This window comes from Balaenoptera acutorostrata, chromosome 3, assembly GCF_949987535.1.
Source record: "Balaenoptera acutorostrata chromosome 3, mBalAcu1.1, whole genome shotgun sequence".
NCBI classification, from domain to species: Eukaryota; Metazoa; Chordata; class Mammalia; order Artiodactyla; family Balaenopteridae; genus Balaenoptera; species Balaenoptera acutorostrata.
Window position 1 is genome coordinate 45780526 of NC_080066.1, and position 72089 is coordinate 45852614.

Here is a 72089-nt window from a genome sequence, read left to right on the forward strand (position 1 = left end):
TGGAGCTTGTGCTCCGCAGCAAGAGAGGCCGCGACAGTGAGAGGCCCGCGCACCGCGATGAAGAGTGGCCCCCGCTTGCCGCAACTGGAGAAAGCCCACGCACAGAAACGAAGACCCAACACAGCAAAAATAAATATAAAAATTAATTAATTAGTTAATTAATTAACTTTAAAATTATAAATAAATAAAGCAACGAGGAAACTGCCCCCTCACTTTAAAAATAAAATAAAATTAAAAAAAAGAATTTCTGTAATGATTCAATTTATGCAAGGAAGGGCTTGCACATTAGCATTATCTATTCTTTTTTTTTTTTAATTTACAGTTGAACAACGTAAGAGAGATGATGGTATGCATCCCACCCATAGCCTGCTCCTAGGGTGGGAGGAAAGAGTGGGAGGCTTGGAATCACCACAGAGACAAGAAGTTTGAAGAAATGGTCCATGTTATGTAGGCACTGGGCTATTGGATCTTCCTTGCCTCCGCTGGGCACCAAACTCACCAATCCCATTAGATTGTGTCCTATCTGATGGAATCTGGAACTTGGGGCAAGGCTTGGCCCTGCATTCTTTACTCGTGTTCCCATTCTGGACCCAATCCTCCCCCACTGCTACGTTCTTCACCCTGCAAAACATACACAATCTCCCATGTTTGATTCCCTTGAAACAATAACTGTATTGTCCTGCCCCATGACCTTCTAACAATGGCTAAACTTTTTAGAGGATTGGGACACAGTGCGAAGAATCATTGAAAAATCTCCACAAAAATCGAGTTGTAATAAGGAATCACACAATAGCTAATTTCATTCTAAAGAAATGATTTTTCTTACTGAGTGAAGAAAAAAAAATCTGGTGGAATATATGCCAGACAATTAACAATGATTACTTCAAGGGGTAGGATTATGGCAAACTCGGACTTTCCACATTAAAAATTGTAGTTCTATAATTTTTCTAACTTTTTGCAACAATCATGTTATATACATTAACCAGAAAAGCCTTTAAAGATAAATCATTTTAAAATAAAATAAAACACAAGGGATATAGGAACTAATTAAACAGCAGCACAAGGAAACAAACTGACAAATCCAAATGTAGGATATATTCTAATACAACTGAACTAGTTTTTGCAACATGACAATGGCAGTGAAAGGGGATAAGGGGTTGGTTTAGATTTTAAAAGAATTAAGGATCAACAAGCAAATATAATGTACTGACCTTGTTTAGATCCTGATTTAAACAAATTCTCTAAAATAAGACTTTTTTAGGTAAAAAGGGAAATTTTATTGTGGACTGGAAGATATCAAATTTTGTTGGGTATGATTTTGGTGTTGTGGCTATATAAATAAGACTATATTATTAGAGATGCATACTAAAGTATGTGGCAGCAAAATGACATGATTACTGGAATTTGCTTTTAAAAGAAAAAAGGAATAGATCCTTATGTGGGAAAATTTGATAATTATTGATTCTGGGTGAAGGGTATATAAAGGTTCATTGAATTATTCTCCTTATCTTTGTGTATCTTTGGATATTTTCATAATTAAAATTTTTAGTGAAATTTAAACATTACTTTTAAGAACTAAATTGCTAGTATTGGTAACTGTTGAAGAGAAGTTAACCGCCAGTAGCAGAGATTACCGGTCACCAAGGCTTATTTTGTATTGTCTTTCATCTAAGACCTTATCTATTCCTATGTTAACTTTACTGAAAAATAAGCATATGCACTGGTTTTCATTATGTACAAATTGCAAAGAAAAAAAAGACCCTAAGATATAAGTAATAATTTTTAATGAGTTAACGTTTATCACATGCTTATCACAAGCATTTTCTAAGAATTAGTTCTTTTAGTTTTCACAACAGCTTCATAAGATAGATTGTAAGATAACTTCAGGGGGAACTAGGTGAGAATTCTGGGCCACATAACTCAGACCTGTGGGTCTGGAGTCTTAGCTCTGTGCTAGTCTACCTCAGGAATATTACAGATTTCTATCTCTTACCATCTGTTAAAGAATGTAACTCAGTGACCCAATGTTCATTGCAGCACTACTTACAATAGCCAGGCCATGGAAACAACCTAAATGTTCATCAACAGAGGAGTGGATAAAGAAGATGTGGTACATACATACAATGGACTATTACTCAGCCATACAAATGGACCTAGAGACTGTTATACAGAGTGAAGTAAGTCAGAAAGAGAAAAATATCATATATTAATGCATATATGTGGAATCTGAAAAAATTGGTATAGACGATCTTATTTACAAAGTAGGAATAGAGACACAGACGTATAGAGAACAAAAGTATGGATACCAAGGGGGAAACGGTGGGGGGGGGGCGTGGAATGAAATGGGAGACTGGGATTGAGACATATACATTATTGATACTATGTATAAAATACGTAACTAATGAGAATCTATTGTATAGCACAGGGAACTCTACTCAATGCTCTGTGGTGACCTAAATGGGAAGGAAATCCAAAAGAGAGGGGATATATGTATATGTATGGCTGATTCACTTTGCTCTACAGTAGAAACAAACACAACATTGTAGAGCAACTCTACTCCAATAAAAAATTTTTAAAAAGAAAATAAAGCAAAAGAAAAGAATGTCACTCAGTAAAAGTCTTAAAGTGATTTTCAGCTTGTCACTAAATGATATCTAGATTCTTTGTAATTCTGAGTATTTGATCTTTGCTACTAGACATGAGACATGGACCATACTAAGATATCTATACAAGCCCAGCTCCAATGTGTCACAAGAACCCAGGACTCATAAGAAAGGAAGCTTGGAGAATAAACATGTATGACTGGGTAAGGCAGCTGTCTTCAGCCTCAATTTGGGACGATATACAGGGCCATCCCAGCTCCAGATATTCTAATGGAATCGGCTGAGCCCTTCTTCAAGACTGCATTGCAGTTCAGTTTCTCCTCTACCCAACCCCACGGGTGTTAATTCCAAGAACACTCTCCAATAAACCTCTGCATGCACATCTCTGACTCAGAGTCTGTTTCCCAGGAGACCTGACCTAAGATAGTGACCACCAGCCAGAGCATCCCTCGTTTTCTTCTAAGTTTCTCTCAAGATCCTAGATGGTCATAATGACCAAAAGTGGGCTTATGGCCCTAATGATGTTGTGAACAAATATCTCCATTTAACAAATGAAGATACAGCTAGCATCCTGTTTAATGGTGAAAATTGAATGCTTTCTCCCTAAGATCAGAAACAACACAAGGATATTTGCTCTCCACCACTTCTGTTCAGCCTTGTGGTAGAGTTGATAGCCAGCAAGAAGACAAGAAAGGGAAATTAAAGGCATGCAGATTGGAAAGGAAGAAATAAAACTGTCTTTATTTATAGACATAATCATCTGTGTAGAAAATCCTAAAGAATCTATAAAAATGCCACTAGAAATCAGTAAGTGAGTTTAGCAATGTTGCAAGATATGAGATCAACATAGAAAAATCAGTAGTATTGTTATATACTAAGAATAAACAATTGAAAATTAAAAATTTTAAAACATCTATGATAGCATCACCAAACATGAAATATGTAGGGAAATTTTAGCAAATATGTGCAAGACTAGTACACTGAAAACTACAAAACATTGCTGAGAGAAATTAAAGAAGACCTAGAAAAATGAAGAAATATATTCATGAATCAGATGGCTCAATATTAAAATGTATTTCTCACCAAAATGATCTATATATCCAATCAAAATCCCAGGAGGCCTTTTTAACAAAAATTGATAAACTGATTGTAAAATGCAAATTGGAATTCAAAGGACCTAGAAAAGCCAAAACAATTTTGAAAAGGAAGAACAAACTCAGAAGACTTACACTACTTACTTTCAAGATTTACTACAAAGCTACAGTAATCAAGACAGTGTGGTACTGGAAAAAGGATAGACAGACACATGGATGAATGAAACAGAAGAGAGTCCAGAAACAGTCCCATACATATATGGTCAATTGATTCTCAACAAAGCTGCCAAGGAAATTCAATGGAGGAAAGAATAGTTAGTTCAACAATAGTCCTGGAACAATTGGTTATCTGTATGCGAAAAAAAGACAAGAACCTCAAGGCTTACCTCTCACAACATGCAAAAGTTAACTAGAAATTAATTATAAATCTAAACATGAGTTATAACTATAAAATATCTACATAAAATATAGAGAATCTCTGTGACTTTAATAAGACACACACACACACACACACACACACACACACACACACACACAGAGCCCATGAACCAAACAACTCAAATGTCCATTGACAGATGAATGAATAACCAAGTATGGTATATCTATACAATGGAAAATTATTCAGCCATAAAAAGGAACTAATAACTGATACATGTTATGGCATGGATGAATCTTCAAAGCATTATGGTAAGTAAAAGAAGCCAGATACGAAAGATCACATATTATGTGATTCCTTTTATATTCCCTTTATATCCAGAATAGACAACATTATAGAGATAAATCAGATTAGTGGTTACTAAAGGATAGGGGGAGGGGAAAAATGGGAGCGATTACTTATGGATATGGGGTGTTTTTTCTGAGGTGATGAAAATGTTTTGAAACTAGAGAAAGAGTGGTCGGGCAACATTATAAATACACTAAATGCCACTTAATTTACACTTTTAAATGGCTAAATGTATGTTATCTGAATTTAAAAGAAAAAGATAAATTATAAAAATAAATAACAATTTTGAAAAAAGAGACAACTTGAGACTTACAGAGATTTGAGAAGTCTGTGCAATGGACCTTAGAGCTGTCTGGCTTTAAGGACATCCTCTTAACCACCACATTTAGCCGCCCCCCTCAGCCTCACTAATGATAAGCAGAGCTGTCTCTGGGTAGTAGGAACCTGGAAGATTTACATTCTCTTTATAGACCAAATTTTCTATAGTGAAAAAGAGACATGTTGCTATAAATAGTTGTACATCATGCCATAGGATCACGACTATGTGAATAAATTATCATATCATAGGGGCTTCCCTGGTGGCGCAGTGGTTGAGAATCTGCCTGCCAATGCAGAGGACAGGGGTTCAAGCCCTGGTCTGGGAAGATCCCACATGCCGCGGAGCAACTGGGCCCGTGAGCCACAATTACTGAGCCTGCGCGTCTGGAGCCTGTGCTCCCCAACAAGAGAGGCCGCGATAATGAGAGGCCCGCGCACGGCGATGAAGAGTGGCCCCCACTTGCCGCAGCTGGAGAAAGCCCTCACACAGAAACGAAGACCCAGCACAGCCATAAATAAATAAATAAATAAACCCCAAAAAAAGTTTAAAAAAAAAAATTATCATATCATAAATACTGGACAACATGCATAAAAGCGTTCTCTGAGAAGTGGATTTTAATAAGCTTTGTCTTTTCTGTCTTCTACTTCTCATTATTATCCTGATTTTTTACAATAAGCACTTCTTAAAAATTTTTATTGGAGTATAGTTGATTTACAATGTTGTGTTAGTTTCAGGTGTACAACAAAGTGAATCGGTTATACATCTACATATATCCACTCTTTTTTTTTTTTTAATTATTTAATTATTTTTGGCTGTGTTGGGTCTTTGTTTCTGTGCGAGGGCTTTCTCCAGTTGCGGCGGGTGGGGGGCCACTCTTCATCGCGGTGCGCGGGCCTCTCACTGTCGTGGCCTCCCTTGTTGCGGAGCACAGGCTCCAGACGCGCAGGCTCAGTAGTTGTGGCTCACGGGCCTAGTTGTTCCACGGCATGTGGGATCTTCCCAGACCAGGGCTCGAACCCGTGTCCCCTGCATTGGCAGGCAGATTCTCAACCACTGCGCCACCAGGGAAGCCCTATCCACTCTTTTTTAGATTCTTTTCCCATACTGGTCATTACAGAGTATTGAGTAGAGTTCCCTGTGCTATACAGTAGGTCCTTATAAGTTATCTATTTTATATATAATAGTGTGTATATGTCAAGCACAATTAAAGATTTATAATGAAAGAAACAAACTTTAAAACCATTTAAATTAAATAAGCTGCCCCAGAAAGTACTGAGTGTTCCCATCATTTTAAGTGTTCAAGGAGAGCCCAACTGATCTCTTGATGGAAACGTTGTAGATGGACTGATGCACTGGCTAGGAGACTGAACTAGATGGCTCCTGAGGTCCTTCCCAGATCCAGTAAGTCCTTGGTCTTAAATAATTCAGAACTGCTAACACCTGCAGAGCAATTGCTTTGTGCCAAAAGCCGCAAAGAGCACTTTACATCACAAATCTATATGATGAGTACTCTTATTGTTCCCATTTTCACATGAAGGCACTAAAATGGAGAATTTCTCCTCAACTTGGCCAAGGTTTCACAGCTGAAGATCAAGCCAGATCTGCTCTACCACGGAGCCCATGATTCTAATACCTCCTATGCCCTAACTGCTGTGATAGATGCCATATAGCACACCAATGCACATAAGAAAGGGTTCCCGGTCATAATTGTATGGTAAACTAGAGGAAGCAAAGATTGAGAATCAAGGAAGTTCCCCCAAGATCTGTTACTAACTCACTGTGTGACCTTGAACCTTCTCTCTGAGCTGCAGTGTCCTTTTCTGTAAAATTCAGGGAAAGTCAGATTTAGCTCTAAGAGTTCACTCTCCACTGGCCGTTATAGCGGACCCTCTCTGATCACCACTGCTGTCACATTTGGATTCCTGAAAACTACTCTACTTCTCCAGGGTAAAACTGACGAGATTTCTTACCAGACCCAAAGCCATATAACCTCTTAAGTACCATTTATCACCTTAGAGAACAAATTTCTCCAATGGAATTTTAATTCTCAAGGACTGTTAATTTCTCCCTCATCACAGATAGAAGCACAAAACAGAAAAGAGAATAAATTGGAGACCACCAGCAAATGAGTGATTTCAGCAAGATTCACATAAAGCAGACAAAAAGTTGTCAAAAAATAAAATGGAAGAAGCCATCATCTATAGTATTTCCAGAGGTGGCTTCAAAGAAGAGAAAGGAGAGCCAGACAGCAAAACCGGAGAGGCCAACCTTGGGGATAACCCAACACCTTCTCATTACAGGCAAACAGGCGTAAACTTACCCCCGGGTGAGACATCAGGGAGCTCTGCTCTCTAAGGAGGTGGAACAAAATGCCAGGAAAGAATAAGAGAATTAGTTGTGTGTGTCAGCCCAATGATAAGCCCCACTCATGTATAAAAGCTCTAATTCTGCCTGCCTGGGCTATCATTCTTCATCTGTTGAGATGATCATGTAGCTTTTATCCTTTATTCTACAAATATGATGTATTGCACTGATTGATTTTTTTTATATAACCTGTTTTTTTAATTTTTATTTTTTATTGAAGTATAGTTGATTTACAATGTTTCAGGTATACAGCAAAGTGATTCAGTTATACATATGTGTATATATATATATATATATATATATATACATACATAAAACATATATATATTCTTTTTCAGATTCTTTTCCATTATAGGTTATTAAAAGATATTGAGTATAGTTCCCTGTGCTATACTGTAGGTCCTTGTTGGTTATCTATTTAACATATAGTAGTGTATATATTTTAATCCCAAACTTCTATTTTATCCCTCCCCCCCCTCTTTTCCCCTTTGATAACAATAAGTTTGTTTTCTATATCTGTGAGTCTATTTCTGTTAGGTAAATAAGTTCATTTGTATCATTTTTTTTAGATTTCACATATAAGTGATATCAATGACATTTGTCTTTCTCTGACTTACTTCACTTAGTATGATGATCTCTAGGTCCATCCATGTTGCTGCAAATGGCATTATTTCATTCTTTTTTATGGCTGAGTAATATTCCATTTTATATATTTACCACATCTTCTTTATCCATTCATCTGTTGATGGACATTTAGGTCACTTCCATGTCTTGACTATTGTAAATAGTGCTGTTATGAACATTGGGGTGCATGTATCTTTTCGAGTTAGAGTTTTCTCCAGATAAATGCCCAGGAGTGGGATTGCTGGATCATATGGCAACTGCACCGATTTTTATATACTGACCCACCCTTGCATTCCTGGGATAAATACCCCTTGGTTGTGGTGATAATCCTTTTCCTATGTTGCTGGATTCAGTCTGCTAGTATTGGGATGAGGATTTTTGCATCTATGCTCTTAAGAGATATTGGTCTGTAGTTTTCTTTTCTTCTGATGTCTTTGTCTGGTTTTAGAATAGTAGAAAGAATGAGAATATTTTTCGCTCTTCTGTTTTTTGGAGGAACCTCTGAATGATTGGTATTTATTCTTCCTTAAACATTTGGTAGAGGTCACCAGTGAAGCCATCTAAGCCTAGGCTTCACTTTGTGGGAAATTTTCTGATTATTAAGTCAATCTCTTTACTTGTGATAGGTCTATTCAAATTTTCTATTTCTTCTTGAGTCAGTCTTAGTAGTTTGTGTCTTTCTAGGAGTTTGCCCATTTCATCTAGGTTATCTAATTTTTTGGGATACAGTTGTTCATAGTACCTCCTTATAGATTCACTTTTTATTTCTGTAAGATCGGTCGTAATGTGTCCTCTTTCATTCCTGATTCTAGTAATTTGAGCCCTCTCTCCTTTTTTCTTCATCAGTCTAACCATAGGTTTCTGAATTTCATAATTATGTTAATGAGATTAGAAACCAAAATTTTCACTATAAGGGAAAACAGGTACAAGGATAAAACCTAAGAAGTTACGTAAAAGCCTTGGAATGATCAATTTGAATTGTAAGTATCAGTATTAATGCTTTTTTTTTTTTTTTTTTTTTTTTTTGCCACTGAAAAGGTCTAGAAGCAATGAAAAAGCCTGAAGAGTAGTACAGAGTATTGTACAACTCAGACTGTGGTCTCCAACAACCATTCCCCACAAAGGTAACCAGAGATCATGCAGAAATACCTGGTTCCAGGTCTGAGGAAGGAAATGCCTGCGACAGCTGTACAGAAAACAGGGAAGCTATCTAAGAATAATGGGGTCATTTCAAAAGGACACAAAAGCCAACTTAAAAGGATCCTCATTGACTATAGACAGTACAGTGTGAATATCAAAGGCAATAAAGGGCTTTATTTGAATAAACTCAGTTAATCCTTACATCAACCCTGTGAGTTATCTCCAGACTATAGATGGGGCAACTGAGACACAAAAGGAGGTTAAAAGTCACTTGACCCCTTTCTCACTGTTGGGAAGTGGTGGACCTGAGCTCAAACCCAGGCCCCCAACCCCAGAATGTGCACTTAACTTCCATTTTTATCTGCCTGTCAATAGTTATTTTATCATCAGAAAAAGAAAATGTTGTTTTTAAAAACTCTTATCATATACTCTGTAAGTTTCTTAAAGTTGAAATTAAGAAACTGGCACTGACATTTTAGCATTTGAACTTGGCTCTTTGGGTGAAATGTCTCAAACTAATGGTAGAGGCGGAGCATTATTTAAGATCATGGCTTTCATATTCTTTGGCTTGGTAGGCAGAACTGGGTTCCAACTCCAAGGTGCTGTCTGGAGGTTGCCCAGTTCTGTGCTGGAGGCTTATAAATAGATAGATACATCAAATGCCAGATATTCAATCCATGGCAGCTCTTATTAATATGAAAATCCCATTTACAAAGGGCTTTTTCTACCCAATTGAATTGGCCCAGTAAAGTAATCCTGTTGAAAAGAAAAACCTGTCTCCAGAGGCCCAGGAGGAGTTGTATGTTATTTGCATAGATTTGCATATTAATTCATAGCTGGTGAAATTCCTCATTAAGGGGTGGATTTCTCCAGGCTACTGAAATCCAAGGAGGCAAGTATTTTTCAACTAATCGATGTAGTAGATTAGAAGTAGCCTCTCTTTCTCTGCTGCCAACCTCTCACCTCCAAAAAATAATAATAGTAAGTCTTCACCCCAAACCCAGGTTTTCCCTGGAAATTCTAATGTGGGGTTGGGAGCTGGATGTCCATTGGTTGAGGATTCTGAAGGAAAGAGGCAAGAAACACACTTTAGGCCAGGAGCCAGCTCAAATCCAAAGGTAGCATCCCTCTCTGAGATCCAGACCCTGCAAAGGAAGCCCAGACCAAGGGCAGGAGCCCCTGGCTTCTCCACACCATTTCTTTTCTCTGGTGTTCCCTCTCAGTTGCCTTATCTGATTCCCCTCTGCCTGTATCCAAAATTCCTTTAGTTCCATCCTTCCTTTCCCTCACATTCTTCCCCTCATCTTCAGCGTCCCCCTCTATAAAATGAGGAAAACAATAGCATGACCTCAAGGATTAAGGAGGGGAGGCCTAGCTCTATACATTTTTTTCCGAAAGTTTTATTGAAAGATAGCATCTGTGGCTAATTTATGATACAAATTTGGATTCTTTTTGGTTCACATCTTATTTGGCTTATATATATATATATATTCAGAGAAATTTTTGATTCAGTAATTACTTATGAATAAAAAGAAAAGTTAAGAATATAACAGAGGTACTTCCCTCGTGGTCCAGTGGTTAAGAATCCACCTCTCAATGCAGGGGACAGGGGTTCAATCCCTGGTTGCGGAACTAAGAATCCACATACCGCGGGGCACCTAAGCCCGTGCACCGCAACTACTGAGCCTGCGTGCCACAACTAGAGATCCCGCATGCCCCAACTAAGACCCAACACAGCCATAAATAAATAAATAAATAAATAAATATTTTTTTTTAAAAGAATATAATAGACAATACTTTTGGGGAAATAGCTAATGCTAATCATAAATATTAAAATCTAAGTGGCTGGGGTCACTTTGAATCTGCAAACCAAATCATGGATAATTGACATCTTAACACCATTATCTAGCACTATACTGCATAGAATAATCAAGAAATGTTAGCTGTTTGTCTAGGTTGTCTGCATAAAAAGCTACCTTATGACTTAGTGGCATAAAACAACCATTTTGCTTGCTCAAGATTCTGTGAGTCAGCAACTCAGAGAGGGCTCAGCTGGTGGCTTTTATGCTCCACATGACATCTCCTGGGGTCATTCACTCAGCTGCATTCAGCTGGTGCTGAACTGGAGTGGAATTCTCAAGGCTTCATTCCTCTATGCTTTTTCATGTGGCCTCTCTCTTTTCACATGCTTAGCTTGGGCTCCCTCACAGCATGGAGGTCTCAAGGTATTCATACCTTTTACAGTCTAATTCAAAAGGCAGCATTTTGAAGATGCTTGAAAAGAAAGCATTCCAAAGAGGAAAGCAGAAGCTGCCAATCTCTTAAGGCCTAGGCTCAGAAGTTACACAGTGTCACTTCCATTGCTTTCGGTTGGTCAAAATGAGTCCCAAAGCTAGCACAGATTCAAAGATCAGGGAAATAGGCTCTACCTTTTGATGGGAGAGTGGTAAAGAATGAGCATCCATCTTTTTAGTCCATCTCATCGTTGTTTGGCAATGTTGTCCACTTCTATGCTCTGACTATGTGACTATCTTCTAAACCTTTATCTATGGCCCTGGGAGTTCTCTCAAACCTGAGATCACAGGTCTTTCCAAAACACTCACTTAAACATGTCATCCTCTCTCTATTAAAGCCTTCTAGGCTCCCACTGTCTATGGAAGAAAATCCAGATTCCCTAGCTTGGCATTCAAAACCTTTCAGAAATTGCTGGGCTCTGCAGCCTAACCTCTGGCCACTCCACACACACACGTGCAAACATATTTCCTCCCACAGACACTCTAACACAAGCAAGCACGCAATACACACACTCAAACACACACACGCCGTTGACTGCCGACTTCCCAGAAGGACCACCAGAATAGCCTGTGCATCACACAGAGCCATGTCCTTTACCTAACCACAGTCAGAGACAGCAGCTCCACCCTGACCAACCCCAGGAGGGTCTCAGAAGGGGGAGACCAGGGCAGATACCTACTGGGTTTTGGGGTCTGAGCTCAAGTGGTTCAAGACTGGGAAGAGTTCATGATGTTATAGTTTAGGACTGGTGGCCACAGCAAGGCGAGAGCCCTAGAGCAAGTCTTTATAAGTAAATTGTTGTTTGGCTAGTGGACTTCTTGCCCAGGTGAGCAGCCAGTTGTTCTGAGAATGGGGCTATGTGCCCAAATGTACAAGTCCTTATTAAATAAACTGGTTTTCAGGAATTTCCAAAGCAAACAGTGAAATATTTAATTGTTTACAGTTTTATCTTCCTCTGCAAGAACTTTCTGGAATACACAGCAATCTTGTTGACACAGTTGGTTTCAGTCTTCCATCCTGAGAGCTAACCCACGTGTGTCTCAGTCCTAGCATAGAGTCACACGCACCCACCTCAGCCAGACTCTGAATGGTCTTGCTCTTCCTCCAGCTTTGCATTTTCACATGCTCACCCTCTTTCCTTATAAAGTTTATTTTCTCTCTTTATAAGTGTAATGCGTGCTCATCACTGGAAAGTTTGACAAGAAAAAAGGTTAAAAGAAGTCATAGTGTACACCTGGGGGTTAATGGAGAGAGATGGGGTTGTGTTATTTTCCTAGGGCTGCCAGTAACAAATTGCCACACACTGGGGGACTTAAAACAAAAAAATGTATTCACTCATAGTTCTGGAGGCTAGAAGCCTGAAATCAAGATGTTGGCAGAGTTAGTTCCCTGTGGAGGATGTAAGAGAATTTGCTCCATGCTTCTCTTCCAGCTTCTGATGGATCCCAGAAACCCTTGGCAGTCCTTGGTTTGGGTCTGTCTTAACTCCAGCCTCTGCCCCCACATCCACCTGGCCTTTTCTGTGTGTGTCTCTGTGTGTTTTCTCTCCTCTTCTTACAAGGACACCAATCCCTGGATTTATGGCCCACGCTAAATCCAGGATGATCTAATCTCGAGATCCTTAACTCAATTACATTTGTAAAAACTATATCCAAATAAAGTCACATCCTAAAGTTCCAAGTGAACATGAATTTTGGGAGGCCACTATTCATCCACTATAGGTGTATAAGAGACTTAAATCCTCATCTACCTTATCAGGAAGCCAACAGATGATGTCTAAAATTGATAAATCAAGAAATGTCAACCTAAGCATGCTATCATGGCCTAGGGGTGGGGAGAATTAAAGGCTTGAACAGGGTTCCCCAGGAGAGTAGGGAAAAGTTGGACCGGGGACCACTCTTTTTCATACTTAATGTTTTCCAGCACTTCTTGACTCTAAATTATCAAATTATATTTTCTTGATAACCCAAAATCAAAGTCACCCATGTGCTTTTGATTCATTATGCTTTTCTGCACTTATCTAGAAAAAAAAATTTTTTTTAATTTCAAGTGAATGAAAATTCCTCTTACCCGGTGATAATTAGAGTTAGCATGTTGGTGTATATATATTCTCTCCAGATTTTCTAGGTTGATCAGACTATGCAATAGTGAAACCAGTTTATTTCCACCTCACTTCATAACATAAACATATCTCCATGTTATCTTTGTATCATAATGAACATTATTTTTATTGGCTATATAAAATCCCATAGAGTAAAAGAACCATCATTTACTTTAAATTAGTTCCTATTTTTTCACGTTATAAATAACAGTGAAATAAATATCTTTGAGCAGTTTTTTGTTGTATTCAGATGACTTCCTGGAAATATATTCCAATTTCCAGAAAGTTCTATTACAGAGGCGTGGCTGTTTTGAAGACTTTGGATATATTTGCCAAAGTACATTTTGGGGGAGAAAGAGGTAACAATGTGTCCTACCACCAGGTCATTTAAAATGTTGGTCTTTCTTCTCAACCTTCTCTTCTCAGTGAAAGCCTATATGATAGGATACTGATTATGTTTCTCCTGCTGCCCCCAAATTTTACTTATAGTCCCAAAGCAGAGGACTCTGATATTACCCACAGGGCTTACTGAAAAGTAGACAAACTGTCCTTCAATGCTTACCTCCAGCCAGCCAATAGAAGTAGAAAACTGAAGTCCTTTTGACAGATCCCCATCCATTTTTTGGTTTTAGTTTCCTTCTGTTCTGTTTTCTGATCACTTCTTTACTTTCTGTCACTACAAGGTGATCCAGGGTCATCTTATATTTTCCCTACCCCAACCCTAGAATCAACCATTTCTTCAAGGAGCCCTAGTTCCTTTTATTGGAGAATGTGGTTTAGAAATTAAGATGCGGGCTTTGAGTATGCTCATTGTTACTGGGGTGTCACTCTTTCAGGCCCTCTGGGCAGAAAGAGCTAGGAAATATATGTATCCATACCACCTTATGTTACTAAACCAGCTTAGGGGGGTTTTTTGCTTTATACTGCCAAACTTCAGGTGCTGAGGAAAACATCAGGGCTTGAGCTATCCTGAATTTTCTCTGTCCAAGAAGGCAACCTGCTAGCGATAAAAGGGACCCCAGCAATTTTTTGTTGCATGTACTACTGTGGTAGATAAAATAAGTCTCTCAGTTAAAGTGGCATTTCAGATAAATAACAAATAAATTTTTAGTATAAGTACGTCCCATGCAAATATTCTTTATCTGAAATTCCGATTTGCATGGAGTCTTGTATTTTTATTTGTTAATCCTGGCGACCTCACAGTGGGGGCAGAAGTTGAAGTAGGGGTTATAAGAGCTTGGCTAGAGGAAGCATCATCACATCAAAGAAGTACAAAGACCTGATTCCTGCATAATCTCTGTACCTGCTCCCAACAGGGCCTGTCATATAAAGGGCATCATGAGGCAAGAAAAATCTATAAATAACACCAAGGTCAATAAACTTGGTACACCTAGGTGTCCTTCAGAAGGCAGTTCAAATGTCACATCCTCTTTGAAGTTTCTTTAACTCTCCCCCAAGCCAAACAGCGACTTGGCTGTGTTCTCCAAAGCCCCATGTCCTTGTTCCAATACAGGCCCTAGCAATCTAAAGAAGAGGCAGGCATTGTTGTTGGACCATTGAGGTGATTGCTCTGCAGGTCTCTGAGCTCTCCGTGTGCAGAGCTCTCACTCTGTCCATCTCTGTAGAAGCAGTGTCTACCATAGTCCCAGAAAGAGTCTGCAGAGGCTCTATAAACATTTGTTCAATGAACAAGTGAATAAATGAATGATCGTTCCCATTTTAGAGATGAAGGAACCAAGACCCAGAGAAATTCAATTCAATTTAAGTCCACACTTTTTTTGTTTTTTGGGTTTTTTTTTGGTGGTGGGGGTTCTATTTTAATGGGTCCATCATGAACAAGAATAATAAATGATGCTTCAGAAGCTGGAGTGGAGGACCTTGATTTGCAGTGATGGGCACAGACGTCTGCTGTGAAGGACACTGAGCCCTGCCCTTCCTAGCCTGGGGCCAACACGGCATTGAAGGTGGCAGGCCAGCTGCTGCCTTTTGGATTGAAGTCAAATCTTCAGGTTCCATTCTGACTCTGACCTTGGGCAAATCACTCTGTCTCCATTTTCTCCTCTGCAAACTGCCAGGAATGATCTAAACTAAGCAATCTCTGAATTGAAGTGAAATTAACTGGTCTGCAGTATGGCTGGTACCATGATATTAAAAGCAGTGGCCTCCATTTATTTTTATTTTGCATGCACACTCACCATGTGCCAGCCACAGCACCAACTCCCACTGTCGTCTCGTGACTGGGTGTCATTTTAATCCTCATTTAGGGAGGTGACATGACCTGGTCAAGGTCACGTAGCTAGTAATCGCTAGAGCTGCCATTGAAACTCAAGTTTGTCTGATTCAAAAAACTAGCACTCGTAACCAATCAGGTATGCAGCTTCCCTGATAAAAGTATGAAAAGAGCAATGGAAGGTGCAAAGTAGGGCATAGGGAAAGTTTCTTAAGGCCTTTCTAACTATGACACAAAATCTGGGAGCAATTTAAAATAAGTTAAATAATAATAGGTATCAAATATAGAATTTACCATGTTCTATAGAGAACATTGTTAAAACACTTTAAATATATTAAGCATTTAATCCTCAAAAAAGCCATATGAGGTTGGTACTATAATCCCCATTTCACAGATGAGGAAGATGAAGCACAGAGAAGCAAATTTCCAAAGTCACACAGCCTATTTACTGGCAGAGCTGGAATTTGAAGCTAGACAGTTTGGCTCCAAAACCTGTGCTCTGATCCATTATGCTATACTGTCAAAGTCAAACATAAATGACAAATTGGAAGAAAAAAAATATTTGAAACTCATATCACAAAGGGTTAACCTCCCTAATATATTAAGAGCTCTCCCTAAGAAAAAGGCCAACAACTCCATAGAAAAACAGGCAAAGCTTATGAATAGACAGCTCACTGAAATTAAATACATATACGAAAAATGCAGATTTTAAGTCTGCTGAGATACCATTTCTCACTGACCAGATTGGCAAAACCCCAAAAGTTTGACAAAACACTCTTTTGAGGCTGTGGAAAATGGCCTCACATCCATTACTGGGGGGAATGCAAATCAGTATAAGATCTATGGATGGCACTTTAAAATGGCAAACCTATATGCTTGGCAATTCTACATCTAGAAATTTTTCTCCAGGTAGCTCTCCCATGCAAAATGGCATTAATGCAAGGCTCATCTTGCAACCTTCTTTGTGACGGCAAAGTCCTGAAAACAACCTTAATGCCCGTCAACAGAAACTGGTTGAATACATTTGGCACATCCATATAATGGAATACTTTGCACTTTAAAAATTTGAGGAATGGGCTTCCCTGGTGGCGCAGTGGTTGAGAATCTGCCTGCTAATGCAGGGGACACGGGTTCGAGCCCTGGTCTGGGAGGATCCCACATGCCGCGGAGCAACTGGGCCCGTGAGCCACAACTACTGAGCCTGCGCGTCTGGAGCCTGTGCTCCGCAACAAGAGAGGCCGCGACAGTGAGAGGCCCGCGCACCGCGATGAAGAGTGGCCCCCGCTTGCCGCAACTAGAGAAAGCCCTCGCACAGAAACGAAGACCCAACACAGCCAAAAATAAATAAATAAATAAATAAATAAATAAATAAATAAAATTAAAAAAAAAATGTTGAGGAAGAACTGCATGGATTGACATGAGACAATTTCAAGATACATGAAGGAAAAAAGGTGCAGAGCAGTGTGTGTGATATATTATTCTCTTGTGTATATTATATATTCTTTTGTGTAAAAAGAAAAAGAAAGGAATATTTCTTGTATTGACTTGTACAGACATAAAAAATACCTTTGGAGCAAGATAGGAAAGGGGTAGATGGAGGGCAAGGATGGGAAGGAGAGCTTCCTTGTATACCTTTTGCATTTTTTGAGTCTTGAACCACATATTTGTATTTAGTATTTTTTAAATTTAACAAAGAATTTTTAAATGAAAAAAGAAAGGCCTTTCAGAGGAGGGGTCATTTTAGGACTCTCTGGCTCCAAGATGACAACTCAATGGTCCTGTAATGAGATAGACTCTTAATGAACCCATCAGGGCTAAAAAAACAAAAGGGACATTAAAGATCCCCATGGGTGCAGGGAGATCCATTGCCTTTCCCCATTACGCTCCTGAAGCTCATTCAAAGCTAAGACTCAGGCACCACTGACATCTGGTAACATAGGTAACCGTGGGCAACCAGGCTTCTCTCATGGTTGTCATGGCAACGGTGATGTTCCTACAGTTGGGTTTTCATTGTGAGCTAATTATCAAGCCTTGTGGTGGGCTCCTCCACATTTGCTGTTATTTACATCAATGACGGTTATGTATGAGCTTAAATTAGCTGCAATTTCAATCAAACTGTTAAGAGAGGCTGCGAATTGAGTCAGATTTACATATCCTTCCAACAAGGCTGGCAAACCTTTTGAATTGTATGCCTGGTGCAGTTCAGGGATGGGGGACCACTTGCACAGCAGCCGTCAAGCCGCTGGATGGCCAGAGACCTCCCATGCTCCAACCCAAGATGGGCAGTCCCGTCCTTTCCTCCCCATCCACCGCAAGTCATAGGAGCAGACCCAGCAGGCTCTTGGTTTCAACCCAGTATATAGAACAAACTTTCTGATTTATCAGAACTTTGTTAAACCCATAGCCCTATATAATTGGCCTTACTTTACACTGGAGAAATCTCAAGTTTCTGCTGCCCAGAGCGTCTCCCCTGGAAAGTGATGGACCCAGGATCATTACCACATCTGCGAGCTCCTTCCACTTTTGCTACCTCACTCAGGGGCTGGAGATGAAAATTTTCTTTGTGTTTGGAAAGTGACACTGATTTTCATAAAGTTCATGTGTCTTAGTGAAAAGAACAAGTGCTTCTGCATCTATCAGCCAAAGGTCAGTAGGAAGTGACTTGGTCCTGGCAGCCAAAGATCCTGCTTGTCTCTGACAAGTTCCCAGTGACTCTTAACCCCATACACACCTTTAACCCCTGATTGGAGTGGATACATTATGCTCACTGTCGACTGAAAAAGATTGCACAACCTAAAAGTTGAGAATTGTGTTTTATTTGGTGGACTTACTGAGGACTTAATCCTGGGATACATACAGCCTCTCAGATAGCTCTGAGGGACTATTCCAAAGAGGTAAGGGAGGAGCCAGAATATATAGAAGCGTTTGCAAAAAAAACAAAACAAACAAACAAAAAAACCCAGGTGGTCAAACATCAAAGATTACTGCTAATTAAAGAAAACTCTCAAGTTAATGAATTTAGCACTTTTCTATGCATGGGAAGATGCAAGAGCCTGGGCTTAATGAAATTATTGCTTTGATAGGCACCTTAGCTATCTAGGGCCAGTATCCCATTTTTCTCCATCCTGAATCCCCTGAGGGTGCATCATCAGGGCAGCTGCAGTGGCTAATGGTTTGATGGCAGCAACTTCCTTTGTTTATTAATATGACAGGTGCCAATCTTTGTCCACATCACCCACATTCAAATACATTACCATCTCTCCCTGTGCTGTATTATTCGATTCCTCTGCTATGTACCCTCTTAGAAGTGAATCCATTTTGATGGCCCATCATTGAAATACAATTAAAGGAAGGAAACAAAAGAAAGGAACTATCTGGTAGGGGTTTTTTGGGTTTTTTCATATTTTTTTTGGCCGTTCGTTAGTTCCCTGACCAGGAATCGAACCTGTGCTCCCTACAGTGGAAGCTCTGAGTCTTAACCACTGGACCGCCAGGGAAGTCCCAGAACTATCTGCTGTTCGGAAGAAGCATTGACTATTCCCCAACCTGTCCACACTCCTGCCCCAAGTAGGTGACGTATGGCTTCCTTTGAGCCTCAGTCATGTGGGGCAGCTCCAACAGGAAGAGTTGGGGATGAGTGAGGAGGACAGTGGGGGCGGGGACCACGCGCTGCTGTTAGCTTTGACTGGTTCTGCAAGTGTGAGTCCCAGCAACCAGCTTTTTGGCTTCAGAAGGATGGAGGATGGTGTCAAAAAGCCATAGAAAAGCTCCACATACACTCTACCTCTTATAGTTTTGTTTGGATCAACCAACCCTTCTTGACAGGCAAAAAAGTGCCCTGAAGAAGTTCCACTCAGGCAGCCTTCATCCTCAGGGCATAGGTTCTTCACCTGGGATTGAGCCATATTTCCTTGGGTGGGTTTCCAATACCAATGAACCCAAGGACAGTGTATACAAAATGTTCCACATGCAGCAGGTGTGAAGCTGCAACCACCAATTCGGGTGTGTGAGAAATTTAGCAATTCTTTACTTTTGCTCAATCGATTTAAATCTGTGTCTAAACGTTATACATTTGGTTTGGCCAGAAATTCAGACATTATTGGTCCTCCTACCGTACTATCACCTCTACCTTTATCCCACACTTCACCTCCATTTTGTGATGGTCTTGGCTCACGTGCAGCAAAGAGGCATTAGGAAGTCCCCTTGGTCATCGGTTCATACTGTTTATCACTGAGATGTCTCCTGTTCTAGCTCACATGGTTCTCAGATTCTGGAACCCTGCTGTGTCTGTGCCACATTTGGGCATTGGCTCTCCAGCATCCCCTCTGAGGACTTAGATCCCAGGTACCAGTGGGAGCCTTCAGATCCTTGACCTCAATAGTAGGATTTAGAACTGAATTTGTGGACAGCAATAGGATATACTGTGGGAGAAGGGTGATATAAAGCAGGGGTCTTCAAACATTTTTGAAAGGGGAGTGTCCCCCCAAAAGAGTTTTGTAAATCTGTGTCTCTTCAGAAATTTTAAAGTTAGCATGCAAATGTTTTCATTCCCCAACTACATAGTTGCAAATTACATAATTTCCAATATATTAAAAGAGCAGCATTTTATTTTTTCTTTTAAAGTTATCTTTTCCAACTTTTTTTTTTTTTTTTTTTTTTGGCTGCATCAGGTCTTCATTGCTGCTCACAGGCTTTCTCTAATTGTGGCGAGCGGGTGCTACTCTTTGTTGCGGTGCACGGGCTTCTCATCGTGGTGGCTTCTCTTGTTGTGGGGCATGGGCTCTAGGCACGTGGGCTTCAGTAGTTGCAGCACATGGACTTAGTAGTTGTGGCTTGCGGACTCTAGAGCACAGGCTAAGTAGCTGTGGCACACGGGCTTAGTTGCTCCGCAACACGTGGGATCTTCCCAGAGCAGGGCTTGAACCCATGTCTCCCAAATTGGCAGGAGGATTCTTAACTGCTGCGTCACGAGGCAAGTCCCAAGGGCAGCATTTTAAAATAAAATTGTTACACTACTCTTTTAAACATAGCCAGTAGAATCTAAATATAGTGAGTTGATACCCATCATTAGTCTTTTAAGAAATACATGAATGAGCTCTTCATCAAAAAGCAAAAAACTTTTGTCAGTGCTCCCCAGCTAAAAATGATCAGAAACAAAGCTGAGTTTATTGACTTTATGGAGAACACTTACCATGGGGAACTGTGGGGTATCTCAGTGTCAGGGTATTAGAAAGGACCCATAGGATTTGACTCGTGTTTGGCTCGTGTTAGAATTCAAGGAAGTGGGTCTTTGCTCTGAATTAGATGCTGTCAGGATGCAGTAGTAATTCTATGTCGGGTTAAATAAATCTTAGCTAGAAGGAGCGAAGAATAAGGAAGACTAAAACTTTAATTGGTAGAAAAGCAATCACTCATAGTAGCTGGGAGAGCAGAATTATATTAGTTTTCTTGCTTCATACAAATTACCACAACTTTAGCAACTTAAATCAATACCATTTAGTATCTCACAGTGTCTGTGGGTCAGGCTGGGGCATGGCCTAACTGGGTCCTCTGCTCATGGTCTCACAAAACTGGAATCCAGGTGCTGACCAGGCTGCATTCTCATCTGGAGGTTTGACCAGGGGAGGATACATCTTCAATCTCCCTCAAGTTATGGGCAGAATTCATTTCTTTGCAACTGTAAAGTTCATGGCAATGTGTTTCTTCAAAGTCAACAAAGGACAGAGACTCTCTGCTGATGGAGTCTCTGCCATCAGGGAAAGCCTAGACCTTCTGCTAAAGGCCTCCCTTGATTAGGTCAGGGCCACCCAGGAAAGTCTCCTTATTGATGAATTCAAAATCAGCTGATTAGAGACCTTAATTATATCTGCAAAATCCCTTCAGCTTTGCCATAAAATGTAAAACAATCATGGGAGTAATACCCCATCAGCTTTATCAGATTTGATTTGCTAAAAGCAAGTCACAGGTCCCACCCAGTCAAGGGGAGGGGACTACACAAAGGCAAAACTCCAGGGAATGGGAAACATGAGACACCCCTCTAGGGGTATTTACCATAGGGGTATTTGGGACTATTTTGGTTTGCCCAGTGACTTTGTTTTTTTCTCTGTTTAGACAAGATTATAAAGTGGTCCTATTTCTTATTTGGCTCACATCAGCAGGTCACAGAGTGACACGGTCTGATGTTAGTATACTGTGAGATCGTCATGGTACCCAGGAGGAAGCCACATCTCAGGCTGTGAGTGCCAGGCCAGCTTCTAACAACACTGAGGCCAAGCTTTTGGTGTCAGGCTAGCCCCCCAGATGTGAGAGGTTGCCTCTTTCTTACTTTTACAACTTTCCTTTATCCCTTGAATAGTTATTTCTCTTTCACTTCCCCCATAGAATTATATTCTAATGTAACCATTTATATTTTGTAGACCACTCTATCAGACTATTCAGCAGCAAAAATATGAATATAAAGTGAATATTTTTATTTTTTGTATAAGGCTAAGTGTTAAAAAAAATTCTTCCAGTTTGAGTTGGTGCTACAATTATGATTAGTATGAAATTGATCAAAGTAACATAGAGATATACATTCTGACATATAATTTTTAAATATGTAAAGTTAAATTTTATTAAAATGTATCTACTAATGAAATGTATGGGACTGGTTTTATTTCCAATCAATTCATTCATTCTTGGATGAATATTAACAATTACCAGCATGGGAACAGTTCAGCATCAACTCTATTTCTAATTTTTGTTTGTCTAGATGCAAGTACTGAGAAATCTTGCTCATATAAATAAATAGTTGGAAATGGAAGACTGTCTGTTAAAGTAATGTCATTCAAGTCTTTGAACTTCTGAAATATATGCCTGTTGTGACACTGTTAAATTAACATTTGTTAAACAGAGCCCTGAGGTGTTGAATGTTCAACAAAATACCACAAGGTAGTTGAAATAAAGAAGTTTATTACTCAGGTTCTGGAAGAGGTACATAGTCCAACACCAATATCTTTGAATCAACCCTTTGTTGACAGCTTAAAAGTTTGTATGCCCAGGGCAATGTGCCAGAGTTAGATCCAGGATAGGCAAGAAGTAGGAAAATGAGGATTATGAGAGAAGAAATAGGAAAGGAAACCCTGTGCTTTCATCTCAAAAGAGTTCCCAAAAGGAAGATCAATTTTCAGAAAAGAATGCATATGAAAATAGAGGATCTGGAAATTGAGTCCCTTAAAACAATCCCCATATACTTTGTAGAATGTACATGCAAGAGTAATCCAATTTGGAGATACTGATCTAAAGCATTCAAAGACCTTTATATCTGAAGGACGATAAGAAATCGATTAACCTTAAATTTTGTTTAGTATGTACACCAGAATATCTAGGGTAACCACTAAAAGAATAGATATTCTTATACAGACACAGAATGTCCAAAATATAGGGCAGGGGGCAGGGTAAGTGGACTAGAGATAAGAGGTAAAACAAAACCATCATCACCCAAAAGAAGGCAAGAAAGGTAGGGGGTAGAGAGGGAGAGCAAACAGAAAAAGCAGGAGAAATACAGTAGGATATAATAAGGTGGTAGAAATAAATCTGAATAAATCAGTAATTATAATAAACTTAAAGGGCAAAACTTTCCAATTAAAAGACAATGATTTTTCAGACTAGATTTTGTAAAAAAAAAAAAAAAAAAAAAAAAAAAATTTAGTTATACCTGCTATTTTAAAGACAAACTATCTCCCTCAAAAGGTGGGGTAGTAGGTCAAAAGTCCAAAGCTTGAAAATAACATAGCAGGCCAACACTAAGAGAAAGCTGATATCTCTGTATTATCAGACAAAACAGGTAGTAAACAAAAAGATGACAACATAACTACATAATGATAAAGGGTTCCATTCATCAGAGAGATGAGTCTAACTTTGTATGCACATAACACACAGAGTAAAAATTAACACACCTGCAAGGAGAACTTGATAAATCCATCATCAAATGGGAGACTCTACCTTCCTTTCTCAGTAATGGATAGATTAAGGCGACAAAGAAATAGTAAGAATACAGTAAGAAACATAAGAATAAAGATGTTACCATTAGCAAGTTTGGCCCAGTGGACATACACGGAACATGGCACCCAGCAAACAGGGAATGGACATTGTTTTCAAGAACACGTGGGACATTTACAAAAAGCGGCCCTATGCCAGGCCAGCAAGGTTAGCTCATAAAGCTTCAGGGGATTGACCTCATACAGACCACACACTCTGACCACAGTGCTCCTGACAACTACACAAAGATAATAAGAAAAACCCCATGGTAGAAAATTTAAGATAACACTTCTAAATAACTCATGGATCAAAGAAGAAATCATAATAGAAATCTCAAAATATTTGGGCGTGAACCACAACAAAATAACTATACTCTGAGACATGTGGGATATAACAAAAATATTTAGATGGAAGTTTACAGCCTTAAAAGGTTTACATTAGAAAATAAGAAGGTCACAAAATTAATGTGTTAAGCCCCAACCTGCGACTCTAAGACCCACCTCCCACCCTTCTTGCCTCCTCGCTTCTCCCTGAATCTCCCCACCCGTGACCCACACCACCCCCTCCTCCTCTTCCATGTGCTAACTGAACTCTTCCTGGGGGTCAGGCACCACCTCCTCTCTCACCATCTTTAGCACCAGTTCTCTGAAAGTGCTCAGATTGCCTCCGGTGTATTATTGGAAACACCTGGGGTGGGCAGTACCCACTATAACCCTCTTTGACTGTACTCATTCATTCAATAGTAACAAATACCTTCTGACCATCAACTATGTGCCAAGATGGCCCAGATGCTGGGGATACATAGATGAAAAAAGCAAGCCCAGTCCTTGCCCCAGAGCAAGGGTCCTCACGGTGTAGCCCTCATACGAGCCTTATCAGCATCAACTGGGAATCTCTTGAGACATGAAATTACCAGGTACACCCCTCACTTACTGGATCAGAAACTCTGGGGTGGGGCCCAGCGCTCCGTGCCTTAACAAGCCCTCCAGGTGATACTGATGTGCTCTGGAGGGGTTTGAGACCCACGGCCCAGAGGAGTTCAAAGTCTAGCAAACATAAACCATAATGCAGTGGGTAGGTGCAGCCACCAAAACGTCCATGAAAGGAGCCATGAAAGCCTGAGAGGGACACTTGCCCTGGCCTGTAATGTCAGGGAAGAACCCCCAGGAAGGAGTCACACCTCAACTGGGCTCTGGAGAAAGAGCTGGTCAGGCAATGCAGAGCAAGGAAAAACATTCTAGCATTTGAGACAGAACAGTGCACAGGCCAGAAATAAGAGAACTTACAGTGTGCTCAGAAAACCTGGAGTCCTTTAGGAAGCTGGAGAAGTTACAAGGGCAGGGGTCAGATCCTGAGAATCTTCAGTGCCTGATAAGGAGTTTGCTGTGAGAACAGTGAGGAGAAATGCAGAAGTAGGACGAAGCTACAGAGACTTTGGCCATCATTAGTGATAACCAGAGTCATCACAGCTTCAGTGATCATACAGCAGAATTTGCCAGAAACCAGGAACATTATGATGATTACCTTTTTATTAAATTGGAATATCTGAAACAGAAAACGTATTTATCACTGATAACCAATGTCCAGGGCACATCTGTTGTAGTGTTAATGTGCCGGCATGATTTTATAGTTATCGGAGAGAAAGGCAGGACTTGATAATCTCCCAGCTTTTAATGGGGTGAAGGCCAGCTGAAAGCCTGGCAGATGGGCTTGCATTGTTCGGGTACCAATGAAACCATGATACAGATGATAGCGATTAATGCAAACAGATACTTTAGTAATCAACAAACATTCATCCTACGGGAAGGCCTATCCATCACCCCTGATCCCGAGACACCGGCCCCTTTGGACCCAGACCGAAGCATCTATTCAGACAAGGCCTATCAAATTCATCTCAAAGCAGTTCTCCTTGCTGCTTCAGACTGCTTTAAAGGAGCAGTCACTCAGAAGCCTGAGCTTAAACAACCAGTGAGAGGCACAGTGCAGAAAGTCAAGGCTTTGTCCTTAAATTCATCTGGATGGAAATTTTTCAGGTCAATCGCTGAGTACCGCATAGATCTGATCACTATACAATTGATAAGATTCAGTTATGATAAAGTCCCTGGGGTGGTCAATGAATCAGATCCATAGTTAATCTTTACTGACAGTCAAGAGAATTAACCAACCAGGTTTAATTTGGGTCTTTCTTATTGACTTAATAATTTTTTGTAAGCGTAAAGCATCCCTCCTTGTGTGAGCTCTACAGGGAACTAATCACTTCTCCCTCTGGACAGGTTATTTGCTTTCTTTTTAACATTCTTATTTAATAATACATAATGCCTGGTACAAAATGCAAAAGATATAAAAAAGCACCCAGAGAAAAGTACGTCATTTAGTTCCCTCCCCCAGAGGCAGCCTTGGCAACTGTGGAAATCACGTATGTCTCTGCATATGCCCTGGTTTTTGTTCTGTTTTGGTCACATACCAAAATTAAACCAGTCTATACAGTTTTCATTACCTTAATATCCTATTGTGGTGATTGTTGCATATCAGTACAGATGGAGAGGCCATATTCTTTATCACTGCTACCCAGTATTCCACTGTAAGATTATGCCTATTTTATTTTATTTTTATTTATTTATTTTTATTTTATTTATTTATTTATTTGGTTGCACTGGGTCTTAGTTGCAGCAGGCAGGCTCCTTAGTTGCAGCTCACAGGCTACTTAGTTGCGGCTTGCCAGCTCCTTAGTTGTGGCATGCGAACTCTTAGTTGCAGCATGCATGTGGGATCTAGTTCCCTGACCAGGGATCGAACACAGGCCCCCTGCATTGGGAGCACAGAATCTTATCCACTGTGCCACCAGGGAAGTCCCAGATTATGCCTATTTTAGATCACTGATCCCCTACACATGGATAATTAGATGGCTTCCAACCTTTTGCTACTTCAAACAATGTTGCAAATTAAATCCTTGTATAAAAATTAATTCTCTGTATGAAAGGATAAACAAAATATGGTATATACATACAATGGAATTACTCAACTTTAAAAAGGAAGGAAATTCTGATACATGCAACAACAGACATGAACTTTGAGGACATTATGCTAAGTGAAACAAGCCTATCACAAAAGGACAAATACTGTAAAATTCCACTCATATGAAGTATCTAGAGCAGTCAAATTCATAGAGACAGAAAGTAGAATGGTAGCTGCCAGGAAATGGGGAGTTAGTGTTTAATGGGTACTAAGTTTCAGTTTGCAAGATGAAAAATGTTCTGGAAATGGTTGGTGGTGATGGTTGTACGACAATGTGAATGTACTTAATGTACACTAAAAAATAGTTAAGATGGTAAATTTTATCTTATGTCTATTTTACCACAATTTTTTAAAATCCATTTTCTGTATTCTTATTTATTCATTCATGCATTTGTCTAATCATTCCAAAACCTATGTGTGCCAGAATCACACAGAGTTCTGTAAGGACTTATCCTTGAGCTAAGAAAGACAAAAAGGAATTAAACAGGCAAAGAAATGACACGGGGACATTCCAGGCAGAAAGTTCAGGATGTCAAAAATCAAAAAGCTGCACTAGAGAGAAGAGGATGGAGAGGTAAGCAGGCGCCAGACATAACAACCTCAGGTAGGGACTTCCCTGGTGGCGCAGTGGTTAAGAATCTGCCTGCCAATGCAGGGGACGTAGGTTCGATCCCTGGTCTGGGAAGATCCCACAGTCCTCGGAGCAACTAAGCCCATGAGCCACAACTACTGAACCCGCATACTGCAACTACTGAAGCCCATGAGCCTAGAGCCAATGCTCCACAACGAGAAGCCGCCGCAATGAGAAGCCCACACACTGCAACGAAGAGTAGCCCCCGCTTGCTGCAACTAGAGAAAGCCCACGTGCAGCAACCAAGACCCAACACAGCAAAAAAAAAAAAAAAAAAAAAGACCTCAGGTACCTTGCTAAAAGAGGGGGTTTTATTCTGTAAGAATAAGTAAATATTCTGAAAGTTTCATACAGCACATCAACCTAACCTGTGTGTTACAAGGGCTCTGGCTTCTGTGTGGAGGCTGGATTCGAGGGGGCCGGGCAGGAGGCCAGACCCAGAGGAGATGGGTGAACAACCCTGGCAAGAAATGATGACAACCTCCACCAAGGGTCTCAAATGCACACATCCACACAGGCCAGGCACAGACATTCCCAGAAAGGCCACATGAGCCAACACTGTTGGACCACAGGACCTACCGCGGCCACCAGTGTAAGACCTCTCAGCTGGCCGTGGCAGATGTTGTTAATGAAGTCCTCCAGAGCACCAGACGAGCCAGACCCAGGTTCACTGACTGCTGCCAGATCAGCCACCTAAGACAGGAGCCATAGAGACTGAAGCTGGAAAGGAATCTCTCTGTCCTGCTTTCCTCCTGCTTTCCCCAAAGGGGGAATAGTAGCAGTGAAGCCTGGGGAATCTTGACCTGTCCAGACAAAGACAGAAAGCAGGAAACAGGTGGCAGTAAATTAGGGTATAAGTCGCTGCTCTAGCAGTTTTCAAAGTACGGTCTCTGGACCAGCCACATCAGTGTCTCCTGGGAGCTGGTTAGAAATGCAAACTCTCAGGCCTTCCTGAATCAGGAACTGTAGCATAGCCCAGCAAGCTATGCTTTAACAAGCACAGGTGATTCTGATGCAAGTTCAAGCTTAAAACCATATCCCTAGAACGCAATTCACCACAGATGTCTTTTAAATAGCATGTTTCTTACGCCTCCACCCAACTTGCTGACTAAAGTTAACGCTCTGGCTTTTTTTTTTTTTAATTTTTATTGGAGCATAGTTGATTTACAATGTTGTATTAGTTTCAGGTGTGCAGCAAAGTGAATCAGTTATAGATATACATATATCCACTCTTTTTTATTTTTTTGGCTGTGCCACAGGGCATGCAGGATCCTAGTTCTCCATGCCATGCAGCATGTGGGATCTTAGTTCCCTGACCAGGGATCGAACCTGCGCCCCTGCGGTGGAAGCATGGAGTCTGGACCACTGGACCACCAGAGAAGTCCCTATCCACTCTTTTTTTAGATTCTTTTCCCATATAGGCCATTACAGAGTATTGAGTAGAGTTCCCTGTGCTATACGGTAGGTCCTCATTAGTTATCACTCTGGCTCCTTTTTTTTTTTTTTTTTTAACCCATTAACTTTAATTTATTTTTTTTGGCTGTGTTGGGTCTTCGTTTCTGCGCGAGGGCTTTCTCTAGTTGTGGCAAGCGGGGGCCACTCTTCATCGCAGTACGCGGGCCTCTCACTATCGCGGCCTCTCTTGTTGCAGAGCACAGGCTCCAGATGCGCAGGCTCAGTAGTTGTGGCTCATGGGCCTAGTTGCTCTGCGGCATGTGGGATCTTCCCAGACCAGGGCTCGAACCCGTGTCCCCTGCATTAGCAGACAGATTTTCAACCACTGCGCCACCAGGGAAGCCCTGGCTCCTTTTAACTTACTCAAAAAGTAGCCCATTTACTCAATAGATAGAAAGAAAATGTTATCGGGACTTCCCTGGTGGTCCAGTGGCTAAGACCCCTCGCTCCCAATGCAGGGGGCCCAGGTTCAATCCCTGGTCAGGGAACTAAATCCCACATGCATGCTGCAACTAAAGATCCCACATGCTGCAACGAAGATCCCACACGCAGAAACCGAGATCCCGCACCCAGCAGCAAAGATCCTGAGTGCTGCAACTAAGACCTGGCATAGCCAAATAGAAAGGAAGGAAGGAGGGACGGAAGGAAGGAGGGACGGAAGGAAAGACGGAAGGAAGGAAGGAGGGAAGGAAGGAAGGAAGGAAGGAAGGAAGAAAGAAAAGAAAGAAAGAAAGAAAGAAAGAAAGAAAGAAAGAAAGAAAGAAAGAAAGAAAGAAAGAAGAAAGAAAGGAACTTCCCTGGTGGCACAGTGGTTAAGAATCCACCTGCCAGTGCAGGGCACATGGGTTTGAGCCCTGGTCTGGGAAGATCCCACATGCCGCAGAGCAACTAAGCCCGTGAGCCACAACTACTGAGCTTGCGCTCTAGAGTCTGCAGGCCACAACTACTGAGCCTGCATGCCACAACCACTGAAGCCCGTACACCTAGAGCCCATGCTCTGCAACAAAGAGAAGCCACTGCAATGAGAAGCCCGCACACTGCAACAAAGAGTAGCCCCCGCTCGCCACAACTAGAGAAAGCCCGCACGCAGCAACGAAGACCCAGCACAGCCAAAAATAAATAAATAAATAAAAATTAATTAATTAATTAATTTTAAGTAAAAGAAGGAAAGAAGAAAGAAAGAAAATATTATCAAATTTACCCCCCTAAAATTTACTTGCATAAACTGTCACAAATATAAAGCAAAGAACAACTGTTTCATACATTTTACCTATATTCTACCTTGTTTCAAAAAACATTCAAGGTGGCTGGTAATTAATGTAATTAATATTTACCACACTTCTCAAAGGCACCTTTTGAAGACTGTTAAAAAACCTACTCCATAAAAGATCTGAAACTTTGTATGACCTGAAGGCCAGAGCTGCCTAGGCCACAAAGTCAAAAAGCCTAGGAAAGATACACCAAGAGAAACCTGTGAACCATCCAAAAAATACTTGGTATCAAATTGTCCTGGGGCCTTTAAAATGAGAGCATTCACCGGTTGTAGCATAACCAGAGAGCATTCGTCTGTGAATTCGGACGTGTTATTGAAATTCCAGGAGCCCCATAGGAAGCTTCTTTAGCTACAAAATATATTTTCTGCCATTGAAGAGAGTTTTGTTCAGTCCCTCTGCAACCACTACGACTCCAGTTTTCTTATGGGTACATTCCATGTAATAAATGGTAGAAACACAGAAGCAGTGGGGCACAGTGGAAAAACACAGGCTCTGTATCCTGGTGTTGAATTTCAGGTCTCCTTACTAGTGACCTTGGGAAGGCAGCTTACACGCCCTTTGCTCAGGTATCAGGTAGGCAGTGTTGTGAGTGCCTACTACAATACCTGAAACAAGGCAAATACTCAACAAGAATCTATTATTCATGTGTTGATTCACTTCTGGGCCGGGAGTACAGCGACAGATCTGTAAAGGGCAATCAAACGACTGAGAATGGGCCCAGCGGTATAATAAACATCAGTCACCACTAGATGGCAATAACGGTGCTAACTAATTGGTTATTAACATTGGTCCTCAGAACTCAGCACTACTTGTTACTGGGTTTTTGCTCCTTCTTTCATTCCACAAGTATGTATTCAATGCCTGCTATGTCCCTGGCACCACAGTTAAGATACAAGAATCCACAAAGGAAGACATAGTCCCTCTCCATGGCCCTTATGGTCTAGGTGAGGAAATGGACAGAGCATCACATCAATAAAATAACACACCTTAGTAAGTGCTGTGAGAGAGCACAGGGGGAGAACCAGCCTGGGGAGGGGGGAGGCGTCCCTGAGAAAGGGATAAGGAAAAGATGGAGGAGCCTAGATCCCAGGAAGAACAGGAGTTGGTAGGTAAGGGGTGGGAAGGCAGTGCTCAGGCAGATGGGATGGCCTGTCAGTGGCTCCCATTGAGCAGGACGACTGTTAGGCCACTTGGCTGGAGCCCAAAGTGCAGGGGAGCAGGATGGGAACTGCCCACCCTGGAGGGACGTGCAGGAGACAGGCCATGCAGGACCTTTGTTCTTTGGGGGGATTTGGGTCTAGATCCAAAGAGCAGCAGGAGCCCACTGATGGGTTTTAAAGCCCAGGAGGGGAGAGAGCTGGGATGACTAGATTGTATTTGCATTTGACAAGGTCAGATTTGCATTTTGACCGGGTGACTGGGTCTGCTCTGGGCATTCAGCTGAAGGAGGAGCCTAGTGGATGCCCCGGAGAGCAGTTAGAGAACTACCATTGGAATCCAGGGAGGAAGGATTAGTCTTGGATCAGGGTAGGGGCACAGAGTTGAAGGGAAAGGGACTGAGAGATGGGGAAAGTACCAGAACTCAATGCCTAGGGTTTGTGCAGAAAAGAGGGGTGCCAGAGATGGCTCCCCAGGGTCTGGCTCAGACAGGCCAGCAGGTGGAAGGGAAATTGAAGGAGGCAAGGGGTCTCAAATGGTGACTGGGTAGTAGAAAAAAAAAGTCATGAGTTCACTTTTAGACATGCTGACTTTGAGGGGTTTTTGAGATATCCAAAGGGAAATTCCAGAAGGCAAAGGAAACTTTAAGTCTAGAGTTCAAAGACAGAATTGACTGAGTCCGCAGGGCTGGGATGAGACCACCAGGGCATGAAGACAGGAAAAGAAGCAAGGCCACCTGGATGAAGACCAACAGCTTGGGCACTGGAATCCAGCAACTGTCCACTGAAAGAAGGATTTGCTGAAGGCGGCATTAGAAACCTAACAGAGACAGAGATTGGGATAGAGATAGGGAATGTTTCAAGAGAATTAAGGCATAAAAAGAACAAAGACTCGGAGATAATAGATTATAAGAAGCATGTGACTCAGTTCCCTTCCCAGCAAATTGCTCTCACTTTTCCCAAACTCACTCTCAGAGATGAGGGATGGCTTCTTTCCGTGGTCCCCAGTCACTGCAGGGGCTGTTTAAAAAGCCGCGTCCAGAAACCTGCGGGCTACATTCCGGACACCTTATCACACAGTCAGCCTTCAGCTTACATGCTGTGGGAGGAGAGGGGCCTGGCCCAGTAGGTCAGGGGCTCCGAAGGAGGGTTCTTAACATCTGAGAGACATTTCCCTTGTCCAGTCCTGTTTCAGACGGTTAAAGCATAATCAACTTGACCATCAAATCAACACCTTGTACACCTTAAACTTACACACTGTTATGTGTCAATTATATCTCAGTAAAGCTGGAAAAAAACAATAGACGAATCTAGGGGATATGGCTGTTTATGAGACTATTCTTGTAATTTTTCAGTAGGCTTGAAATTTAAATAAAAAGTGTTGGGGCATATAAAACTATCTGATGGGGAGAGTGGGTATGAGTGTAGATTAAACAAGATTGGCCATTAGTTAAGAATTATTAAAGTTGGTGACGAGTGACTTCCCCGGTGGTCCAGTGGCTAAGACTCCTCGCTCCCAATGCAGGGGGCCTGCGTTCGATCCCTGGTGAGGGAACTAAATATCACATGCCGCAACTAAGAGTCCACATGCCTCAACTAAAGATCCCACATGCCACAACTAAGACCCAACACAGCCAAATAAATAAATAAATAAATATTTTAATAATAATAATAAAATAAAGTTGGTGATGGGAACATAGTGTTTCATTCCATTATTTTCTACTTCTGTATGTTTAATGGGTTTTTTTTGTTTTTTGGGTTTTTAAAATTTTTATTTATTTATTTTTGGCTGCACTGGGTCTTCGTTGCTGCCGGCGGGCTTTCTCTAGTTGCAGCGAGTGGGCTTCTCATTGTGGTGGCTTCTCTTGCTGCACAGCATGGGCTCTAGGCGCAGGGGCTTCAGTAGTTTTGGCTCATGGGCTTAGCTGCTCTGCAGCATGTGGGATCTTCCAGGACCAGGGTTCGAACCCGTGTCCCTGCATTGGCAGGGGGATTCTTAACCACTGCGCCACCAGGGAAGCTCTAATGTCTTTTTCATAACAAGTTTTTTTTTAAATACGGTTACTCTGTGGAGTAAAAGATATGCAAAGTACCAGCACATAGTTGTTTGGTTACTGGAATTGTCCTTAATCCCTTCCCATTTATTTTCTCTTGCCCTTCTGCCCTAGGGAACACAGGTTGTCCTACAGTGTAATTTTCTTTTCAGATTTGCTGTAAGTCATAATTTGTTGCTGTTGTTGTTGTTTTAATTTCATCTTGAAACAGCTGAAAATTGCTGATGACTTATTGGAAGCTTTGCACAATTCTTGGATTTAAGGGCGTGACAGCTGAATGGACTTCCCTTCCTGCAGGCATACCAACCCTGAGCCATAGAAAGCCACAAGAATGCTGGGGAGGTAAATGCAGAAAGATAGAGGTCCCCCTTAATTGCACATTCACCCCACACTGCTCTGGCCAAACTCTGAGGCTCCCAGACTCCTTCCTCTAGGCTACCGGGGCAGGGGCAGGGGCGGGCACGGGGGGTGGGAGGGCTGGCACCTCCGTTGAGAAGTGTTCCTGCACTTTGGAGGCAAGTGCCTCATCTCTTGCCCCACTCTTCCATCACCCCACGTTCCAGCCACGTTAAGGCAGTTCCAAGGTGGACTTGGCTCTCTCTCACGGGTATGTTTTTGCCCTTGATCATGCAGTAGCTCACACCTGAAATGCCCCTCCCAGCATTTCCCTAGCAATCCTGCTTTTTCACTCACCAGCTGGGTGAAATTAAACAAGCTAGTTAACCTTCTAAGACTCTCTTTTCTAAGGGGTTATTAATACCTTCCTCCTAGAACTGTTTGGAGGATCAGGAGAGATGGCATATAGAGATGGCACTTAGCACAAAGAAACAGCTCGACAAATATTTATTATTATTTAACACTTACCAGACTCTACTGAAATTATCTTATTCCCACAACTTTTCCTTGCTAGATTGTAGGCTCTTTGAGGAAATGTATCTATTTATCTTCTTTGCATCTCTAATGTCTATCATAATACCTGGTACATAGCAGATGGATGGACTTGCAAATGTGCAAGAATCATATGAGGGTCTGGTTTCTTTTTGTTTCAAAATACAGCTTCCTGGGCCCCAGCCCTACTGGGGAAGGGGGCCTGATTTGTTCACAGCAATGACAGTCAAGGAATGACCCTCTGTGATCTTTATCAGTAGCTAACCTTCATCTCTAATATGGATCTTTGCTAAATCATATGTAAAGTGCTACTTCAAAACAAGCCTTGTCCTACCCTGTAGGAGTTTCCTAGGGCTGCAGTGACAATTTACCACAAACTATGTGGCTTAAAGCAACAGAAATTTGTTCTCTCATAGTTCTGGAGGATAGAAGTCCAAAATTAAGGTGCTGGCAGAGCCATGCTCTTTCTGAAGGCTCAAAAGGAAAATCTGCCCCACACCTTTCTCTCTGCTTCTGGTGTTGCCAGCACTCCTTGGTATTGCTTAGCTTGGACACACAATATTCCAATCTCTGCCTCTGTAGTTACATACTCCCCTTCTGTGTAGTCAAAACTTCCTCTGTCTCCCTCTTATGAAGATACATGTGATGACAATTAGGGCTCACCCCAACAATCCAAATCCATCTCCCCATCTCAAGATCCTTAACTTAATCACATCTGAAAAGGCTTTTTTTTTTTTTTTTAAACCAATGAAGTAAATTCACAGGTTCCAGAGACTAGGACGTCTTTTTTGGGGGAAGCCATCATTCAGCCTCCCACACACCCGAACACCATCAGATTAAACTGAGGCAGGTTTATAAGCTTCCCATGTGATTCTAATGTAGCTATGAAAACCATTGAGATGGGCACTTATCAGTTTGCTGAATGAATGAATGAATGAACAGATGGCTTCCTCTACTGTAGAAAATCTCCCTCTTCTTCCATCCACCTCCTTCACTGACTTTAGATATAGACCCCCAGGCAGAGAGACCCTCCTATAATATCCCACTCCTAAAAAGGTCTAAACACACACACACACAGTTTTTGGAGTTCCTGACTCCAGAAATACAATGGGCCACAGACACCTACCATCAGTGAAGAGTACGCCCCGCCCCCCATTTAGTTCCCTTTTGTTCATGATGCAAGTTTCCTCAGGAGGGTTAGATGTCTGCCCAGGCTGCCCAGTTTCTCCTTTGTCCCCAGAAATACTTATGCAGTACTGGACTGATTCACCCAGGGAAAACTCATGATCCACCATTTGTTTATAGCTTGGTTTGATTAAGAGATTAAGGCTGTTGAAACATTGGCCCCAAGGCCACTAAGGGACTCCTGAGTCCAAGTATATTGTAACACTGGGCAACCTGAGGGGAGCTAGGTGCCTTCTCTGGGCTTCTCCCAGCAGGGCTTCTGCTGTGGGGTGACAGGCTGTGGTATGCTGATACATGTTTAACAAGCAGTTCTCCAGGGCAAAAAACCTTGGATCTGTAGTGTTCACCTATTTCTGGGGAATAAATAATCCCATTGTGACCAATTTCAAGCTGCCAAAATGATGTCACTGAAAGTGCAGTTGGGAAGAGATGTGCACCGTCATTCCCACCAGCTGACCCCAGCATGTCACTGCAGCTCCCAGCCACTGACTTATGGGAAACTCAGTCTCCTATCAGAGAAAATTTGCAGGCCCAGAAGCTGGACAATGTAGCTTTTAGAGGATCACTACAGAGAGCCAATTTCCTAGTTTCAGGGATCAAATACTACTGCTAGGAACAAGTGTCTATTCACGCATCTTTACAATCCCTTCCAACAATAAAGTTCTAGGCACAGAACAAACACTGACATCTTCCTCCTTTGAACTGTCATCAAGCTTTATTTCTACATCTTTTTTTTTTTTTTAAGATTTATCTAACATTGACTCTGTGCCAAGCCCTGTTCCAAGTGCAGTACATACCTTGACTCAATTTATCCTCACAACAAGCCTCTAAGGCAAGTACTTTCACAATCTCTGTTTCAACAGATGAGCAAACTGAAGCACTGAAAGGTTAGGTAACATGCCCAAAGCCACACAGCCCTGAATTGCCTTTGCAATTTCCCATAAAGAGGGGCAGAATAAATGATCAGTCTCCCAACCCAGGATGTTCTTCATATTTTTTTTTAATTTATTATTTATGGGTGTGTTGGGTCTTCGTTTCTGTGCGAGGGCTTTCTCTAGTTGCGGCAAGCGGGGGCCACTCTTCATCGCGGTGCGCGGGCCCCTCACCATCGCGGCCTCTCTCGTTGCGGAGCACAGGCTCCAGACGCGCAGGCTCAGCAATTCTGGCTCACGGGCCTAGTTGCTCCGCGGCACATGGGATCCTCCCAGACCGGGGCTCGAACCCGTGTCCCCTGCATTGGCAGGCAGACTCTCAACTACTGCGCCACCAGGGAAGCCCTATTTTTTTTTTAATATTTATTTATTTAGGGACTCCCCTGGTGGCACAGTGGTTAAGAATCCGCCTGCCAACACAGGGGACACGGGTTCAAGCCCTGGTCCGGGAAGATCCCACATGCCGCGGAGCAACTAAGCCTGTGCACCACAACTACTGAACCTGCACTCTAGAGCCCACGTGCCACAACTACTGAAGCCTGTGCACCTAAAGCCCATGCTCTGCAACAAGAGAAGTCACCACAATGAGAAGCCCGTGCACCGCAAGGAAGAGTAGGCCCCGCTCACCGCAACTAGAGAAAGCCCACGCACTGCAATGAAGGCCCGATGCAGCCAAAAATAAATAAATTTTTTTTAAATTATTTATTAATTTGCTTGGTTTTTTTTTTTTTGGCTGCGCCGGCTCTTCGTTGCAGCATGCGGGATCTTCGTTGTGCCTTGCGGGCTCTTTGTTGCGGCATGCAGGCTTCTCTCTAGTTGTGGCACACGGACTCCAGAGTGCATGGGCTCTGTAATTGCGGCATGCAGGCTCTCTAGTTCTGGCTCGTGGGCTCAGTAGTTGCAGCATGCAGGCTTAGTTGCCCCACAGCATGCGGGCTCTTAGTTCCCCGACCAGGGATCAAACCTGCATCCCCTGCATTGGAAGGCGGATTCTTAACTACTGGACCACCAGGGAAGTCCCCTTCATGTATTTTAGATATAGATTCACGTAGAAATTTAAAAAGCATTATTTATACATAATTAATTGTAAACGGAACCTAATAGATATATAAATATACTGATAAAATTCTTCTCAATGATTAGTGTTGGGAATAACAGCACTTTGCCATCTCTACTGAAAGAGCTCAAATACCTTTGCAATTATCAATTAATGACACATCAATATTCCTCAGAGGCTAAGCATTACATTTACGGTCTGTTTTACGGTTATTTTATAGCTGTTATTAGTAATGCAAATAAGAACAATTTGATGCACCATACAATATGTCGTGAAGGGACCAGAATTAGACGTAGTCATTGTTGAAAGGTTAAAAATAGAAACTAAATTTCTAACTAATAAGTATTTCATTATTAATAACATAACAATACTTCAAATTTATAGAGCATTTTATGTTTAAAAGTCAGTCACGTGTAGTCAATAGAGCACATGGAATCTGCAGTCAGACCTGAATTCCAATTCTGTCTTCAGTTCTAACACTGTTCTGAGTACAATTTTTACCTGTTTAATTTTATTTGGAATAAGATATAGATTCATATTGATGAAATAAAATTCATATCTTACGGCAAGACAAGAAAATTTAAACCTAAGTTTTTTTCTCTGCCCGTTTGGCCCTCCTCCCTTCGGTTAGTGTATGTTGGCCATCCGCATTAACCAGACCTCCTTAGGAAATGACATTCTTTCTTAATCTCATAAAGGGTCACAACTCCTTACGAGACAACCATCCTTCTTAATCTGGTAAAGGGCCATGATGACCCATGACTCACTTTGTACATGTAAATCTGGATTTTGCAAACTGTCTATAATAATACGTCATTTGACAAATAACCCTTTCGTCTCAAAAACTTATATAACTGTGCTTTGACCTCGAACAGGTGGAACAGTCCGCAGAGCTTTCTGAAAGAGTGTCTCCCAGGTTATAACCCTCATGTTGGCTCAAATAAAATTTTCCATTTCTTTCTTACATCAACTACTGATTAATTTTTCATCAACAGTGTGGCAGACATTCAAAATTTACAAAGACTTACAGAGGGGGAAAAAAAAAAAACTCTTCCCAACTCAGTCCTTCTAGCAACCTGCCTCCTTTCCTTGGAGGTAAGGCAGCAACTAACTCTTGATAGCCTTACCAGGGATACTTTATGCGTATGAAGTACAAGCAAATACAATAGCACATGTAAGTTTACACCATTTTATACAAATGTTAACATTTTACACACATAGGATGTTTGCTACAGTTTCCTCTCCTGTAAAAGGGCGTGGAGAGGATTACATCACAGAATTAGGAAAATTCGTAACCCTAGTGCCTGGCACGGAGTTTGCACTCAAAATCACAGCTTCCCTTTCCTTACTCTTAATAAGGCTACGAGGTAAGCGGTGTTTAGAGTGCCTCAGAATCACGCAGTGCTTGTTAATCACAGATCGTCTCCCGGCCCCTCAGGGTTTCCAGTTCTGCAGGTCTGGCGTTGGCCCCGCTATTTGCATTTCCAACCAGCCCCCAGTTGCTGCAGATGCTGCTGATTAGAGTCATCTGACCACCTCAAGGCTTAGTGGGAACTTAGATGCCCCCGATTCCAACGCAGGTTCTGCCTCTGGACCAAATAACTCTCACTGGGCTTCAGTTTTGTTTTCTTTTTAATAAACAAAACAACGCTCCTCTCAAAGGCTGTTGAGCATTTTAAATAAGACACAACATATGCAGGGGCCTTTCTCATGGCAAACGCTCAAGAACTGAAATGTGAAAGGAACGTGGATAAGCTGGTAAGGCGGGGATCGCCCGGAACACAGAAATCTTGGCCCTTGGCTGCACGCCGACCCCGTACGTCGTTCCCCACCCCCTGCCCGGAAACGGACGGCGCCATGCACGCGCTCGGGGCCAGGGACCCAGCTGGGATTTGGTCTGCGGGTGGAGGGCAGAAGCCACACCTGAAAAGTGAGGTCGGGGCTGCTGTTTGAAAGTCCTGAAACACCGAGTGCCGCGTGCCGAAAATTCCTGAATGCAGTTGTATGGGGCTTACTGTTTAAACTGCGTGTAAAGATGCTGATAACCCTCATTTAACCCCTGCGGAAACGTCCGCGCCCAGGGCTGGGTGCACGGACGCCCCGCCCCTGGAGCACGCCGCTGCGCTCGGCCCAGGGACACGCAGCGGGGCGCGGACGTGCGGCCGGCGGGTAACGAAATGGCGAGGGCTGGGCGGGGCGGAGCGCAGCCGGCCGCCAGGGGGCAGCCGCGCGTCTGCGGGCCGCGGCCGGCTGGAACCGGTCTGGCCGGAAGTTGGGGCGGTGCCTCGGCTTCCGCTGCTACGCGCCACGTGGCCGGCCGAGAGGGCCGGGAGCAAACAACAAGATGGCGGTGGCGGGGGGGCGGGGTCACCGGGGGCCCCTGAGGACACGCGTCCCTTAAAGGCGGCGTTGGCTGGGCGGCGTAGGCTGAGTGCTGCGAGGTCCCTTTTGTATAGCGTCCAAGGTCACCCGGCCGCGCCTGCACAGGGCTGCGGGTAGCTGCGCGAGGCCGTCGGGCCCTCCGCCTTAGGAGCCCGTGGGCCCGGACCCTGCCCCCCGCCCAGGGTTACCGCGGCGCGTTAGCGTGAAGCCGCCGGCCTGCTTCTCATTCATGGCCCGTTTTCTTTTGTCCCCGCGTTTGCTGCTCTCTGCCAACCAGGGACGGCAGAAATGCCTTCCTCAGGGCGTTTTCGTTCTTTAGGAGAGATTAGGTGCTGCTATCGAGCCGGGGAGTCCTAGTTGGATCGAAATGCACTCTTTCTAGCAATTCGGACTGCCTCCCTTCTGATGAAGGCAAAAAAAACTACCCTCAATGATCTGGGCTTTAAGTAGCTTCCTGACCCTGTCCAAGCGTGGTCCGAGTTTGACTTGTACACAGAAGCTGCTCTGGGAGATGCAGTGTGTGGCAGTCTGAAGTTATGTTACTTCATGTCTGCCACCTTGGATGTGTTTTCAGAAAGATTAATGTAGATGTGGGTTGTTGCATATTATAAAATGCAGGAAATAAAGCAAAATCAACTAGTTAAAGGCCCGCAGTCGCCCGTTGGTGTCCAAGGATCTGGAACTGAAAGACCGAGCCCTTCCATCTCTGCCTGGCCAGTTGCCCGGCTGGGTTTTCATTCCTCATCCCGTTTCATTTTACATGAGTTTGACGCTGGAGAGCCAGTGTGGGTAAAAATAGTTAATACAGTCATTCGTCTTGTGGTGGTATATTTAGAATAAAGGAGACGTTTGTCCTTGGTTTTTTTTTTTTTTTAAATAAATTTCTCGTTTTAGAGTTAGGATTCAGAGTCTCTCATTCTCGCTAATTTGTGAGGTTGTTGGCAAACCTGAAACGACGTGACTGTTTTGTTTTTAAATAATGAAATTTGCCTCCGAAAGGTTTGGGAGTTTTAGTAAAAATTTCTGAAGGTAACAAGGGCCCTGCTACAGTGACAAAGCTCGAGAAGGACATTACTTTCTCTATGAAGGAGCCCTTATCGTTTCCTCAGTCTGTTAGGGATTTTAACACTTGTGCTGTGATCAAAACAGCGTTGCTGTCTAGAAACAGTATAATGGGATCAGGAAGGGGAAAAGGAAAAAACATGCTCAAGGTTTTAGTTTTAAGGCTTAAATGCGGATTTTTTTTTTTTTTTTTTTTTTTTTTTTTTACCCAGAGATTTGAGAGAATTTCCCTTCGGCCTCTCCATTTTGTAACTGTGCCTTCAGAGGTTTCCCTTCAGACTTGTCCATCATTTGGCAGAAAAGGGCTGGACAGAGTTTCCAAAGAATCCTTTTACCTGGAGGGGTTAGAACCTTCCCTTCCTGAGCCTGGGAGAAGAATGCAGCTTCCTTCACAGCATTTCTTCTGAAGGAGCCTGCCTTGTGTTAATGTTTTGCAGTGATTACCCGCTTCTCTGTCTCGTTTTGTACATACAATTCAGATAGAAACTTGGGCAACTTTTTCTGCAAATGCCCCTGATATACAGGAGCACAAGAATTAGCATCCTCAGGCCTGCAGTTATTTGCTTCCAGAATTTCACTAGCACTGCCATCCTGTTAAAAGGAGAAAATGTATTTTAAATTTTTTAATATTTTATTATAGCAAATTTGATTTTTTTTTTTCAAAAAAAGGAAAAGTAAGTAAAAAGCAAATTAAAAGAACTGTAGTCTAACAATTCAGAGATACTTGTCCTTGTAGGCATAGACTGAAGTTTTAGGGAGCTTATGTTTGTACAATTTGGTACCTTCTTCACTTGACTTTTTAAAATATATTGTTTTAGTTCATATTACTTAAAACATTATGCTCAACACAAAACAAAAATAATACAGAAGAATACAAAGAAAAAATCACTCAATGCCATTAGCAAGGAATAACCACTATTAAACAAATTGTAGTTGTCGTGAAAGAACACTAAACCTAGTTTGTAACCTACATTTTGCATTTAGCCACTTGTAATGTACATTCTCTAAGGTCAAATAAGAATCTTCATGATTTTTAGAGCCTGCATGATATTCTATCAGATGAATATACCATAATTACCCACTAGCTGTTCTCTTACTATTGGACACCAAATTTGTTTGCTATTTTTGCTCTTATAAATATAACGTTGGTATGAGTACTTCTGTACAAAAAGCTTTTTACAAATTTCTGTAGAATACAGCTTACAATGAATCTGAACCAACTAAGGTTGGTTGATACATATTTGACTCCCCAAATTATTGAATTCATTGTGTTCCATCTAGAGTCTTCAAATGACTGTGCATCAGCATTCCAACCGAGGTCAGATCCCATCTGTTTTACTTTTTTTACCCTCACTCTTCTAAATTTATTTTTAAATTATAAATCATACATTCTTTGTTATTTTTGTCTCTTCTTTTTTTTAATTGAAGTATAATTGATTTACAATGTTGTGCTTTATATATTATTTTTGATATGAATGTGTGTCTAATAACTACCAGACATGGATGTTTAACTTCAAGTTAACTATTTAAGAGGAGTCCTTTCATTGTCAACCTATTAACGATACAGAAACCTCTTTTCCTTTTAACAAGTTCCTATCTATGTATAAATGTGGTACATAAGAAACTAATTCCTGGCATTTTCTTTCCAATGTGCAGCAAATATAAGAACTGTAGTTCTCCAAAATTATCTAATATAAATGAACTTTGGGGGTGGGTTTTTTTTTTTTTCTAGGGTAAAATCGTCTAAACATCATTTTATTTGCTATTTTCAGTTGTTTTATTGTGAGTATACTGCTAAAACTTTATCCACAGGACAGGAAAGACAGCTCTGTTCAAAGCAAGGTGACCAATTAATTCTGTTTCTCCTCTATATTAGTTTAATGATACTTGGATACTCCTTACCAGGAAACCTTTCCATAGCCTATTCTTCCAAAATCAAACTCTATTTCCCACAATCTTTCCTCTGCTCTCTAAAAATGATTTAGAAAACATGGAGAAGTAAAGATGAATAAAACAAACACATGAATAATCGGAAAATATCAATCAGCACCCTTTACATGATCATCTTAAAATCACCTCAGAGAATGTGACCCTCTTTTGGGGAGTAATGTCAGTTCTGATCACCACATATACTTTAATCAACCCTAGTTTCTCTTTAAATGAAGTCCTTCTAATTACTATACTTGAAATAAGATACATTCCATTAAAATGGAGAACATTGTTTAAGAATATTCAAAAGGATTTGGGGCTTTAAGAGCTACTGTATATGGCAATCATTATTATTCTGTAATAGTCTTCCTGTTAGTGACAATACCCCAGTGCAGAGGCTTATGTCTGGAAATATAGCATTTGAGGCCGGTTACTAAATAGTCTAATTCTACAGATAGACAGCAATAAACATACAAAGATTTTTTTAGCTACATCAGCCCTGTGTGTCTGAGATTAAAGTCTGTTATCAGAGGTTCATTCACTGTCATCCTTTCAAAACAGCTCTAGACTTGTTTGTTTTATCATTTAGATTTCATAGCTGATACCCAAGGCAGTAAATGGATGAGTATTTTTCATTTTAGTTGTTTTAAGGGGCATTGAATTTGAACAGCTTTTGGAGACTATAACTCTTAGAAACCTGTCTCCTAGGAGCTGAAGTTTAAAAATCTGCTGATATAGGACTTCCCTGGTGGCACAGTGGTTAAGAATCAGCCTGCCAATGCAGGGGACACGGGTTCAAGTCCTGGTCTGGGAAGATCCCACATGCTGCGGAGAAACTAAGCCTGTGTGCCACAACTACTGAGCCTGTGCTCTGGAGCCCACAAGCCACAACTACTGAGCCCATGCACCGCAACTACTGAAGCCTGTGTGCGTAGAGCCCGTGCTCTGCAACAAGAGAAGCCACCGCAATGAGAAGCCCACACACCGCAACTAGAGAAAGCCCATGCGCAGCAACGAAGACCCAACACAGCCAAAAATAAAATATAAGTAAATAAATTAATTAATTTTAGAAAAATCTGATATAAATGAAGAAGTCGGGGGTGAAGAAAAATTATATTTTATTTTCAGAGCCTTTGAAAACATCAAGAGTCCACTCTCAGCAGGGGAAGGAAAAGTTCTTGTAAATTTGCCCCTTAACTCAGCACTACCAAAAATCAAAGAGGGAATCTAGGTTGTCTCCTGTCCTAGACTTTAGGCCCAGAGTCTTGGCTGCTATGTTGGCAAGTTGTGGGCATGTTCCAACAGGGTCAGGGCTCTGCAGGGCTCTGCATCACTACCTTCTAGTCTCCCTAATCTCCCTCTCTTCCCCATATTAAATACCCCTAAAGCCCTGCTCTTTGTTCTTTCAAGGACCCTTGAAGCAGCAATTAAGAACAGGGGCTTGAAAGTCAGAGGAAGTCAGATTTGGGTTCTAGATCCGTTATTTACAAACTGTGTTACCTTGGGCAGGTTAACATCTCTGTGCAGGATACCTCAGTATCCTTCCCCCAAATTTGGGATATTTCTTTCTTTGTTGGGAGGATGAAATGATGGACAGTATGTAGTGCTTAGGACAATGCCTGACACAAATAAGCTCTCAATGGATGGGAGGGACTGTTAACCCTTGTGCTTCCTTAATCCACTTTCTACCTGTGCTCAATTCCTCGTTCTCTTTTGGCCAGTTGCCTCCTGATGGGTCTCCAGCCCTCCAGCCTGGATCGCTGAGCTGCTTGCTGTTCCTTATACCATCTTCCCTTTAAACATGCTCTTTCCTCTCTTATCTGCCTAGTAAATGTCTCCTCATTCATCAAAACTCAACTCAAACCTTACTATCCTGATGATGAAAGTATAAATTGATATAACTTCTTCAAAGGGGAATTTTTACAAAAACTATCAGAATTTAAATGCACCAACCTATGATCCAGGAATTCTACTTCTAGGAATGTATCCTATGGATAACCTCACACATGGGCAAAAAGGGAATGTATACAAAGATAGCAGAAGACTGTGAAATCCTACATGTCCAATGGAACACTAGTATAAAATTTTTGATTTATCCCTACAATGAAATATTATAGGGTTATTAAGAAGTGAGTAGTTCTATATGTACTGATGTCCAAAATATATTGTTAAATGAAAAAATCAAGGTATAAAGAGCTGAGTAGACGATGGCTCCATTTAGCTGAAAAGAAGAGGGAGGATGATCCATTTATATTATATTTATATTAATGGAATGGTGGTGGTGACCTGATGAGCGTCAAGGGTCTAGGTGAGGAAAGATTTCCTTTTCACTGTATACTTTTTTGCTCTGTTGGGAAAATGTCTAACTATTTGCATAAAGTATTAAATTTCTTTAAATTAAAAAAAATACCTTAATTCCAGCATCTCTTCATTTTGGGAAGGCTTGGCTGGCCATCTCCCTTCCTTCCCAGGGAGTTTCTACCTCCTTCTTACTCCCTGTGTTTTGAATGTAACTTAAATCCTATTGTATTGGATGTAACTGTCCACATGACTGGTTTCCCTGCAAAAGCCAGAGAGCATCTAGCAGGTAGGTTTTTTTTTTTTTTTAATAAATTTATTTATTTATTTACTTTTGGCTGTGTTGGGTCTTTGTTGCTGCACGTGGGCTTTCTCTAGTTGCAGTGAGCGGGGGCTACTCTTCGTGGCGGTGCAAGGGCTTCTCATTGCGGTGGCTTCTCTTGTTGCGGAGCACGGGCTGTAGGCACGCAGGCTTCAGTAGTTGTGGCACGTGGGCTCAGTAGTTGTGGCTCGTGGGCTCAGTAGTTGTGGTGCACGGGCTTAGTTGCTCCGCGGCTTGTGGGATCTTCCTGGACCAAGGCTCGAACCCGTGTCCCCCACATTGGCAGGCAGATTCTTAACCACTGTACCACGAGAGAAGTCCTAGAAGTTAGGATTGATACTGTATTCATTTTTATGTTGTAAGAATCCAGCACAAGATAATACACACACACACACACACACACACACACACACACACACACACACACACACACACACACACACACACACTGGGTTTTTTGTTTTTGTTTTTGGAAAGAATGAATTGAAAAGATCTCCTATCACTGTCTCTCCCACCACTGCCCTGATCCTATTCTGGTTGTCCATAGGAGAATCTGAGCTCTGTCTAGCATCAGCTTTATAATCTGGCCCAGCCTTTATTATCCGACATTTCCAGCAAACCCTCTTGCAGCTCCTGCTACACCTAACTTTTCACTGTTTTTGTAGTTGTTGGTTTGTCTTGTTCTGGTTAATTTTTTTTACAGTGGACAGTGTCTTCACACTCCTTGCCTTTGCACATGTAGTTCCCTCCACTAATGTCCTTTCCTACTTCAGCAGCTTAGTCTCCTTCATGTAAAATCACTTCCTCTTTGAAGCCTTCCTGTTTTTCTGCTGCCTTAGATAAACTTAACGTTCCCATGAGTCTCTGATCAAACTCGTCATCACTGGTAGTTATTGCAGTTATTTTACATGTTAGTCCACATGACAAAAATAAGGATTTTTCAAAGACAGGGATTTTTACCTTGTTTATCTTACTCTTCCCAGAATTTATGCCTGCCATAAGGCAGGCACTCAATCAGTATAATTAGTTGGATGAATGAACAAGGCAATAGTAAATTTTTCTAAATATCAGCCCTTCATGGTATTTCGAAGGGCTGCACGTGGTGGCCATCTACAACTTATTTGGGGCAATATACTTGTATGCTGTGTGTGTTACATTCACATCTCAGCCTGGCACCTTGAACCAGAAGCTTTTGATGGTGGTCACCACTCTAATGTAGGTGGAGAAATCTAACTGCACATACCCTTTTTAAGCCCCTTAAAGCAGGATTGTTAGATTTAACAAATAAAAATACAAGTTGCCCAATTAAATTTGAATTCCGATAAACAACAAAGATTTTAGTGTGATTATGTCCCAAATCCCATTTATACTTAAAAAAGTATTCATTGTTTATCAGAAATTCAAATTTGACTGAATGCCCTCCTGTATTTTGTCTGGCAGCCCTACCTCAAAGACCGAATTCCCAAACCCTGTCTTCCTGCATTCAGACCCAGTAATTCTTCTTTAAAAGTGTTATGAACTATGCAATTTTATCATCGTTATTAAATATAAGCAACCAAAATCTACCAACTCTGCTTACTAAAATTTTCTGCATATTTAAACACTTTGCCTTCTTCCAAAACTCTTTTATTATACTTTAACCATCAGATTTATATTCTAATTTATTTGAATTTAGCCTCTTAGCACTTAACAGTAGAATTGTATCTGAGAGGGAAAATCCAGATGACTCTCTACATCTGAAGTCTCTTTTTTTTTTTTTTTTTTTTTTAATCTCTATTCTGCAGTAAATTTTAAGTAACAGGAGATTATCTCTGGGCTCGGTAGGGCGATAGGGCCACTCTCGGCCATTAGAAACCCCGCAGCGCTGTTTGGGCTGTAAAATGCCACTTCCCTGCAGAGGAAAGGTGGTAGCCACACTACCCAGCGCAGTCACCTGCACTGGCCAGCCCTGCAGCCACTAAGTATTATTACAGACTAGGTTTTCCACGACAAGACTATTTTAAAAATTAGAAACATCATCTTATCTGAATTGGGGCATTTTCCTATTTCAGTTTCTTGGCACTGGTAAACGATCTTGTAGGCAAAAAGAAATGCAAGCACCAAATGCAGCTGCACCTATTTTTGTTTCAAAGGCACGGTTCCCTTTACATCAAATCACATTCCCCTGCAGCTTCAGCACGGATGACGACTCTACACGACACAACTTCTGCTTACATGTGATTAATTAGTTTTCCCCGTGGTTCTGGAAACTAAGATAATGTCACAAGTGTATCCCTTCTTTAACATCCAAACTTGAAAATTACAGGCTAAACAACGTCCTAGGTGTCTAAATCCATGCAAAACATTTGCTTAGTACTCCCATGTCTCAGCTCTGCGTTCTGAAAAACAAGAAAGGTTCATCAAAAATTACTAAGAAGTGGCGATTGTAATGTGAAGGATAAAAAGGGACGTGTTAAAAGGGGACTGGAGTGAAAATGTGGCTTAACATGGCCGAGAAGCATGGGGGAAATGGCTCAGTTGGGAGTGGAAAATCAATTTGCCAGGGCCATGATAAGACTGGACCATCACCTCCACAGTCGTGAGAATCCATTCTGACTCCCCCACTACTGTCTGCAGCCAGAGCCTGAGGACAGGAGTAGTAGATGGGTACGCCTGATGCCAGTTCACAACCTAAAAGACAACTGCCACCGAGCAAACCATCCGAGGAGGAACCGAGAGAAGGACGGTCTTTCATCTTTTCAAATGGAATGTAGAGACTTAAAATGTGAAGAGCTTTACTACAGGGAAGACCAGTACCTCCATTTCATCCAGTTGTTTCCAGGATGGCTTCTAGTAAATACTGCTTGGTAAGGGGACTCATTTCAGAGCCACGGAGAATATATCTTAGACGCTTACGTTACAAAAACCAGGAGAATTATGCTGTTTATCTGTTCGTTCCGAAAAGTAAGACAGCACTAAACTACCGCTTAACTTGTAAATCAGAAGAGCTTCCAACATGGAGAAAAATTCTTTGACGACTAAGAAGCAGGAAAGAAATCTCACAGATTATTTTTTCTACTGTAAAAACCGATCTACAAAGAGGATAAATTTTCTGATGCATGCTAAACCCACCCTGTTGCTTCTTACACACGTTTATTCTGGTTTTTGGTAGTTTTTAGTATAATTTGTCAATCCGTTTGTCAAAAATGAGTTTGCTTCAGAACCCAATCATTTTTAAACCTGTTGCATAGTCAATGTGACATTATTCATGAAGTTGTTTCTTGCGTCCCGTTCCTGTGTGTTCAGTAGCTTTCTGCACCAAGAGTCGGTATTTCAGATTTTTAGTTTTCTTTACTCAACTCGGTTAAGAAAAAGCCTGTTCATTCCGACATTACTTGCCTAAGTATAGACTAATGCTGCCCTGGAAACTGCGAACTAAATTTTATTTCCTCTAGGAAGATAAAACGGACACGCCGCTTCACAATTTCGTCTACAAGGGAGACTAGCGCCGGGGCTCCAGGCAGGAAATGTGCGGGCGCCTTTAAAAGGAAGCGCGGTAATTTTCCACCGCCCGGCCAGCCCTGCCCACGCGGTAGGCGGCTGGGCGCCACGGAATGCGGCTGCGCGGCGCGCGCCTCCCGTTGCCTGGAAACCACCTCTTCCACCCCCAGAGCCCGAAGCTCTTTTGTTTCCAAGATGGCCTCTGAGTCTTGTAATGCGCTAGGTACAAGGCCGGTTGAACACCCTTGAGTTTAGCAGAAAGCAAGAGTCGTATGGCTAGCTTTAAGAGTGTTCTGTGTCAATATTTATTTACTTTTATAAAGTTACAAAAATCCTTTTAGTTATGTTGTCTGGGTGGGAAAAAAATCAGGGAGTGCCTCAGGGTGTATAAACCATGGTCTCTTAGCCTTTCCGTGGTAGGGCTTTTGGCTTCAAACTTGCTCATACATTTGTTTCTTTTGATAAGATCTGGTTTTTCCTGCTAAACTAGCTCAGGAAGAAGTTTTTTTAGATTTAAACTAGACTATGACGCTTAACCACGGAGACCATATAATTACGTGGAGCTCAATTAGGGTAATAGCCCCTGACTGTCCCCGCCCCTTTAAAAATACCTGTTGATTTTTCTATTTTTCTCTTTCTTGAGAAGTTAGTTTATGCCCAAATTAATGGTACCATAATTATTATAAGATTGTAAATTCCTCTGGGGATAAGTAACTCTGTTTTCTCCATCTTTGTATCCCAGAAGTGTTTCTGCCTACAACAAACCTTCAAATAATGTTGTTAAATAATTCTAATTAACTATTGAGGCTTTATACTCTGCAAAGCACTGTGCTATGAAGTAGGTCTCCCGTTTACAGATAGAGAGACAAAGACACCAGCAGGTTAAGTACCTGAAGCATCACAGCTAGTAAAGGATGGAATGGAGAGTCAAACCTGGACAGTCTGAGAGCCTGTGCTTTCCTGCCATTGTGCTATACTGCTGTCTGTAAATACTGCAGAGAGTACATGATATCTTCTAATTGCAGCACTTCAGAGAGGAGTGTGAAAGTCTCTTTCTCTGAAATATGTTCTGCTTTGTCATGAATAGACTTCTCACATTTATATCAGTCAGGGCATTTAGATGCTTACCATAGCCTGAGCTGAAAGACCCAAACCCAGCCAACCTTGGTGGCAGGTGTTGAGGAAATATAATTAAAAACAAAATCTCCTGCCAACCCCAAAAACCTCTCCACAGAAGCAGAAGAGAAAGAAAACCGTTTTACTATTGAATAAGCATTAAACCAAAATACGATGTGCATCACAGGCAATCCACTTAGAGATTGCAAAGACAGAAAGGCGTTTCACTTGTACATAGCTAAGCAGATATATGCTATTACTACCTGTTCTCAAGATAAACAATAACTAGTAGGAGGACTTGACAGCACCATTTATCACATAGTTCATCCTAAGTTCACCTCGGTAATTGGTAGCTGCTATCTGTGTCAACTAGTTTATCCAAAGGAAAGATTAACTTCTTAGATTTTTACACAGGAGGTAGGTTTGCAACTTGGAAACAGGGACTACTGAAGTTAGACTCCTGCTCTCCCAGGGAGAGTAATCTTTCAACAGAGAGGAAATAGGGATGTTATCTTCCTTGATGATTCCATTTCAAAGAGATGGCTCCCAGGTCATTGAGAGAGACGTTCCTGCGTTGTAAAGCTGGCAAGAGGCTTATTTAGCTTTTAAAAAGGTTTGCATAATTCTCAAAGGGACAGAGAAAGAATTTACAATCACAATATTTCTAATGTAAATGGTGAAAGAAACAGGGTTGGGGGAGGGAGAGTCTCTTTCCCTTTCAGTACTAAGGAAATTATTTATTTAGATTTGTATTTACCCTGACACAGGATACAGAAACAACTCAGGCTAGTTCTTCCAATCAAAGAGTCAGCTTGCATTCAAATTTTCACCTCACTGGCCCATCATTTTCACAGGCATAATAGTGAGCCAAATATAGGAAGCCAGGAGAAGTGTATTACCAAAGGTTGAGGGTTGACTTTTCTATTCTGATTCAAATTCTTACTTCCTGGTTTCTTTGAAATGACAGCTAATTCCTAGCAGATGCTGAGTGAATATACGTGCTGCACCAGCCAGGAGAAAGTGTCCAAGAACTGCCAAACAGACAACTAGCTTTGATGTTTTTTGAGTTCAGTCTTCAGTCTTTAGTCCTCCTGTAGATGCCTGACAGGGAGGACCTCTTCCCTCCACTGCCCTCCTGAGTCTCAAACTTGTATCTTAGCTTCTTTAACAAAAGGCACTGGCTGCTTGTGGCTCCCACACCTTAGCATGTGCTGATACCTCAGCCTGGACCACCACCTTTCTCCACCGTTTCTGCTTGCTTGGCTCAACTAGCAAGATAGCTCAGCTAGACCATCCTTCTGGAATTCTTCCCTGACCCTCTTCCCTACCCACTCACCTTCCTCTGATTTGGTTTCCCCGGGCTCCCAGACCACTTGGTAATTTCCCCTGTTACGGCACATACATAGATAAGTGCGTATACTCATGTATGATATACTAGTCCATAAACTTCGTGAGAGCAAAGTTTTTTTTTTTTTTTAATCGTTGTATTCCCAGCATCTCACAGCAGAATACCTATATGAGTAGGTCTGAGATCTCAAACTGGTTACGTTTTTGTTTGGCTCTTTCTCAAATTTATTTTTAAAAATTTCAGGTCACATTTCAAAATCTGGATTTGCACACAAATCAGTGTCTTTGACTTCTCTTGAAGAATAAGATATGGCCCCTCTGGGCCTGTTTCCACATGGTAGCTGGTGCCTGGTGCAGAGATGGTCCCCTCTGGCTGAGACACGAGCTCTTCACTTTATTTCAGTCTTTGCCACTCCCTGTTGCTTCCTCATTGAGGCTCAGTGTGAGGTGTCATTTATATTGAGTGTGCACTGATATTTTTCTTGGAGTGAACTATCTCTCAGCACCAAACAGAGCGCAAGACTAAAGCATCTTTCAGGAATAATGGGAGAGAGCTCATTTCTTGGTGGGAATGAAGAGTTGCCTCTGTGTTTATTAGGCACATAAAAAGTGTCTATCTCCATTTTTCTTAAATCCACCTGCTTTGCTTAGTTACATTATCTTCTTGGCCCCTATAGGTATTTGAGTTTTGACCTTTAGGATAGATACTCAAAAGCTGTTTGAGGAGAGAAGGAAGGAAAGAAAACCAAGTTCGGCAAATGGTTAAGATTGCAAACTTTTAAATCCAGCTACTTAAACAGACTTCCCAAACTACCACCTTTAGCCAATCCTTCAATTTCACCCTGAACATCTTTTTAAACATGTGTTGCATTTTGGTTGGGTGTGCACATGATACTCAGATCCCTATAGCAACTACCTTATCAAAAACCAGTGAGATTTACAGTGGAGGATTACTGGACTGAATGTCAATATTATGACATAGTATGAGTGTGTTTCATGTTTGGTAACTGCAATCATTGTTGCTTTTGTTGTGGTCATCCATGTACAATGCTTGGTGTCAGTCTATTTATCTCTTGTAAAAATAAAATACAGTGTGTGTGTGTGAAAAACCAGTGAGATAAGTTCACATATATGCCCTCTGTCCTTAATGACTCAACAGGCATAGAATGCACACAACAAAAAAAGGCTCATTTATGCAGGTAATTAGTTTTCCAGAGCATTATCCACAGCACCTTATATATGACAGACAATGTTTGATGGGTAGAACTGAGAACTATTTTGTAAAACTGAGAAACAAGAGGAAATGGTTAGTCCTGTTACTATCAATGCTTACCCATCAAAATGAGCATCTAAATATATATTGTCTTCGTAAAGATACATGCACCACAATGTCATAGCAGCACTATTTATGATAGCCAGGATATGGAAGCAACATAAGGGTCCATCAACAGACGAATGGATAAAGAAGATGTGGTATATTTATACAATGTAACATTACTCAGCTATAAAAAAGAGTGAAATTTTGCCTTTTGCGAGAACATGGACAGACTTGGAAGGCATTATGCTAGGTGAAGTAAGTCAGATAGAGGAAGACAATACTGTGTGATATCACTTATATGTGGAATCTAAAAAATAAAATAGTGAATATTGGGTTGGCCAAAAAGTGCATTCAGTCTTTAAGTAAAAATAAGACGCATTTTTCATTTTCACCAGGAACTTTACTGAACAACATATTCACCCTTTTGTTCCACTACCTTCTGCCATTTTTCAGGCAACTTCATAATTCCACCTTCCCAAAACTTTTTATCTTTTTGAGCAAAGAACTGTTCCAGGTGCCTTTTACAGTCTTCCAGGGAACTGAAATTTTTTCCATTAAGAGAATTTTGTAAAGACCTAAATAAATGGAAATCTGAAGGTGCAATGTCTGGTCAATACGGCGGATGAATCAGAACTTCCCAGCCAAGCTGTAACAGTTTTTGCCTGGTCATCAAAGAAACATGTGGTCTTGCGTTATCCTGATGGAAGATTATGCGTTTTCTGTTCTAATTCTGGACACTTTTCATCGAGTGCTGCTTTCAGTTGGTCTAATTGGGAACAGTACTTGTTGGAATTAATTGTTCGGTTTTCTGGAAGGAGCTCATAATAGAGGACTCCCTTCCAATCCCACCATACACACAACATCACCATCTTTGGTTGAAGACTGGCCTTTGGTGTAGTTGGTGGTGGTTCATTTCACTTGCCCCACCAACTTTTCCATTCCACATTATTGTACAGTATCCACTTTTCATTGCCCGTCGCAATTTGTCTTAAAAACGGAACGTTTTCAATACGTTTAAGTAGAGAATCGCATTGTGGAAATATGGTCAAGAAGGTTTCTTCCACTTAACTTATATGGAAACCAAACATCAAAGTGATTAACATAACCAAGCTGGTGCAAATGATTTTCAACACGTGATTTGGATATTTCGAGTATGTTGGCTATCTCCCGTGTGGTATAATGTTGATTGTTCTCAATTAATGTCTCAATTTGATCGCTATCAACTTCAACTGCTCTACCCTACTGTGGAGCATCGTCCAGCGAGAAATCTCCAGCACGAAACTTCGCAAACCACTTTTGACATGTTCGATCAGTCACAGCACCTTCTCCATACACTGCACAAATCTTTTTTCTGCATTTTGGTTGCGTTTTTACCTTTCCTGAAATAATAAAGCATAATATGCCGAAAATGTTGCTTTTTTTCTTCCATCTTCAATATTAAAATGGCTACACAAAAATTCACCAATTTTAATAAGTCTTTTTTTAAATGCACACTGATATGATAGCTGTCACATACAATCTAACAAAATTATTTCGAATGAAGTTAAAGACAACTACGTGCTACTAGAGCCATCTTATGGAAAAACTGAACGAACATTTTGGCCAACCCAATATAACAAGAAACAGATACAGAAAACAAACTACTGGTTACCAGTGAGGAGAGGGGAGAAGGGAAGGGCAAGATAGGAGTAGGGGATTAAGAAGTGCAAACTATTATTTATAAAATAAATAAACTACAAGGATATATTGTTCAGAGCAGGGAATATAGCCAATATTTTATAGTAACTATAAATGGAGTATAACCTTTAAAAATTGTGAATCACTATGTACACCTGAAACATATATAATTTTGTAAATTAAAAAAAAATACTATCTTTTCTCTCTAAACACTAGTGAGATGAGAAGTACTGATGCATGTACAAAGTAGAAGGATATTATTATTCTGTCTCGCATAAAACATACCAAGATAACAAATCCATATTTAAGAAGTTATAAATATTGTTTTTAATTCCAGAGATTTAACAGTGCTTTTGTTTCCAAGGAAAGATTTAAAATTATTATTTCCTTCTAAATTCTCATAGCCCAGAGTTACCTTATTTGAACAACAATCTTATCTGGTTTAGTGGAGTAGAAAATCTTTCTGAACACCTGGAATGTTCGCTGTCCTGTAATATTATTGAGTGTGGAATGATGATGTGGATAGGAAGGGTTCTTTTCTGCTCCACACCTGCTGTGACATAAAAATATGTAACTCAAGTCATCTTTCCCCTTCTCCTTGCCCGGGATTTTAAAGTCATTAAATTATTGTTTTGCCTGGCCTTATTAGTCCTTTCCAAATGTGTAGAATTATTAGGGCCGTCGTTGGGGCTTGGATCAGTTAGGAAAGGATCACAGTTAATTCTGACAAACCCTGCCCTTAAGAACCCCCAGTTTTCCTTTTAGGCTCACAAACAAGTCAAGGGTATACAACGGGGTTCTCAAGGGAAAGGGTGCATCAGATAATTTCACATCTATTAAACTCATGACTAAAGAATTCTATGGAGAAGGAGAAAAAACAATCAGCTATGCAAAATGCTTTTACTTTGGACTTGAGAAAAACAGAATGAACCCACCACCCACTAGCAAGGACCTAAAGAAAAGTTAGAGTCCTAAGACCCGTGTTTTCATGAAAAGACTAAGTAGGAATGAGAAGGTGGCTGTACCAACGAGAAAATGGAAATAAGTCTCCTCAGAGCTTAGAAGCTGTCCCTAAATTTATTTTTTAATTTAATTTTACTTATTTATTTTTTATTTATTTTTGGCTGCGTTGGGTCTTCGTTGTTGCACGCGGGCTTTCTCTAGTTGCAGCAAGTGGGGGCTACTCTTTGTTGCGGTGCGTGGGCTTCTCATTGCAGTGGCTTCTCTTGCTGCGGAGCACGGGCTCTAGGCGCATGGGCTTCAGTAGTTGTGGCACGAAGCCTTCAGTAGTTGTGGCTCGCAGGCTCTAGAGTGCAGGCTCAGTAGTTGTGGCACACGGGCTTAGTTGCTCCATGGCATGTGAGATCTTCCCTGACCAGGGCTTGAACCCATGTCCCCTGAATTGGCAGGTGGATTCTTAACTACTGTGCCACTGGGGAAGTCCTTAAATTTAAATTCCAGTCTCTGTTGGAAGAACCACACCACATAGCATATAGTAGGGTTGTGTTTGTTCTACTTGTTAGAAGTCATCATCCTCCAGATGTTTCAACAGTTATGCTTGATTATGGTGTTGGTACAAGGACCACAAAACCTTTAGTAGCTAAGGAAGCTCATTGGTAAATAGATTAATTGTATATGATATAAGACAGGCTCATTCAGAGAACTACACATTTACTTGTGGTTAGATGTGAGAAACTGAAGCCTTGATTATCGCCATTTCTCTAAGCCTGCTGCAATAATTGTGTCCTGTCTACAAAAATGAAGTAATACTTAATCTTTGGAGATTTTCATTCACTTCAAAAAGGGTATTGCAAATACTTTGATACCTAACCTTATTTAAATCTATTCAGGGCTGTTACTTCATTTGATGAAGAAGACACTCTGCTGCATGCTTACCTCCCAGGTTCAAGTTAGAATCCAGGTCCTGAATCTACACAGGATTTTTTTCCTATCCTTTCTATATTTATTTCTTTTTTTCTACATTTTCCTTTTTTGAATATTTTCCTTTAAACACCCAAAAATGTAGTTAAGTAGAAGAAAGAGGCCAAAGCAGCAGGAGTTCAAAATCTGTTATCTATGACACACTTGTAGAAAGGTAGTCAAATGTGTGGTCTGTCTCTCAAGCTTTTGGACTGAGATGTCTCGTGAAAGGCAAAAGATCCCACAGTCCAGGGAAATCTACTGATGCAGTCTCCCAAGGAGAGTAAAACTCGCTGACATCAAGGAAGGGCTCCATACACGAAAATGTGAGGTGGGGCGTGATGATTAACACCTGCTTTAGAACCAGGAGTGGACGACTACAAGGCTTAAATTTAGCCACAGGAAGTGACTGGTCAAAATTTCCGTTTATACAAATCACCGGTAATGTAAAATCTAGTACCGTAGCCAGCCAGGCCACAGGCTTAGGGAGACTAGAGGTTTAAACTAAGTTTGCTTCGTTTTATAGGACCGTCACACAAGCTGTAAATCAAAGGACCCCTGGCTTTAGGCCTCTTTCTGTTTGGGGACAGTAAATTTAAATCCTTTGTCCCCAGAAGACCAACTCAAAGCAGTAACCTTGGCTACTGCTGCTGCAGATTTCCAGTTCTATATTCAGGTTTAGAAAACTGGTTATGGTGAAAGGGAAAAAACAATTTCACTTTGCCTCAGTTATTGACACCGTGAAGCACTCCTAAGACTGTTCAGAGGGGAAACAATGAGTCATTCATGCTGTCAGCCCAGGTGGTGCATGAATTCCAGACAGGCCGCTGAGTTAACCCCTGCAGGCCTCCTCTTGGCCCTGGGCTCCCCGCAGCCTCCGGGGAAACAGGGCGGCCACAGAGGGGCCCTGTGCTGGGCAGCAAGGCCCAGCCAGTAACCAAGGCACTACCTCTGCAGTGTCAGTCCCAGGGGGCCTCTGAGCTATTTGTCACCATGTGATTGGCTGCAGGAGAGGGGTGGAGAAGTGAAAACACTCTGCCCAGGATATATTTAGTTGAAGTGCAGCTGGGGAAGCGCTTGAACAAGGGAGCTTTTGTCCTCATGCTGAAGTGTTTTTCTTAACTCCCCAAGGGTGAAAAACTCAAGCCACCCACTCTATTTTCTCTTCTTTGGGAGATGTTCTTACTCTGAAAGTTTAGAATTATCTGGGGTTTGTTGTCTACAAGGAAACTGAGCAACTTTGATGCAGCATTGACACAAAAATTTCAAGCAGACACCCTTGTTGGAAGACACAGTTAAGAGAGTAATTAAAATGCAGATAATTTCTGAACACATTATATGTGTTTACCTTCTTGCAATTAATTTTCTTTTGGTTCAAACTGGAAGTTAGGTATTTTCAAATGTCTTTACTGGGACGAATTTATGGAGTCAAAAACATAATTAAGTTTTATAAGCTGACAGAACCCTGTTTCACTTGAGTTGATTCACACTTTCCAGTAATGAAAGATTTACTTCTGCGCTGATGAGCACAGCTTCTTTGCAACAGATTACTGATGAGCCATGTAATGGCTCCTGCTCATGTCCTCCTCGGAAGACCACTGAGAACTGCCACCCTGCTACGAGGTTTTGCAGCCACTACGTAAATGTTGTATATCAAGGGCACACTGCCTACTATTAAGAAGTAGCACAGGGGGCTTCCCTGGTGGCGCAGTGGTTGAGGGTCTGCCTGCCAATGCAGGGGACATGGGTTCAAGCCCTGGTCTGGGAGGATCCCACATGCCGCGGAGCAACCGGGCCCGTGAGCCACAACTACTGAGCCTGCGCGTCTGGAGCCTGTGCTCTGCAACAAGAGAGGCCGCGACAGTGAGAGGCCCGCGAACCGTGATGAAGAGTGGCCCCCACTCGCCGCAACTAGAGAAAGCCCTCGCACAGAAACGAAGACCCAACACAGCCAAAAATAATAAATCAATAAATCAATAAATAAAAAAGAAGTAGCACAGGAAATATTTTACATGAAAATCCCATTTGCAGTTACGCACCAAGGGCAAAAACTTCTGGTCAAGAAATTCATGGTTTTGGTGATACTAGAAAGCCAGGCTGTATTAGTCAGGATTCTCTAGAAAAATAGAGCCAATAGGATGTGTGTGTGTCTGTGTGTGTGTTGAGAGAGATAGAGATTGATTGATTGATTGATTGACTGATTGATTTTAAGGAATTAGCTCATGTGATTATGGAGGTGAAGTCCAAAATCTGGAGGGTAAACTGACAGGCTGGAGACCCAGAAAGAGCCAGTGTTGCAGTTCAAGTCCAAAGGCAGTCAGCTGGCAGAATTCCCTCTTGTTTAGAGCAGGTCAGCCTTTGTTCTATTCAGTCCTTCAACTGATTGGATGAGGCCCACCCACATTATGGAGGGCAATCTGCTTTACTCAAAGTTCACTGATTTAAATATTAATCTCATCCAAAAATATCCTCACAGAACCATCCAGAATAATGTCTGACCACATGCCAGGCACCGTGGCCCAGCCAAGTTGACACATAATATTAACCATTTCATAGGCTAACACACTCATTTTGAAAAATTCACTTGTTAAATTACAAGGTTGCTTATCTGGTTGAAGCTGTCATAAGGGTGTAAAAAAATGGGTAAGATAGGATCTCTGTTTTCAGGAATCTCCCTCTCTCTCTCTCTCTCTCTCCCTTCCTCCCTCTCCTCTCTCAGGAGGCTTGCCCTGGGAACCCAGGCACAGTGTTGTGCAGAAGCCCAGGCCATGTGGAGAAGCCATGCATGGGTATTCTAGACAATAGCCCCAAGCCAACACCAACATCATCTACCAGATGTGAGAGTAAACCAGCCCTCTGGGGCTCCCGTCCCAGCCTTCAGTCTTCCAGCTGTGCCCAGACACGATGCAGCCAGTGCACCCTGTCTCAATCTCTGACCCACAGAAACTGTGAGATATTTTTTTAGAAGTTAATGCTATTTTAAGCTACTAAATTTCGGTGTAATTTGTTACACAGTAATAGGTAATTAACATATAAGATTATGGTTAACTTTGTAAGAAACTACCAAACTGTTTTCCAAAGTCATTTTAGCATTCTGCAATCCTACCAGCGATATATGAGGGTTCCATCTTTATTATTATTATTATTATTATTTTTAATAAATTTATTTTATTTATATATTTTTGGCTGCATTGGGTCTTCGTTGCTGCACGTGGGCTTTCTCTAGTTGTGGCGAGCAGGGGCTACTCTTCGTTGTGGTGTGTGGGCTTCTCATGGCGGTGCCTTCTCTTGTTGCGGAGCACAGGCTCTAGGCACGCAGACTTCAGTTGTTGTAGCACACGGGCTCAGTAGTTGTGGCGCATGGGCTTAGTTGCTCCACGGCATGTGGGATCTTCCCAGACCAGGGCTCAATCCCATGTCCCCTGCATTTGCAGGTGGATTCTTAACCACTGCACCACCAGGGAAGCCCTGTTCCATCTTTATTAACACTTGATATCTTTCGTTGAAGTCTTTCTAGTGGGTGTGGGGTTGTTTCTCATTGTGGTGTTAATTTGCATTTTCCTGATTTGCCACACCTACTTTTGATCAGAAATATTATTACCCAACTTAGAAACCAACCTTATTTACCGTGATATTTCATAGTCACATGTCATAAAACCAACTCATCCTTGCCCCTGATATCAGAGAGCTTGTGCTGACATTTCCAATTTGTTTTAACAATAATTTCTACTACAATGAATCTGTATAGTTAAGAATTATCCACATTGGCATTTGTCAAGTTAGTTTGCAAGCCCGTGGAAGAGTGAGGAATAAAAGCCATCTAGCCACAGATGTGGGACTCCTGGGCCTAACAACACCATCATCTGTTGTTAATTGGTATTAATTTTTTTTTGAGAAATGCTATGTGCCAGGCATTTTACGTGTAGAAGTTCACTTACCACAACACCACTATGAGGTCCATGTTATTATCCTTAGCCTATTCCTAAGGAAGAGCCGGTTCAGAGAGCCCAAGAAAGTTGGCTATGGCCCCACGCTGAATTGTAACCCAATATCCTTTTACCTGATCTAAAACAGATTTCTCCTCACTTCTTTCTAATTTTATACCAGAATGTAAGAAGATATGTTGGCCTAAAGTTAACAGTGTAAAATATTCTAGACTGGGAGTTGGGAGATTAGGTCTTACTCCTGGCTCTGTCACTAATCAATGGTCCCCTCTTGGGCCAGTCCCTCTGTGGACCACAATTCCTCATTATTAAAAATAAAAGGTTGGGTTAATACATTTTCCAGCTCAAAACTCGCTATATACTAGGCACTATTCTAAGCATTTTACAAGTGTTAACTTATTTATATCTCAGAAAAGCCCTATGATATAGGTACTGTTGTTTTGCCCATTTTACAGATGAGTAAACTGAGGTACAGAGATTAAATAACTTTCCCAAAGTCACAAAACTAGAAAATGGTATAGCTATGGTTTATTTATTTATTTATTTATTTATTTTGGCTCTACCGTGTGGCATGTGGGATCTTAGTTCCCTGACCAAGGATTGAACCCATGCCCCCTGCAGTGGAAGCTCTGAGTGTTAACCACTGGACCACCAGAGAAGTCCTGAGTTGTTTATTTGTTTGTTTGACGGTATAACTATTATTTCAACTCAGGCTGTCTGGCTCCAGAGGACATGATCTTACTCAGCTAGGCAACATTTATGGAAAGCTTAATTTTATTTTATTTTTATTTTATTTTTTAAGGAAAGCTTAATTTTAACAACGACTTTATGACATCATTAGCAGCATTTTTCTCTCCCCATCCTCACCCTCCCTCCTACTCTTTGAATGAAAACACTGAGGCTTTTAAAATTTATATCCCTTGGGACTTCCCTGGTGGCACAGTGGTTAAGAATCTGCCTGCCAATTCAGGGGACATGGGTTCGAGCCCTGGTCCGGGAAGAACCCACATGCCACATGCAACTAAGCCCATGTGCCACAACTACTGAGCCTGCACTCTAGAGCCTGCGAGCCACAACTACTGAAGCCCATGCACCTAGAGCCCGTGCTCTGCAACAAGAGAAGCCACTGCAATGAGAAGCCCACACACCGCAATGAAGAGTAGCCCCCACTCGCCACAACTAGAGAAAGCCCGCGCACAGCAACGAAGACCCAACGCAGCCAAAAATAAATAAATAAATAAATTTATATTAAAAAAAATTAATCATGTCCCAAGTCTCACAGCCAGTCAGTGGCAGAGCCAGGATGGGAAGCCCAGGCAGCTTGTCATCAAAGTCTGGGGTGAAGTGTCCCCAGGAGTCAGAGCCCTAGAGAGTGTGAGAGACCACAGCTCTGCTCACCCCTGGGAATCTTGCCAAAGGCCCACATGGAAACACCTACAGTGACCTGACATGGCCACACCTTCCACTCCAAACTCCATCCTGGCTGGTTTGCCCTTCTTTCTCTTCCTCCCCTCTTACCAAACCAGTTGCCTGGAAATTAGATATTAGAGCTGCAAATGCCCAAGGGAACCTGCCCTGGGGCACGGGTGGGGTGGGGGGGCCTCCCAGAATGAACACTGCTGCAGGCTCCTGGAGTATCCCCAGCAGGTCCTCACTGTGATGTGACCTTGTCTCCCACCCTCCAGACCCAAGGTTGAATTCATTTCCTGGGACTCACAGGAGAAAAGGGAGCTTAAGCAGCCTGAATACTATAGTTCTGCTGCCTTGAAAGTCTGACTTTGTTTCTACTTTTTCTAGGTAAGTAATTTTTTTTTAATAGCAAATATACACATGATAAAAACTCAACACAAAAAGCATATTATATCTAGTGAATATGATTCTTCATTTTAACCCTGCCCCTGTCCCCAAACCTTAAGCCAACCTTTCTTGTCCTTCCAGCCAAAGATATTCTGGCATATATAACCATAGAGGTACATATTTTTAACTGCACATACCATACACTATTCTGTGTCTTCCTTTTTATTTTCATTTCTAATGCTCAGTATAGCTTGGAAATTATTCCTTGTCAATACCTAAAGCACTCTCTTGCTTTTTTAAAGGAGCTGCGTAGATTCCTATTGTAGGGCTGAGTCATAATTTATCTAACCAGTCCCCTGTGAGAGCGTTTAGGTTGCTTCTAATCGGAAGCTCCGACAAGCCAGCACCGTGAATCTGCTTGTTTTTTTTTTTGTTTTTTTTTTTAAATAAATTTATTTATTTATTGGCTGCGTTGGGTCTTAGCTGCTGTGCGTGGGCTTTCTCTAGTTGCGGCGAGCATGGGCTACTCTTTGTTGTGGTGCGCGGGCTTCTCATTGTGGTGGCTTCTCTTGTTGCAGAGCACGGGCTCTAGGCGCACAGGTTTCAGTAGTTGTGGCGCATGGGAGGCTTAGTTGCTCCACGGCATGTGGGATCTTCCCGGACCAGGGCTCGAACCCGTGTCCCCTGCACTGGCAGGCAGATTCTCAACCACTGCGCCACCAGGGAAGTCCTGCTTGTTTTTTTGTTGCAATGCCAGGTAGGCCCCTCTGAGATCTTTAATGTCACCTGTAGGGGGAGGGAGGGCAGGAGGGGAGTTGATGGCAAGCCCTCTCCCAGCCAGCAAGGCATACATTACTGCTGGAGTTTCCTCCTTGGGGCTGTAGTCAAAAGAGAATTCATACGGCTACAGGGGGGTACAGCTCAGAAAAAGCATCCAGACGGCAGCTCAACTGATCACTGAAATCCGGCAGCAACAGCAGCAGCAGTAATGAAAACACACCACAACTTCTCCCAAATATGTCTGGCCAGCAGGCCACTGCCATCTTTTCCAGCAGGACCTTCAGTCCCGGGGACTGGGCTGATTCCGTGACTTGTGCAGCTGGAGGCACTGCTTATAATCCAGGGACCAAGAGATAGGGAACGAATAGGATGGGGTTCTTTAAAGGTTACCTACCCACGGCAGTTCCTCCTGTGAAAAGACCTGGGCATCCTGATTCAACTCAGTTCCCCTATTCTCTTTGCTGAAATCAGAGCTTTTGGTAAGGCTAGTGGTTCCTCCTAGAAAAGCTGACAGCTGAATGTCTGCTTCTGCCCAGCTTTGTCTGAAGATGCCTCACTCGACTGACTGCCAGCCCTGGGTGAGCCCCTCCATGATTTTCCTCCCAAAGGGAGACACCAACACTGAGAAATCACACCCCCACTGCAACCCCAAAATACATTCAGCCAGGACAGAGGAGTAACCTTTTTAATATGGTGTCCACTGTCAACAACAAAAATTAGTTAAAAGTGACAAACATAAAGCCATTGATTTCCCCCACCAACATTTTATTGTGTTTATTCCAAACAAAAAGAGGCACTGAAAGAATTATGCAGTGAACACCCATCTAGCTACCACTTAGATTCTGCAATGAACGTTTTGCTGGATTTTCTTTCCTTATGATACATCCTTCAATCTCTCCAAGCCACTGATGTCTGAAGCTTTTTAAAAACCTGGCTTAAATATTCAACTCATTTGCTTTTAAAACTTCAGAACTGGAAACGTAACGCCTTGTTTAGTGAACACAGAATAATTTAGTTCCATTCCAAATTAGGCTAGTAGGGAGGGAAGAGTGAAAGAAGGTTAGAGGAGAATGGAGAGGGAGAATGTGGCCAGGGGAGGCAAAGAGAGGGTGAGAGATGAGAAGGGGCCGCAGAGAGAGGCTGTGAAGACACAGGGTAAGTGTCTTGGGGTTTGCAAATGAGTGTGGATCAGGTCAGGAGCTGGGGTGTAGAGGTTTCATACGCAGGCAGCAGCTGCTACGCGGTGAGGATAATGCTGAGGCCCAGAACAGCTCCCAACACTGAGCATACCTGTTGACCTCCCCCTGCCATGGTCAGGACAGCCACAGGCAGCTGCCCCAGCACTCCGCATGGAGTCCTGGCCATGGAGCTCAGCTCTACAGACAGCAGTCAAATGGAAGAGATCTGGGATTTGAACCCCACCCCTGTTATTTACTCCTGACACACAAGACCCTGTACAGTTACTTAACCTCTCTGAGCGGCTATATTCTCATCCATAAAATGAGCATATTAAGAATATATACCGGGCTTCCCTGGTGGCGCAGTGGTTAAGAATCTGCCTGCCAATGCAGGGGACATGGGTTCAAGCCCTGGTCCGGGAAGATCCCACATGCCATGGAGCAACTAAGCCTGTGCGCCACAACTACTGAGCCCGCATGCCACAACTACTGAAGCCCACATGCCTAGAGCCCGTGCTCCGCAACAAGAGAAGCCACCGCAATGAGAAGCCCGCGCACCGCAACAAAGAGTAGCCCCCGCTCGCCACAACTAGAGGAAGCCTGCGTGCAGCAACGAAGACCCAATGCAGCCAAAAATAAATAAAAAAGAAGGAGAAAAAAAAAGAATATATACCTCATGGGGTATATATGTGTGTGTGTGTGTGTGTGTGTGTGTGTGTGTGTGTATATGTTGGGTAGGTAAACAGATGAATGCATACATGTAATAATGGTTAATGTGTTGCATGCCAGCTGTCTGCCAGGCATTGGGAGAAATAGCTTACACACTTCATCTCATCCCATCCTTATATGAGCTCTAGGAGGTGGACTTTATTATTGGCCTCATATTAGAAATGTGGAAACTGAAACTCAGATTGGTGAAGTCACTTCTTCAGGTGGCCCAACTGGTAATGGTGGAGCCAGTCCAGGTCCCCCTGCCTGCAGAGCCCCCATGCTGTGCTGCCCTCAGAGTACAGACCTTATAACACGTGACTAAACAGGCCTGCCACAGAGGGTTCTTGCAAAGTCAAAGTGAGACAACCCATGTGAAAGTGCGAAAACTACCACATCCTTTAAAATGTTTGTTGAATGACTGAATGAATGTTGGTGAGCTCATCAAATACTTGTCATATTCTTCAGGGGCTTTCTCCAATCATAAACTCTATGGACGCTTCCCTGTGATGGGGATAACCATGAAAAATCTCCCCAATCCCGCACTATACAAATGTCAGGTTTAACAAAGGGAGTTGATCGTCTTTGTGCTCTGACCTCATTGATATAACAGTAACATCAAACCTATTATATTTTTTGCCTGTGATCAAATGATAAGGTAGCAGATTACAAATGCCAGGGTCTAGGGCAAGCCCTTCCTTCTCCTGCCTGCTCCAACCTGGCATTGGACTTCTCCAGTATGCCAAGGGCAACCCAAAACCCAGGACAGCCCCAGAGAGCAGAGCCGGGAACCTCTTCACCCTGTGTGACTTTGGTAAGGCCCCTCCATGGACTGGCTGCGGTGGGGTGCTTTGCGTAGTTGTTTTTCCACTTTTTGTGATGGACTTCCCTTTCAAAACTCGTAAAATAATAACCCTATGCATTTATCCCTAACTGTAATAAAGATACATAGAATAAAGCAAGGTCATCTATGCAAAAGTACTTTGAAAGTTTCTTTACAATTTTTATTCAAATGCAGGACTTAAAAAATCAGTTCAATAGCCAACAAATTGAAGCATCCCAATCACCTGTCAGTGGCTGAATGGGTAATGTAGTCTATACATACAATGGAATATTATTCAACCTTAAAAAGGAAGGATAGTTTGACACATGCTACAACATAGATGGACCTTGAGGACCTTACGTTAAGTGAAACAGTCACAAAAGGACAAATACTGTGTAATCCCACTTATGTGAGGCATCTAGAGTAGTCAAATTCATAAAGTCAGAAAGTAAGATGGTGGTTGCCAGGGGCCGGAGGGAAAGGGGAGTTATTGTTTAGTAGGTATAGAGTTTCATTTTAGGATGATGAAAAAGTTCTGGAGACAGATGGTGGTGATGGTTGCACTGACCTGTACGTTTTAAGATGGTTAAGATGGTAAATTTTATGTTATGTGTACTTTACCACAATTAAAAATAATAATCAGTTCATTTGCGTTATGGTGGTGGTTTGTCTCATTTCTACCTTAGCCAGTTAAGAGGACATTATATTTTTCACTTTTAGTAAGATACAGGGACAGGAGCGAGGAAAGAGGCCGAGACAAGGACGAGGACAGCACTGAAACCCGGAAGTTAGGGCTCTTAGACGCAGCTGTGGTCCAAAGGTGACTGCAACTGCTTCCCTGACTGCCCTTCCCTGGAGTGGGGACACGATAGTTTTCAGGACTGAGTGAATGATGCCTAATTGAGGAGTCTAAGGAGAGAAGAGATTTGGAATGACAGGAGGTTCCTGGGAGGGTTTGGGACCATAGTACTGTCCTCTACAAAAAGAGGGGCCTTGGAGCCTGTCTTGGCTCCTTCTAGCTCTCAAGTAGCATCAGCACCAACAAAGAAAGAACTCAACTCATAGACCTCTGCTTTTAGACAAGACCACAGTAAGCCAATTCATCAATTTTAAGGGATATGTGATGTTTGGAGAGAGAGCAGAAAGTTCCAAGTTAAGTGTTTTCAATTCACCTCTGTAGTTGTAAACACAGTGTGTTACCATTCCTCCTTTTTGGGGGGAGGGGGGGTGACGATTTAAAATATCAACAAGTCTCTACAGTCTAATTTTTGTATCACGGAACACTACATCTCTTTCCAGCTTTTAATTTCCAGGACAAACTAATACTTTTTTTTTTTTTTTAAAGGCCAAGTCTTTTAGTGTGTCATTGTAACTGGTTGTAATTTCCATTTCTATGTGTTCAGGATTGATATAAAGGAGTAAAATCTTTTCCATGCCCTTCATTACTTCTTTCTCAAAGGTGAAATTTAACTTCACGTTACAGCAACATTTCTGCAAGTTATGTCCCACATGCTGATTTCCCTTTACACATTGACACTGATTGACCAAACCGAAGCTAACAGATGTCCTCTTTGCTGACTGTTGAACGTTTCCATATGCAGCAGGAAAGAGGGGGATTATTGTAGTCAGGTTCTAGTCCGGCTCTACCCCTTCATAGCTGCATGGCCTCGTGCCTCTATCATTATAAAATGGGGATAAATTAATACTGCTTTGGAATTGTAGAGAGGAAAAAATGAGATGATATTTACATATATATTTAATTGAAGTATAGTAGATTTACAATGTTGTCTTAGTTTCCAGTGTATGGCAAAGTGATTCAAATATATATATATAAATATATAAATATATAAATATATATATATATATATATATTCTTTTTTAGATTCTTTTCCCTTATAGGTTATTACAAAATATTGAGTATCGTTCCCTGTGCTACACAGTAGGTCCCTGCTGTTTATCTATTTTGTATATAGTAGTGTGTATGTAATAGGGAAGACTCTTTTGTACTCTATTACAAGTTAATCACTAAAGGGATGTTGCCTATAAGCTTAATTTATACATAATGGCCCATTTCTGGGAACCCTGCCTCCCAGGTAATGAACATTAAGCTAAAATACCTTTGTTTAGCTCACAGGAAACATCCTGACCAGGCCCACCTGTGAAGGGCTGCAGGGAGGAAGAAATTAACACATCCCCTCTGGAGGCAGATGGGAACCAGGAAGTGTTTGACTTTTCTCCCTCCCCTTTTAGTATAAAAGAAGCCTGAACTCTAACTCAGGTAAGGTGGTTCTTTGGGGCACGAGCCCACCATCTTCTCGGTTTGCTGGCTTTCCAAATAAAGTCACTATCCCTTGCCTCAACAACTCACCTCTCGATTATTGGCCTGTCCTGCGGAGAGCAGTACAAACTTAGACTCGGTAACATATATGTGTTAATCCCAAACTCCTAATTTATCCCTCCTCCGAGATGACAGCTATAAACGTTAGCTCCTGCCTCTTCCTATTAGCCCTTTCATTCTTGCTTATTCTCTGTGAAATGAGAAGTTCTTCACCTTTTGTCTTTTTCCTTTTTTCTTTTCTTTTCCTCCTTTGTTCCTCCTTCTTTCTCTTTCTCCTTCCTCTTATCAAGGGAAACACTACGGAAGCCACAAGAAATACAGCACACCATTCCCTCTCCACTGATGACAAGGCACGCCCTTCAGATTTTACTGGGCCGGATTTCTGGCCTCAAGCTAGCGATTAGCAACCGGTGATCTGTCAGTTGGTGCCCTGCGATCTAGATACAGGCCACTGTTACCAGCGTCTCAATCTTTATTCTATAGTTTAATAAAATTTTCCGATTTCCCACCATCTAGCTTAAGTGCATTCCAGCGCATCTGAGGGTTTCCTTTCATTGAGGAATTGTGCGGCAAAGTCCCCTTCCACTAGCTGGGAGAACTTGGCTCACTTCTTTTTTCTTTTTTTTTTTTTTTTGTTAATATCTTTATTGGAGTATAATTGCTTTACAACGTTGTGTTAGTTTCTGCTGTACAACTAAATGAATCAGCTCTTTGTATACATATATCCCCATATGCCCTCACTCTTGAGCTTCCCTCCCACCCTCCCTATCCCACAAAGCATCTAAGTCATCACAAAGCATCATTTGCTCATTAGTTTTCAATGAGTTTGGTCCTCCTCACTCTCTTGTTAACAGATCTTATTTGCATCTCTGCCTCCAATTCTGTGTTTTGTACTTCACTCAGCATCAAAGTAATTTCTTCTGTGAATTTCAGAAACAAAAACAGATCCTTTGTTCAAAATTTCCTTCATTCTCTTCCTCAGGCTCCCTCCCCCACCCCCCTCCCGGCTTTGTTTGTACTTTGTATCGAATAGTGGCTGTACCTTCCGGAACAGTCCTGAGCTGTTTTATGCTACACAATGCAGAGAATGCATTTTCTCATAATCTGGAGTTGCTGGCAGAGCAAAAAGAAACAAACAAAAGCTGCATTTCAGGAACTTTATTTAGTGAAATACACTTCTTTTTGGTAGTTTGCCAGTGAATTTCCTCAGCCGCTGCTGATATTTTGAAAGTTAATGGCTATGGGAAGAGGGGGGCTGTTAGTGAAAGGAATCAATATACTAAATCAAGTGCCAGTTTCAAATGATGTTATCATTCATTCATGAAACTGTAAAAGAGAGATAAATTCACTGGTGGATGCAACTTATTACCCTAACTACTCTGTTGCCTGTATCTCATATAGAGGAGAATAAAGAAAAAAAAAACAAAAAACTGATGACAAAGGGATTGCTGTAGATTACAAACACCTCACAAACTATATTAAAACAAACCTAATCTCTTAGAAATGCTCAAAATGGACCCTATATTAAAAAGTTTTTTTTTTTGTAATAATTAAAACTTTGAGATAATGTGTTTCCCTACTTGTTGTTGAGGGGTCTTTAAATTAATTCAGCTATTAGGATTACAGGATATGTAGGCATTAAAAAGGTATTTTGCATTTCTCCATACAGAGTTTCATCAAAGAATTTCATCAATTATCTTGTTTTTCTCATTGGCAGATTAGCAAACTATGGTATAAAGACATGCGATACATCTTAAAACATACAAGTCAGCGTTAAAGTAATACCCAGAGTGATTGATTTTAACTTCTACTCCCAGGGTCTTTGAGCACCAAATTACATTATTTTCTTTCTTTTTTTTTTTAAATTAATTAATTTATTTATTTTTGGCTGCGTTGGGTCTTCATTGCTGCGCACAGGCTTTCTCTAGTTGCAGTGAGAGGGCACTACTCTTCGTTGCAGTGTGCGGGCTTCTCACTGCGGTGGCTTCTCTTGTTGTGGTGCACGGGCTTCAGTAGTTGTGGCATGTGGGCTCAGTAGTTGTGGCTCACAGGCGCTAGAGCGCAGGCTCAGTAGTTGTGGCTCACAGGCTTAGTTTCTCCGCAGCATGTGGGATCTTCCCAGACTAGGGCTCGAACCCATGTCCCCTGTACTGGCAGGCAGATTCTTAATCACTGTGCCACCAGGGAAGTCCAAATTACATTATTTTCTGTTCAACAGGTGTTTTTGAGCCCCCATTATGTGCCCCAATTGTGCTACACACTGTAGAAGAATGCAAAGAAATAGAAAACAATCCCTTCCCTTGAAGAGTTTTCCACATTCAGGAAGACGAGACACCCGTGAAATCCCTTGAAAACAACTCAAGACATCTCTATGAAAAATAAGATTAAATACACACCATGCACTTTCAAAACGTTGGCAAAAATCCATGGACATGTTGAAAAAATTCAAGATGGTACAAAAGAGTACAGTGAAAAGTAATTCTCTCTCCTACCCCTTACCCAACTGATTTTCCAAAGGCAATCTCTGTTTTGAGTTCCTCGTACAGCCTTCTAGTGACAGTATAAACATATTCAAGCATGTATAAGTTTATGTATAATCATATATATCTATTTATTAACACAAATTCTATGCACTTTTTAAAAGAAGGCTAATCTAGAACACCTAGCCATTGTTTAGCAATCTCAGGAAATGATCACATAGTGGGCACCCAAATATTTCAATGACTAAATGAATGAACCATTCCTCTTTGTTAGGACATTTTGATTTCTTGCTATTTTAAATTAATCTGTGTGAAACATTTTTGTGATTCAACCCTTCTTTAGGTAGATATTCCCACAAGAGGAATTTCTAGGTTAAAGCTTTTAGGTATTGCCAGATTGCTTTCCAATAGGCTATTTACTCCCATCAGCACCATCATGGGTAGTTTCATTTTTCCTATATTTGCTGATTTGATTGATGTAAGTGTGATCTCATTGTTGCTTCTCTGCATTTCTTTGAATTAGTGGGGTTGGGCATTTTTTTGCAAATGTTTGCCAGCCATTTATATAACCTGTTTTTGAGAGTTAGCTGGTAGAAGACTCCTTTGCACATACATCTATTGGGGTTTTTCTTACTGAATGTTAAGACCTCTTTAAATACTAAGACTGGGCTTCCCTGGTGGGGCAGTGGTTAAGAATCCGCCTGGCAATGCAGGGGACGCGGGTTCAAGCCCTGGCCTGGGAAGATCCCACATGCTGTGGAGCAACTAAGCCTGTGCGTCGCAACTACTGAGCCTGCGCTCTAGAACCCGTGAGCCACAACTACTGAGCGCGCGTGCCACAACTACTGAAGCCCGTGTGCCTAGAGCCCATGCTCTGCAATGAGAAGCCACCACAGTGAGAAGCCCGCGCACCACAATGAAGAGTAGCCCCCGCTCACCGCAACTAGAGAAAGCCCGCACGCAGCAACAAAGACCCAAAGCAGCCAAAAATAAATAAATTCAAAAAACTTAACCATAAATACTAAGACTATTAATCCTGTTCCATGTCATTAATAAATAGGTCCCCTCATCTAGTGTTTGCCTTTTGAGTGTTGATTTAATTAGCTTATTTTTGGCCTAGAAGATGTACATTTTTATTTGTTCAGTTCTCTCCACCGAGTCATCCATAATTCATTTCATTGCCTTTGAGACTAGAATAACCTACTTATTGCATCTTTTCAAGAACTGCACAGAGGTGGAAGGAAAGTCCATCTTATGCTTATAGCCTGTCAACAGGGGAATTTTCTAAGCATTTATCTGAGGTAAGTTTAGATTTCATTCCATCTTTGGATCTCAGGTATGTGGACTTAAGAAAACGTCTTAGACATCCTTCTGTTAAGGACTTTGCCTTATTGGTGCAACTTCCAAGTGGGAAGCAAATCATTCGGAGTTGTCAAATGCCATTATCTTTCTCCTCTCTTTCCCTACTACCCAGAGTGGAAAATTACTAAAGATTTGGTTTCTAGCCTCTCAATTAGTTCATCTCAAATACTGCTTTCAAACTTATCCTGTTCTCTTGGCTACAACTAAAAATGAATCTGATCATATCAGTCAGGGTTCTTGAGAAATAGAACCAATAGGGTACACACACACACACACACACATACACACACACACACAATCTCTCTCTCTTTCTTTCTCTCTCTCTCTCTTTCTCTCTCTCTCTCACATTAAAGCGATACTGACAGTGAAGCACAGAGAGAGAGATTTATTTTAAGGATTTGGCTCGCACGATTGTGGGTGTTGGCAAATCTGAAGTCCAAAGGGCAAGCTGGAAACTCTGGCAGGATTTCCACGTTACAGTCTTGAGGCAGAATTCCTTCTTTTCCGGGAAAACTTAGATTTTGCTTTTAAGAGATTCAACTGATTCGATGAAGCGTTATCAAGGGTAACCTTCTTTACCTAAAGTCAACTGATTATAAATGTTAATCACATCTACACAATATCTTCACAGCGACATCTAGATGAGTGTTTGACCGGACAACTGGGT